Source organism: Sciurus vulgaris (genome assembly GCF_902686455.1).
Source record: "Sciurus vulgaris genome assembly, chromosome: 12".
Taxonomy (NCBI): Eukaryota; Metazoa; Chordata; class Mammalia; order Rodentia; family Sciuridae; genus Sciurus; species Sciurus vulgaris.
Genome location: NC_136473.1, coordinates 14,982,372 through 15,053,422, shown reverse-complemented (window position 1 = coordinate 15,053,422; position 71,051 = coordinate 14,982,372). Strand labels below are relative to the sequence as shown.

The 71,051-nt window shown below is 47.2% G+C and overlaps 1 protein-coding gene across 4 annotated transcripts; it reads right to left on the bottom strand.

The window, feature by feature from the left end:
• Positions 1-26,294: 26,294 nt before the first annotated feature.
• On the bottom strand, positions 26,295-56,305 carry GATA3 (GATA binding protein 3). Of its 4 annotated transcripts, none has more exons than XM_079106998.1 (6): positions 56,132-56,305; positions 45,977-46,582; positions 43,070-43,606; positions 37,592-37,737; positions 32,400-32,525; positions 26,295-28,453 (listed from the first exon to the last, which is right to left on the bottom strand). In XM_079106998.1, exons 2-6 carry the CDS (start codon positions 46,215-46,217, stop codon positions 28,169-28,171), a joined length of 1,335 nt encoding a protein of 444 aa, XP_078963124.1. In that variant the 5' UTR covers positions 46,218-46,582; positions 56,132-56,305; the 3' UTR covers positions 26,295-28,168. The 4 variants fall into 4 exon arrangements, with proteins under 4 accessions (XP_078963124.1, XP_078963125.1, XP_078963126.1 ...); XM_079106999.1 differs by lacking the exon at positions 56,132-56,305 and adding an exon at positions 47,357-48,090; XM_079107000.1 differs by lacking the exon at positions 56,132-56,305 and adding an exon at positions 46,959-47,178 and having other exon boundaries at positions 37,592-37,734.
• Between the last annotated feature and the right edge of the window lie 14,746 nt (positions 56,306-71,051).

Here is a 71,051-nt window from a genome sequence, read left to right as displayed (position 1 = left end):
ACTACCTGCTCCTGGCCAGCTCTGTACCTTGTCTGGCTCTGGTTGACTCTTGCCTGCCTTAGCATCTCCCCTCTCCTAGAGACCCCATGTTCAGCAGCCTCTTTCCCAGGTCAGCAAGGAAGTTGGCAACACCATTTTTTAAAACCAAATATGAAGATAAAGCCTTTCTCTTTGTATATGCTAAGGACATAAACCTTTGATAACCAAATAGGGGTCCATTTTTTTAAGAAACCAATGGTGAATTGCTGTCAAGACTGACTTATAGAAGTTTCTGTGGGTTCTTCCTCTTGAAGGACAAGAATTTCTGTTCCTTTAGTGACTCTTGCTAACTAGTTCAGCATTGTGTTGCCTAGCGAGTAAACTCAATACTCTATTTAATATTCAATCACAAATATTTATGAGTTGGCCAGACTAGAGGCCTCCATTTCCATCTCCAGCAGGTAACTGGAAGTTGGCCGGCCCTCATGAGGGAGGGAGGTAATGGTTGGTGGTACCAAAACCTGACCAGGGAACTAAGCCTGTCACCTCACTTTTTGAGTCACTAAAAATCCCCAAACTTTCAGCCTGAGTTGGGAACTGTAAGAAGAAAATAGACGTTAGTAGGTAACCCTTTTCCTCTTCTTTGACCGACATGTGAGACTGACTAGCTATACAGTTGTTTGCAGTTATTATTGTGGGACGGAAGGGGGCTTGTTCCAAGTTCACAACTTATAGACAAAGAAAAAAAAAATTCTGTAGAACGCAAATACACTGACACTGAAGAACAATCGATAGCTTACATATGAAAACAAGATCAGATGACAGTCTGATAAGCTAAGGTGGGGTAAATTGCATAGACGGGGCATCCAATACCAGACAGAAATCGTCCTGCTACTCTGGAATGTCCTAACCAAAACCACAATAGGTAGACCTGGGGGACTGCCATCAATCCAGGGACTTGGTTTTTCCCAAGTAGGTGGGTGGCTCCTTTTGGAGAGGCCAGGAAGGTTAAGCAGGGCAAACTGGATGGATCCTCTGGTTTCTGCCCACCCCCCACCACCCAATTAAGAATGCAGGTGGGGTGGGAGAGAGAACAAGCTAGACCACAGGGCAAATTCCAACAGGCATGAATCCAACACAAGAAAAGATAGGATTCTTCTGCCTCTAGATCTTTTTTCCAGAATGGCGTTCCTTCCTATTCTGAACTGTCCGAATGAGGGACAACCCCAAGGGCTTAGGAAATCTACACCAGCTTCTCCAGGGAAATAACCGCCACCCTAAGATCTATTCTCGGCTTCTCGAAACCCTAGCAAGCTTCTCCTGGTTCCCAGCGCTGCCTCCTGCTTCGCTGGGCATGCAGCAGCTCGAGGTAGCAGCTCCCTCCCTCCACCCCAGGGAGGAGGAGACGGCCCCAGCAGGTGTCTCTGGCTTTTCTCCTGGGGCAAGAGGCAGATGCAGGTGCCTCCTGCCACTCCCTTTTTCCTGCTAGTGGGAGTGGGTGGCTTGGGAGGTGCCCAGCCACTCCCTCTGGCCCCCCAGGGCTGGTGACTTAGGGAGGGCCCTCCACTACCAACTCCTTTCTCAGAGCAGAAGGTTGGAGTCCTTAATCCAAACCACACCCTCCCTCACTGCTTTCCCACCAACCCATCCTGCTCCCTCCGAGTTGGAATTCTCCCTGGATCCTGCACTCCGCCAGTCTGTCAGTCACTCTGGCTGACAGGCACCCAGCCCCGTGTCCAGGAGCTGCCTGTCCCAGGAGCTCACAGTTTGGGTAGTTAGAGTCACACCCCACCCTAGTGCTCTGGCTTGTAAAATCGGGGTCTTATCCCACCTGTGCTAGAGCAGGACTGGGAGAACGAGTCTTGCTTCCACATCTGGTCTCCACGGCAGAACGAGGGGAGGGAACTCCTTGAGGAGACCCAGGTCGAGGGTGGAACATGGCAAGCAGGTCTTTCCTCAGCGCTCGCCACAAAAAAGTAAAATAAAATAAAATAAATTTGCAGTCCAGAACCTAAAATTTAAATTAATTTAAATTTATCTAAAATTCCCACAGGGACCTGTGTGTCTGAGGGTGAGGGCCAGAAAACAGGTAAGTGACCCACAGAGGGCCCATTCAGGAAAGGGCCACCATGCATTACCAGACCCTCGCCTCCCTTCTGGTTCATTCAAGGCTACCCAGAGGGACCCAAGTAAACTGAGGTAGACGCCATCATTCCAACCCAACCCCTCCACCAAGAGCCACTGCTGTGGGACACAGTAGGACACTACCAGGAAGCATCTAAAAATAATAATAAGTCATTAGAGGAAGTAGTGTTCAAAGGAAAGAGGGCACCCCAAACATCCAGACCTCCCGCATCCAACTTAGAGGGACTCCTCTAAGGAGGGAGAGAATGCCAAGGAAAGCCCACCTGGAGGATGACCATGACATGTGGTTAAAAAGGGGACAAGAAGGTGAGAAGGGGTTGGTAGTGAATGCAAAAATGGCCCAACCTTGGAAAATCTATTTCCAGAAAGGACCCAAAGGTTTAAAAGTTATGATTTTTTGGGGGGGGAGGGGGGCAGTACTGGAGATTGAAAGCAGGGGCACTCTACCACTGAGCTACATCCTCAGCCATATTTATTTATTTATTTTTGAGGCAGTCTCACTAATTTGAAGGCTGGCCTCAAATTTGTGGATCCTCCTCCCTTGGTCTCCCAAGTTGCTGAGATGACAAGTAGGTGCCACCTAGCCCAGCAGATGGTGACATTTTTAAAAGCCCTCAATGCTGAGAACAAAATTAAACCAGGTCTGTGTCTTGACTGACCAGACACACAAATGGGAGAAAAGGAAAAGGAAGGACACAGGAGCTGAAATGGAAGCCACACACAAAGACAGGACTGGGATTGGAGCCAAAAATGGGACATAGAAGAAAAAGAGACAGACGGACGATCTGAATGCCATGGTCTATGTCTCTTCCATTCTGATGTGAACAAGCTCAAACCTCAGTCAGCTATGCTGAGCTTGAGCTGAAAGACCCCAGCTCTCAAGTCACTAGACACTTGGGTCAAGGAGACATTTTCCAAAAACCAGTCAACTGGGGACTGGGAATGAATCTTGAAGGCACTCATTATTAAGCACTGCTGCATCTCTTCCTCCAAGATCTACCAGCAAGACACTTGGAATGACTCCATTATGAAAGTAAAGTCTCGCTGGGCACCATGGTGCACACCTGTAATCCCAGGGTCTCGGGAGATCGAGGCAGGAGGATCACGGGTTCAAAGCCAGCCTCAGCAATTTAGCAAGGTCCTAAGCAACTCCACAAGACCCTGTCTCTAAATAAAATTTAGAAAGGTCTGGGGATGTGGTTCAGTGTTTAAGAGCCCCTGGGTTCAATCCCTGGTACCAAAATACAAACAACACAACAACAAAAACCCTGAAGTCTCCTTCCCTTTCTTTCCATCCAGTGCATCTTTCTCAGCCAGGGCAGCTGATCATCGTCTTCTGCACACAAATGCTACAAGAGTCAGGTTGACAACGGACAAATCTACCCCAGGTAAGGAAAGTGAGGTACCAAAAAGAGAAGCAGTGCATTTTGAGGTGATGGTGGGAGTCATAGCAAAGAAGATTCTCCTCTCCAGGAGCCCGGGTGTCTGGGGAGCTACAACTTCCATTCCCACCACCTCCTGTACGGAGAATGGGGAAGTCGTGACATTCTATCCCTGATCTTGGAATAACACAGACCGAATGTTTAATATCCTTCTCAGAGGTATGCAACCATCAAACATGTTGTTTCTTACCTCTATAACTTCCCATGAAATTCCTTAAAAACAGTAGAGCTACCACCAGACAAAGCAAAATTCAAAAATCTCTTGTGACACTCCTAGTAGATCCCTAGCTTTTATCTACACAGATGAATAAGATCTAAGTGCATTAGAAATAGAAACTCCTTCAGAGGCTATTCATGCAATACCTCTGATCAGACGGATGAGCCGAAGATATTCACGGGCCCAAGAACACTCACTAGGAATTAATGAAACCAGCACAGAATCCCAGGCTCCTGACTTCTGGTTCATCAAAAAATAAATCAGCATTAAATACAAAGCACCTTGATTCTAGCTTTTAAAGAATAAGACAGGAAGCACAGTGCTTATTAGTCTAAACTCACAACCACAGTGCAAGTTATTGAATACTGTTAACGAGATCACCTTTTGGGGTACAAAGTCAGTGGTCCCAAAGTCTCAAAAGAAAATATGTCACCAGGGCTGGGCACAGCGGCACACACGTGTGATCCTAACACTCGGTAGCCTGAGACAGGAGGATCGCAAGTTCGAGACCAGCCTCCACGACTTAGCAAGACCCTAAGCAACTTAATGAGACCCTGTCTGTAAATGAAAAATAAAAGGGGCTGGGGATGTTGCTCAGTGGTAAAGCATCCCAGGGATTCAATTCCCGGTACCAAAAAAAGGAATAAAGAAAAAGAAAAGAAAATGCGCCCCTGGGTTCATAATAATACAGACAGTGCAGGTATGTCTTGCTTCCTGAGAAGAATTCTGTATTATTGAATTTATATTGAATTTTTGTCATGATAACATTTGAATGCAGGAGGAGTTGGCAATATAAAGTAATCCTATGGTGAATCCTTTTTATTAGCAAAGCATCTTTTGGCAAAGCAAATAATTCCTCCTGATGTTCATAAGTCAGTTTTACTTAAACGGAAGTGCCTATCTGTACTGAAAGTTAATCCCTATATTATTCTGAGCACACCTCAGTTCCATAAAGGGCATTACTTTGGAAGCAGCTTGGGAAGAAAGATTTGAGTAGGAGCAGATTCCGGAGATGGACCCACATCTTCCTTCATTTCTCCCATCTTCTACTTTCTCTTTACCAGAGCCAAGTTCCAACCATAATACTCCAAATTAAGACTTTGGAAGAATTTTATGGGAGAAAAAAATTTGTTATTAACAGGACAGAAAAGGAAACATGTCTATGGTAAGAATAGACGGTATCAAAAGGCAAATATTCTTGAATTCTCAGCAGCCTAATTCCAAAGGGAAGGCATAAGAGGGTGGATCTAAGACAGATACATAGAAGATGAAAAGGAAGTCACACATTGATTAAGAGATTCATAAGAGTCGAATAAATATTTTTAGATGGATAATCAAGTCGGTTGGCTAGTTGGCTGGCTGGTTTGGTTGATTGTTTTGTTTGTTGTTTGTTTTAAATGCAAACTATAAAGAAAAATTAAAGGACCTAGAATTGCTTCAAGGGTTCAGTGAGATAGGGCACTTCTGTGGAATGGAATGGCCCATTCCTCACTGTCCCCAAGAACTGCAAGGAGGAACCCAGTGAGCAGAAAGGAAGGCGAATGTTATGCTAAGAGTTTACCCTCCTGTTCTCCGATGATGACAGCAAGATATGTTCATTGTAGAAAATCTGAAAAGGGAAGTCTAATCCCATAACCCCAACAGACAGGTCACCGCTGTCAATTTGGGGGTAAGTTCCAGAACTCTTTTTTTTTTTTAAGTGTTTTTTAGATGTTGAGAGACCTTTATGTTATTCATTTATTTATACATGACTCTGAGGATGGAACCCAGTGCGTCACACATGCTAAGGCAAGCGCTCTACCACTCAGCTGCAACCAGCCCCTCCAGAACTCTTTAAAGACAAAAGAAACGTTCCTTGCTTTCTTGAAATAGCATTAACAAGGGCCTACTGAGGGACAGGACATTTTATTTTCCTATCAAGGAACCCATGGTGCTAAGTTCTAGTTCCTGCCATAGGAGACTTTGCTTTCCATCCGGCAAGATGACTAAAGTTTAGGGTCCTGGAAAACAGCCACTCCACCTTCCCAGGGTCCCCCCCACCCCCAGCAACAGGGCCTAACCCTAGGCAGCTGCCTCCTGGCCCGGTCTCCAGCTTGCCCTTCTGCAACGTGAGACACCGTCCAGGTGAGGGTGGAGTGCGCCAACCACTGATGAATGGGAAAGCATCACCCTGGGGCACTCACGGCTCCTGAATCGAGTTCTCAGTTCAGGGAAAAAAATAAACCGAGAGAGGAATTTTCCACTGCCCCATTAATCATGAGAGCAGCAGGCTTGGAGCAGAAACTCAGGCAAGCATTCCAGGTCTCCGGACCCACCCACCCACCGGTCCTCACCATTCCCTGGTGGAAGGGCCATCCATTGTCGTGACCCTGGTGGATGTTCATCTGTGTGAACAGTTTTGAAAACATTTTTTTGCATAAGACATAAGCTGCATGGCAGGCTGGGTGACCTTATCTCTGCACGGTTCCAGGATGAGAAGAAGAAAGCTCCTGACCAGGCCTCTTTCCCATCTTGGGTGCACAGTGGCTGACAGACGTTCCCCTGAGGTGAGACTCTGAAGACACATTGCCCTGCCCTGCGTTTCTCTCAGGACCTAGTTCAGAAGAGTGGGTAGGAGTCGCTCCACACTCACTAACTAGCTGTGTGAACCTAGGCCAGTAATTTAACCTCTTCCTGCCTCTCTATCCTCACCTGTTGAAAATAACAATATTCCTCTCATAAAGTCGTTATGAAGATTCAATAAGATAATACTTGTACAAAACCTGGAAGATAAACACTTAGTGAATGTTAATTGCTAATGTCCAGCAACTCACTCATTCAGCAATTATTTATTGATAACCAGCATACCTCTAAGGAAGTGGGGGTTTCTGCTTTCCAGGATGTTACAGTCCAGTGGGGGTGACAGATGTTAAAAACAATGGTGACATCACATGATAACTTCTGTGAGGCATGTTACAATCTCCTTTTTGCAGCCTATCTCATGTATCTTCCCAGTAAAGCTACAAGGTAGATATTAGCGCACCCACTTTACAGTTGATGAGTCTGGCGTCCAGAGGTCAATCCGTGGACTTGAACCCAGCTCTTTTGAGTCCCACCACATTGGACTTTTAATCCGCATTTCCTACACCTGCCTTTTCCTTTTTCTTTCTAATAGGGTCCGCTGCGTTTCTGGTGGGCTTCCTGCGGTGACTCAGAACACCTGATGCTGACCACAGCTTTCAATCTAGACGCAAGTGCACTTACCATGGATGTCGGGGTCAGCTCGGTTGATGTAAAACCGCCTGCAGACGTCCATCAGTCACGGCTCATGCTGTTGCTGTTGCTGCTGTCATTGCAGCTTTGCAACCCCAAATGTCACTCTGGGACATATGGCCCTGGGTCTGCGGCTGATGTGCCCCTCCTGGCCTGACACTGATGATCAAGCATTGCCTAGTAAAGGAGCCATAAAGAAGCCAGACATCCTGCGCAGATGAGCAGAGTGGAGCACAAACAATGGACCAGGTTTTCCTGTCTCTCGGGGAGTCGCTCTCTCCTCTTTCAGAGAGAGAGAAAAAAATCGTGCAATGAGAAGCTAGCGGAATAAACTAAAGAGATCCTGGAGTAGGTGGGGGGTTCAGAAAGGTAGCTAGTCACACATGCCTACCCCTCCTTCAGCTGCCCACCTTCCCGCCTCAAGCTAAGAAGTGGAAAACAATTTCATTTCTTCTGAATTCTTATTTTTAATTGGAATTGGAATTTATTTATTCATTTTTTTTTCCTTCTGAATTCTTATCACATTGCTAGTTTGCATTATTTACTGCCCTTGAAGATGGGAATCCCTTAGTCCTGGGACAGCTGGCTCAGCATTCCAAGCCAGTCTACCATCTCAGTCTAATCTCCCTCTTCTGGTCCCCAGACCTCTGAGTGTTGCTGTAGAAAGTCCCTAACTTCACCTAGGCTTGTCCTACTGCTTGTTGAACCTTTAGTCTTCTCATACAGATTCTCTAATACTTTGCCTGTGGGGGTTACAAACACTTCCCAAGGGAATTCCTTGGAAGCTCCAACCTGCCTGCCCTGCCGTCCTTCCTGGGGGCAGCCTGGCTCCTTACCTTAGTGAGAACATGGTTTATGCCATGACCTCCTTAGACTTCCCTGTCCATCACGACCTCAGACAACCAGAGGCACCACATCTGTGGGGTGACGCTATCTTCTCTACCCTTTCTTCCAACTTTTAAATCTTTCCCCATCTCCCCTTTTTCTCTCTACTCAAGAAAAGCCTGACTCTATTTCCTTTCCCAAGGCCTTTGTTCCTGAGCCCTCTCTCCCACATCCTGTAGGGTTCCCCCACCTCTGACTCCACCTGTCTTGTACCTTTTAATCTTGTCTTCTTCCAATTACTCCTTCTCTTCTGCTTAACAACCCGATTGGTCTCTTCCAGCCTAAAATTCTTAACTGCAACCCTGTCACCCATCCCCAGTTCAGTACCCAGGTCTTTCCACCCACAAAGATCTTCAAGGACAGGTCTGAATGCTTCAGCTTCAGTCTCTCTTCAACCCACGCTTCCTCCCACCCACCCTCCTCTCCTTCCTCCTCCTCCTTTCCTTGTAGTGCTGGGGACTGAACCCAGGGCCTCAGGTAGGAGGTGCAGGTGCTGAACCACTGAAGGCAACAGGCAAAGATTGGAGTCAGGAAAAGATAAGCTTGGAAGCATTTTCAAGATGGCAGAATAGAGAAGGTCGCCTTCCTGGCTGCTCTGTGGCATGAAACTAAGAAAGCAGATAGGCAGCTTCTCAGGAAGGTGGGTAAAAAAAAAAAAAGAAGGATAAACGTACAGAGGTCTAGAAAGAAGCCCCCTTGTTGTCGTGCTAAAGCTAAGAGGCCACCTCCAGCACCTCACTTCCTGCCTTTCCTTCCTGCAGCATCTCCTGCCTTGGTTTCCAGGAGGCACTCTTCCTGGATTCCACTCTCACCAACAGCCTTCTCTCCCTGCCCCTTCTGCTTCCACCTCTGAGATGGCGGGGAACTTTAAGGTTCTGTCCCCATCCGCGAATCGATATTCTGGACCTCGTGCCCTCTCTGTGGGATCCTAGCTTCACCACATTGGCGAGGGGAATTCTACAGAGATCGCCCCTCAGGACGCCCTCTCCCCACTCCAGCCTTCACCCGGTGCACCGCTTGGTCAAGATCCACCACCACCAAGTCAAGGTGTTTGAAGCTGGTTTTATCGTGTTTTCCTGAATCACAGCCTCCTGGGATTTGACGTGCGCTCCTAAGTGGCTCCGGGGATGTTAGGGAAAGCGGAGTGAATGCAGGTGCTGGATACATTTTCACTGTCACCCAACCGAGGCAGGCTCCACTGGGCTCCTGAAGCATCTCCTGGCTAGTTGCTCTTCCTCCCATTTTCTGTCCCCTAACCCTTCCTGTGTAGTTGTCAAATGTACAGGTGTCCCTCCTCTGCTGGGACACTTAGTGCCTTCATCCTGAGCCATGGAGCATATCCCAAGTCCTTGGCGCACGCTCACAGTCTAGCCCAGGTTTTGTTCTGGCTTTTGCATGCATAGTCCAGGGTCTCCTCCTTTCCTGCCCCCATGTTTTGTCATAGCATTTCCCCTGCAGGCAAAGCACCTTCTCTTCAGGTCACTCTGCCCAACACCATCCTACCAAAATCCAAGTCAAATGACGCTCACCCAAACTTCCTTGGCCTCGCTCCTGATACACTGTCTTTGAGTTGGCACCTCCCTTATCACACTGAACAGTACTGTTAATTATTACATGATTCACTTTTCCTGGTAGATTCTAAGCTTTTCCAAGGGAAAGAGCCAAGCCTTTCATTTCTGGGGTTGCCTACTGCCGTTGTCTTCCTCCACGGTGTCTCTGGGTAGGCACTGTCGATTCCACAGCTGGAAAGTGTTTCCATCATTAACTACATCTCCAGAGTCCTCGACACCCATACCTTGGTCACTGACACTGCCATCTTTGTATTGAGGAAATTTACACATTAAAGGCCCCATTTCCAAGACGCTAAGTGCCATGTTCATAGCTGGCCTTTCTAATAATAGTCACCATCTGTTGAATGTCTACTCTATGCCAGGCATGAGGCTAAATGTCACCTTATTGAATCTTCATAGAAACTGCCATTTAACAGATGAGAAAATTTCTTTTCTACACTCCGAGAATGTGTGATTCATTGATTCTCCACTCCCACTCCAAAGACATGGACATGACTTCAGCTCTGGAAGCTGGGGAAGCTCAAGGGCAATTAGCCTTGGTGCCTAATTTTAAGAATATCTGAGTTTATCCAGCCACTAATTCTCTTTATGAAGAGCCACTCATCTGGAATTTGCCACGGCTATTAATCAGCTCTAGTCACAAGTCAATACCATATCAGCGGCAGGAGAAGCCGTCAAACCTGTTTGCCTTAATGTGTCTGAATCATTTCTTTCTCCATGTTAAAGTTTTATGCATCTTTCATACCATCGGATCACCAGGCACTGCACTGTCTGGGATGTAGTGGGCACTCAAGACTTCTGTTGAAGCATCTTCCTTTCAGTACGTAATCACAGGATTGCGCAGACACATCTGTCATATATATCCACACGATTTTGCCCAGTTAGCATGGGAACACATCTGCCAAAAGTGCAAAAGAGAGAGTGTTTTCCTCCTCTTTTCTTCCAGGATCTTTAGACTTCCATATTTGGGACAGGCAGAGTCCTGTATGATGGCTGACTGCAATCCTTGTCTGAATACTCTAAGAAACTGGTTTAAGTAAGAATTCAGGGGTTGATTCGCCCTTGAACAAAGTCGCAAGGACTCTTCCCAGTCTCTGCTCCACAGGGAGCACAGGCCAGAAAGCTCTGCAGAGCAGAAACCTGTCTACAGAGAGGTGAGCACATCCCCTATGCCTACCTCACTGAGGGAGAACAGGGTCCTGAGTCTTTGTCCCAGCAGATCCCCAGTCCAAACACAAGAAAGCCAGAGTGCATCTGGCTATCCTTTCCCTCCAGCAAGTTTAGCCCTACTTAGAGAGAAGGCAGCCCTAAAAACGATTCTCTTCCTACCCAAATATTGAGCTTCTGATATCTACCCTAACAGAAGAAGAAAAATCTGATATTTCATGATGATGAATAAACCTAAACTAACTGACAGGTGAATTTGGAATGGCGAGATGAACACACAAACATGTAAACGCAAGCAAATCCATTGATGCAGACACCCACATTCCCAGACGTAAACACCCACTTTTGTGACCATCCTCCCGAAAATTTTAATCTGATCCTACTCCTGGAGGGCACTACCCTGATCATGTTAAGCTTTATTAACTTTTTCCTTTTCCGAGGATCCCCTGAATACGCAGTGCCTGTGTCCGGTCCAACATCAGTACCGCCAACATTTTACTTTGGATGCCAAGAGTACATTGAGACTTTGGGTCAAATAGCACATTGTATAATAACACTTTTCAATATCGTCCAACTCCTTGACCTCATTCTGGGCTGGACTAACAACTCTTGAGAGTAACAAAATAGGCCACAATGGAGCTGACAACACTTTCTTATTGATACACCCTTCACCAAAGGACCCGTAAGCCATAATGACCATGAGGTTCTGTGGTCTTGAAATGAGGAAACTGAAGCCCAAGGAAAGTGAGCCCCTCGTCTCCTATCAAGTAACAAGTGAAATTTAGGACAAAGACTCAGAATCAAACGTATTTTTCATCGCTTTCTTTCATAAACCTTGATTCCAAGAGGAAGAAAACAGAAGGGGCCAAATCCAAGCCCTTGGCAGATAGCCATGTCTCTCAAACTGATGATTTTCATTCTTGCCTTTTTTTAGCACCGACAGAGAAAAATATTAATGAAAACCTGAATTGTACTTACCAACCCCTAGAACTCTACGGACTTAAGAAGGGGGGAAAAAATAAAAGAAATTCAAGCATCAGACATTTCAGACATTTTGAAATTTGACTTTATTGACCAATTCCTGGTAATAACAGCTTCCATATTCCTGTTTATTGCCACTATACGACTGATCCTTTCCTGGTCTGGAAACTGCCTTCTTTTTTTTTATTTATTTATTTTTATTGTAAACAAATGGGATACATCTTGTTTCTCTGTTTGTACATGAAGTAAAGGCATACCATTTGTGTAATCATACATTTACATAGAGTAATGTTGTTTGATTCATTCTGTTATTTTTTCCCTTCCCCCCACCCCTCCCACCCCTCTTTTCCCTCTATACAGTCCTTCCTTCCTCCATACTTGCCCCCCTCCCTAACCCTAACTCTAACCCTAACACTAACCCTTCCCTCCCCCCCATTATGTGTCATCCTCCACTTATTAGCGATATCATTCATCCTTTGGCTTTTTGAGATTGGCTTATCTCACTTAGCATGATATTCTCCAATTTCATCCATTTGCCTGCAAATGCCATAATTTTATCATTCTTTATGGCTGAGTAATATTCCATTGTATATATATACCACAGTTTCTTTATCCACTCATCAATTGAAGGGCATCTAGGTTGGTTCCACAGTCTGGCTATTGTGAATTGAGCAGCTGTGAACATTGATGTGGCTGTATCTCTGTAGTATGCTGATTTGAAGTCCTTTGGGTATAGGCCAAGGAGTGGGATAGCTGGGTCAAATGGAGGGTCCATTCCGAGTTTTCTAAGGAATCTCCACACTGCTTTCCAGAGTGGCTGCACTAATTTGCAGCCCCACCAGCAATGTATGAGTGTACCTTTCTCCCCACATCCTCGCCAACACCTGTTGTTGCTCGTATTCTTGATAATCGCCATTCTAATTGGGGTGAGATGGAATCTTAGGGTGGTTTTGATTTGCATTTCTCTTATTACTAGAGATGTTGAACATTTTTCCATATGTTTGTTGATTGCTTGTAGATCTTCTTCTGTGAAGTGTCTATTCATTTCCTTAGCCCATTTGTCGACTGGATTATTTGAATTCTTGGAGTAGAGTTTTTTGAGTTCTTTATAGATTCTGGAGATTAGCGCTCTATCTGAAGTATGATTGGCAAAGATATTCTCCCACTCTGTAGGCTCTTTCTTCGCATTGCTGATAGTTTCCTTTGCTGAGAGAAAGCTTTTTAGTTTGAATCTATCCCAGTGGTTGATTCTAGCTTTTATTTCTTGTGCTATGGGAGTCCTGTTAAGGAAGTCTGATCCTAGACCAACAAGGTGAAGATTTGGACCTACTTTTTCTTCTATAATCTGCAGGGTCTCTGGTCTGATTCCGAGGTCCTTAATCCATTTTGAGTTTAGTTTCGTGCATGGTGAGAGATATGGGTTAGGCATACCATTTTTGTAATCATACATCTACACAGGGTAATGGTGTTTTATTCATTCTGTTATTTTTCCTTCCCCCCCACCCCTCCCACCCCTCTTTTCCCTCTATACAGTCCCTCCTTCCTCCATTCTTGCCCCTCTCCCACCCCCCATTATGTGTTATCATCCTCTTATCAGTGAGATCATTCATCCTTTGGTTTTTTGAGATTGGCTTATCTCACTTGGCATGATATTCTCCAACTGCATCCATTTGCCTGCAAATGCCATAATTTTATTATTCTTTATGGCTGAGTAATATTCCATTGTATATATATACCACAGTTTCTTTGTCCATTCATCAATTGCAGGACATCTAGGTTGGTTCCACAATCTGGCTATTGTGAACTGAGCAGGTATGAACATTGATGTGGCTGTATCTCTGTAGTATGCTGATTTTAAGTCCTTTGCATATAGGCCAAGGGTAACTGCCTTCTTTAAATCCAGTAGCTACCTTGAGGAAGGCAGGTTCCAATTTTCATGTAGTTTAGGATCACAACAAATGTCTCAGTTTGTTCTGATGTCCCTTAATGGAGGTCATACATGGCAATGCCACGTGGAGCCACCTATTTAATGCAAGATGGGATGATTTGGTTCTGCCAGTCCTCTGGTTTCAAGAGTAATGCCCAACAGTAACAAAGAATACCACTCTTATGTATAATTATAATCCATCAATAAAAAATATGAAAAAAGAATATTGCACAAGAGTGCATTATATTAGCCATCTTTACCTTGTATATCACAGATATACAAGTCTCCTTCTCGACCCCTAAAAAACAAAATGGTTGTCCTCCTCCCCTGCAGGACTAGCCTTCAATCTAGGATTCCCACATAACATGTGGAGGGGTGCAGAAATGCAATAGCCCAGAACCCTCAGTAGCTCCCTCCCAACCTGCTGCCTTCTCAAGATTTCCTCCCAGCATTATATCCACCCATCCTTCATGATTCCATCTTCCAGGCTTACTCTAGAAGTCTCTCCCAATCTGAGATGTTTCTCTTGAATAAATTACTAGGAATCATTCTCCAGAGCACTGGATCTTGGCTCACTTGGCATCTCACTTCCCCGCTCCCATCTTTGCCCACAAATGAGAGCAGTTTTTAAGTCCCCTGTTCAAGGACCACTGGAGGACCTCAAACCAGATTCCCAAAGGCAGAGCCAGAACAAGGTAAGTATGTCTTGCCTTCCATTCTCCTTAGCCAATGCTCCTGGACCATTCTGGATGCCTTCCTATAGCCTGGTTTTAACTGATTCTTGTTAGGTAATCCACTGGTAACCAAACACTGGAAAGATATGAGTGGTGAAAAGGACCATAACAACACTATGGTCGTAAGCACGCTGCGCACAGTATTTCCCTTAACTCCACAATGACCAAATGCATGAAATAGCCCCTCATTTCAGAAGAAACGAATAAAGCCTACAGAGGTTAACTCATTTGCTACTAAGTGATATAGCCAGACTGTGTATCCAGCCACCTGGTTCCAGATTATGTGTTCTTTATCACTGTGCCACAGCTAGAAAGGAGAAGTGGCAGAGGCCGCCTGATCCGCAGCTGACCTTGGCCTCGGCAGCCTGGTTTATAGCTCAATGGGATCTATTTGGGCCTCCCAATCCTTATCTCTCTCCAAGTCTTCCATTGGATAGGTGGCTCTGGAGAGGGTCCTCTGGCTGTCAATTCCCCTGCTCCAAAGTCATAAAGAGTAAAAGAATGTCAGGCTCGACCCAGCCCTTTCTGAAAAGGAGCCACACCTCCTGGGTCCTGCCCCTCCCTGCTTCATTCTCTCTCTCTCAAGGTGACAGCATCCACAGTCTGGGTTCTGAAGAGCCCATTTCCACCACTTCGTGACCAAGCCCAGCAAGCCTTGGGATTGGAAACAAACACACCAGGGTAAAGTACACAGCACCGTTAAGGCCAACACAGGCTTCAGAAGAGCTGCCCTCCTGTGATATACAAGGTTCAGCCCACTAAGGGGGCGGGCAGCGTTAAGCCCACCACCTCCGCCCACCCGCAGACAGAGAAGCAGGACAGGGCCCCAAAGCAAAAGCAAACAAAACCCCTGCTGCTTCGTTGTCTAGACCCATGTGTCGTTCCAAGGGGCCAAATCACATCAATTAGCATTAGCCAGTCATCCTCAGATCTGGGATGAAAGGCAGGAGGCCATGTAGAGTATACCACTATTAATATTATTATTATTATAATTATATTTTATTGCAGCTTCCCTGACCTCTACTGCTCAACCCCAGTTAATTTCTCCATTATAAAAAGAGGGTTCTTTTATTGGGCTGAGTGTTTTGTGATTAGTTTGGTTGAGTTTTACCAGCTGAGACATAATTAAGGGCAGCAGGTCTCCACAGGGCGCTTGGAACCCCGTTATCTATCGAGCGTGTGGCAAGCCAGCAATCTGGAGGAAAATGACGACTGGCTGACCGTTGTCCTGTAGGAAAGCAGATCCTCCCTCTGTCTTGGAAGGGGATTTTAAGATCAGAGCTTCAATACTAGAAAAGATGCTGGGTTCCCCAAAACTGCTAATGGCCACCAAGAAATCAGATCTAAACATAACCTGTCTCTGCCAAAAACATTCCCCCAGGGACACCCAGCCCTGAGCACCATGGTGGTGAGATTTCACCCCCGTGTTGACTTTTGCCTGCCGCGAGATGTCGGGCCTATAACTTAACCTTTTCAAGGAGGAGGATGAAATGATTAGGGAAAGACTGCAAGAAAATCACCCAACAGAAAGAACCAATAGAAAGCTAAGGGAAAAAAAAAAACAAAAAAAACCCAAGGCCTAGAGATCCTTTTTTTTTTTTTTTTTTTTTTTTTTTTTGTGGTGCTGGGGATTGAATCCTGGGTCTTATGCTCCCAGGTCAAGCACTGTACCAACTGAGCCATATCCCCAGCTCTAGAGAGCCTTTCTTATCTTGTATTTTTTTAATTAAAATATTTTTTATTTTTACAGACACATTTTGATTCATTGTACACAAATGGGGTACAACTTTTAATTTCTATGGTTGTCTACCATGTAGATTCACACCATTCATGTAATCATACATATATATAGGGTAATACTGTCTGTTTCATTCTACTGTTTTTCCATCCCCACCTGCTCCCACCCCTTTTTCCTCTACACCATCCAAAGTTCCTTCATTCTTCTCTACCCCCCATCTCCTTTTGTTATATATTGTCATGCACTTATCAGAGAAAACATTTGACCTTTGGTTTATTTGGGCTTGGCCTATTTCACTTAGCATGATATTTTCCAACTTCATCCATTTGCCAGCAAATGCCATAATTTTATTCTTCTTTATGGCTGAGTAATATTCCATTGTGCATATATACCACAGTTTATTTATCCATTCGTCAATTGAAGGGCATCTAGGTTGGTTCCACAATCTGGCTATTGTGAATTCAGCAGCTATGAACACTGATGTGGCTGCATCACTGTAGTATACTGATTTGAAGTCCTTTGGGTATAAACCAAGGAGTGGGATAGCTGGGTTAAATGGTGGGTCTATTCCAAGCTTTCTGAGGAATCTCCATACTGCTTTCCAGAGTGGCTGTACCAATTTGCAACTCAACCAGCAATGTACAAGTGTGCCTTTTTCTCCACATCAATGCCAACACTTATTATTGCTTGTGTTCTTGATAATAGCCATTCTAATTGGAGTCAGATGAAATCTTAAGGTGCTTTTAATTTGCATTTCTCTAATTACTAGGGATGATGAGCACTTTTTCATATATTTGTTGATCACTTGTATATCTTCTTCTGTGAAGTGTCTGCCCATTTCCTTAGTCCATTTATTGATTGGGTTCTTTGGGGGTGTAAAGTTTTTTAAGTTCTTTATAAACTTTGGAGATGAGTGCTCTGTCTGAAGTGTGTGTGAAAAAGATTTTCTTCCACTCTGTAGGCTCTCTTTCCACATTACTGATTGTTTCCTGTGCTGAGAAAAAACTTTTTAGTTTGAATCTGTCCTATTTATTGATTCTTGCTTTTATTTCTTGTGCTATGGGGGTCTGGTTAAGGAAGTCTGATCTTAAGCCAATGTGATGGAGATTCAGGCCTACTTTTTCTTCTATTTGGTGAAGAGTCTCAGGTCTAATTCCTAAATCCTTGATCCATTTTGAGTTGAGTTTTGTACAGGGTGAGAGACAGGGGTTTAATTTCATTTTACTACATATGGATTTCCAGTTTTCCCAGCACAAACAAGCTATCTTTTCTCCATTGTAAGTTTTTGGCACCCTTGTCCAGTGTGAGGTTACTGTACTTATGTGGGTATGTCTCCGTGTCTTCTATCCTGTGCCATTGGTCTACCTATCTATTTCGGTGCCAGTACCATGCTTGTTTTTGTTACTATTGCTCTGTAGTAGAGTTTAAGGTCTGGTATAGTGATACCTTCTGCATCACTCCTCCTGCCCAGGATTGCTTTGGCTATTCTGGGTCTTTTGTTCGTCCAGATGAATTTCATGATTGGTTTTTCTGTTTCTGTGAGAAATGTCATAGGGATTTTAATTGGAATTGCATTAAATCTGTATAGCGCCTTTGGAAGTATGGCCATTTTGACAATATTAATTCTGCATATCCAAGAACATGGGAGATCTTTCCATCTTCTAAGGTCTTCCTCCATTTCTTTCTTCAGTGTTCTGTAGTTTTCATTGTAGAGGTCTTTCACCTCTTTGGTTAGATTGATTCCCAAGTATTTTATGTTTTTTGAGGCTATTGCAAATGGAGTTGTTTTCCTCATTCCCCTTTCAGATGTTTCATTGCTTACGTTTAAAAATGCTTCAGACTTATGCATGTCGATTTTATAGCCTGCTATTTTGCTGAATTCATTGATGAGGTCTAGAAGTTTTCTGGAGGTGTTTTTTGGATCCTCTAAATAGAGAATCACGTCATCAGCAAATAGTGACAGCTTAAGTTCCTCTTTTCCTATTCATATCCCTTTAATTTTAAGCTTGTATTTTTGGTGGAGGAGGGAACTGTGTACATTGCCTCTTGTGGTAGAGTAGAGGGTAGCAACAGAGCTCCAGAGACAAGCTATGAGTTATTAATCCATGTAGTGTCCCTACACCTCTTTGTCCTCGTATGAAAACAGGATAATAACCCCTGTGTCGTAGGGTCATGAGCGGATCAAGGGAGATAACATACATGTGAAATAAGTGCTCAATGTCCAGGGTAGCCAGGAGAAAACATGGTCTATTGATATTAATTTCTAGGTTCATACCTAGGGGGCACTTGGAACATGAGCTGGTCACTATTATTCAACAAGGTGCATGTTTTGGCTGTTGAAAGACAGCGAAAGGCCCCTTTGCCCAAAAACATTATATTTTCCCTGGTACCAAAAATTCCCACAGGATTCACTTGCTTAGTTCAAGTTGGAAGGCTTGGTTAAAGGCTTCTTTTACATGCAAAGCTTGACCAAGAAGGATAACACTGAGGCAGGAAGAGCCATCAATGCTGCAGCTCCGAGAGCACATGGCTCAGCGTGGAGTGGAGCCCACGCGTCGCTCAGGCTTGCTCCAACAGCCAGGGAACAGCTGCCCTCAGCCCTGAGCTCAGGCTCTACAGTGAAGGAGGACGACTACCAGGGACGTGGCATCACAGTGACAAAATACCAAAGGGAGCAGGTGGGGACCCAAGAGTGAGAGCAGAAGCAGATCCGAAGCCACCGCAACTTAACTGATCTCGGAGGTAGAAAAGGATAACCCTCCCCTCCTTCCAGCGGCTTCAGACAACCATGGAGCGTTACATATTCTGCTTTGTTTTATTGCCTGAGACTGCCCTGTAGTGCCCTCTCCACCCACCAGCCGACAACCTGAGCCAGGCCGGGCCCACGCCGCGGCTCCAGGCAGGGTAGTATCCATCCCGAAGCTGGGGCCCAGCTGCGGACAGGGTGAGGAGGTTGGGCTGGAGGGGTGCGTGTTCTGGATTAGGCATTCCATATTTCTTGTGGACGAGTTTGATCCTTTAAGCTCTAAAAACACCCCAAGGGTAAACTGTTAGCACCAGGCACAAGAATGTTGCCCTGAACAAAATGACCTTTACGTTCTTAACTGGTTTCATGTTTTTTAGGTCCCCGCCTACATGGTCCTCTTTGGTCACTCCCTAACATCTTAAATGCATTTATTTGCTGGTAAGGTTTGCCCTCTCTGGCCAACAGTCACTGATTAACATCTAGTCCGCAAACCATGTGGAAATGTAATCCTTAACAAAATGAGGGGCGCTCCCGGCAAACCAACACGTTGTATTGATTTGCAAGCTTCGGCCCAACGTGGGCATCCTTTCTCCCTAAATGACAGCTTTTCCCTCCAGTGTAAATTCACGTGCGCCCTTCAGACGTGAGGATCAAGCTGGAACCTTTGCTTGTCACACCCGCGAGAGACTTTAAATTCAACGGCTGATGGATGCAATGCACATCTGGAAGACGTGTCATGGGACCTGCTTTGACAAGAATGGAAATTCTTCTTTTAAAGGAAGGAATCAGGGTGACAATTTCCATTAGGGATACCTTTATCTCGATATCAAACATCTTTTTCTCAGTGGCAAGCGGAGGCAGAATTTCTCTCCAACGAGGGTTTTTCTCTTCTATTTTTTACTGTTAATGCTAAGAAGATACACCAGCACTCCCACAATCTAGGGCAGGCCCTTCGGGACAGGGCTTTCTGTGTCCTTGGGTAACTCAGATACATCCCCAGAGCTTCAGTTTCCCAGATGGTGACAGAGAGAAAACACAGGCCAGCCGTCTACCTTAGAGGGCCAAGCGGATGGAAAAAGGGGATTGACACATGCCTCTTCTCTCCCTCCTCTCCTTTCGCCTTGGGCTGGCCAGCTGGCCATGAGGGCAGACATTCTGCCAGGTTCTTCTATCTAGGGTAATGGAAAGCAGACACTTAATCCCTGAACCTCATCTTAGACAGGACTGTAGTTTAAAACCGCCACCTCCATCAGAGCTGCTAGTGCTGTAAAGCAGGCTGGCAGGAGTTTTGGCCTCTCTTTCCCCCTGTCCATGGACATGCTTGGAAGCAGAGGGGCGGGCGAGGACTGGAATGTAAAGGAGAAAGATGGAGAAGGAAAGGGCCTGGCTAATCCATGAACTGCACTGTCAGCCCCTGAGGGATGGAGGGTGCGTTGTGCCAGCAAGGGCCGCGGCACACTGAAGGGAGCTCAGCCAGCCCTTCATGGCACCCACAATCACAGGTGGAGTCCAAGTGGCAGCTCCAGGCCCCTAATCCAATCAGGGGGACCCAGACCTCCTATCTTCTGCTATGAGCATGGATTGAACATCCGAACTTGCTCAACTGGTGAGCCAGAGCCTTCTTCACAACTTAATTGTTCTTGGGCACATCTTGTTGCCCCATAGAGATGTGCACCTCTGAAGGGAAAGGTTGACTCCCCACATGGTTGGATTAGATGCTAACTTGCTGGGTATAATTTATTGGGAGGTGAGAGAAGACTGTCCCCTACCCAGATACATCCTGGTACTCACCTGCTATGTTCTCTGAAATTCCATCCTAAAACAAACAAACAAAAGCCCTTACATCTGGGCAAAATCCTGTTACAAAAAATACCTTCATTTATAACACAATTACAAAAGGAAGCCTAAGAGCATAGCATTACAGAAAGACCCCGAGTAGCAAGAAGGCACAGAAAGAAGATTTTCCTCCCTGCCCTACGGAGACATCTTACATGAAGTCATGGTGTCAACATGTCTCAAAGTATTTCGTCCTAAAATGAAAAACATCACACTCCCACCTCACTTGGAGATCCGAGGAACCAGAGTCATCCTGTGGGAGAAGCCACGTATACAACTGCCTGGGGCTGAGGTAAGGAATTTCTTCATTTCCAGGTTTCCTTAACCAGTAGCTTAGTTTCAGGAAGAACTACAGTCTGATGCCAACTTCAGTTGATTCATGCCTGAGGAAAATAAAAATGAAATCGTGGACTCCGTCCCCAGTTGGAACTTCTTAACCTTGCAGAGAAGAAAAGCTACCCAGCTTCATCTTGCACACTCGCCACAGGAAGGAAGGGAATCGGATCCCTTCCCTACGGTAACCGCTAAACCAAATCTGTCTCCGGGGCAAAGGACGGCTCCTACTTTTTGATGAAAGATGAGTAAAGGATGTGACAAAAGGGTCATGAGCCAAGAAACGGAGGCATACTCCCAAGCTAGGAAAGAGATTCCACCTAGGGCCTCCAGAGGAAACCAACCCAGCCGCCATCATGACGTTAGCCCAGTGAAAGTAATTGCAGGCTTCCGACCCCCAGAGCTGTGAAGAGTCAATTTTTGCTGTTGAACCAAACCTTTCTGTAATTTGTTACAGCAGCAAAAGGATACTAATACAGCAGTTGGTCTCACAGAACTGTGGGACTTGCTATTCTTGAAGACTCCCCAAGAAGCAGAAGATCTCCATGTCCCTGTGGACTGTTATTCAGCCCCTGAGAACCTTCAAACACACACCATCTGCCTCACAGGCCCCCCACCATCTACTACCCCAGAGAACTGGGTCAGGTTGGAAGACATTGTATCCTCGTAGTACACTGGTAGGTGATTTCCATTTCTTCTCTGAGAAAAAGGGACCTATTTATAATAAAAGCAGCAAAAGTTGGCATTTGTGTATTAACAAAATGTATAAAATTCACTTTATAAGGTAGGCGCTGTGCTCCTCACTGGCTGTAGTGATTGGGAAGAGACCTGGCTGCAGGCCTCAGGCTGTGGAGCCTACCATCAGGGGCAGGTTTGGACTCAGCTGGGGTCCAAGTCTCTGCTTCTCCATTTTGGCAAATGTGTGACATTGGGCAAGTTACTTGCCCTTTCTACCCCATATTAATAATGGGGCTGATGATTTTTCTGAAAATCAAGTGATGAATCCGCTTAGAGAGCTAAACATTGCTCCTGGCCCAGAGGATGTGCCTTTTCTTTTCTTCTTCTTCTTCTTTTTTTTTTGGTACTGGGGATTGAACTCAGGAGCACTCAACCACTGAGCCACATCCCCAGTCCTTTTTCATATATTAGAGACAGGGTCTCACTGAGTTGCTTAGGGCCTCACTAAATTGCTCAGGCTGGCTTTGAAATCACCATCCTCCTGCCTCAGCCTCTGGTATTACAAGCGTGGGCTACCATGCTCCACACATTGGCCTTTCTTTGTCAGCAGTTTGATGAGCTATAAGTTTTGTGGGTTAGCCTCTGTGCCACCTAGGAACAGCCTTCCAGCCTATTTTCAGTCTGAGTCCTCTCATTATCCAGTCTAAGCAAGTCCCAAAGGCTGAACTGAACAGTTACCCGGTCTTCCTAGGAGGCCACCTTGAGTCCAGGCAGACATCAGAGGTCCCAAGGTCTTTGAATCTAACCAGTTGCCTACCAGAAAAAGTAGAACTCTCCAAAGGAAACCTAGTGTACTTTAAGGGCACCTCGAGTTTCTCGGAGGCCACAAGAGAGCCCTGAAGATGCTTCAGAATGGAGCTGGGGTGCAGGTCAGCACCAGAGCGCTAGACCAACATGCACAAGGTCCTGGGTTTAATCCCCAGCACAACATACACACACACACACACACACACACACACACACACACACACACACATATGTTAAAAGTGACAGACAGGGTAGGAACTGAATCAGCATGCAAGCTGCCCTTGGCATGGCTAAGGAACAATGGCCAAACAGAGCTTCTCCTGACAAGAAGAGAGGGTGGCCACCTTTCCAAGGTGGCTTCTATTACCAACCCCTTCACATGCATGACGCGCAGCTTTAACAGCAAACATTGGAGCTTGGGCTGGAGCCCAGTGGTAAATCACTTGCTTAGCACAAGGCCCTGGTTTCAATCCCCAAAACTGCTTACAAGAAAAGAAAAAAAAAAAAAAAAACACTGTACTCAAGCTCCCCCAAACCCAATACAGGCGTCCATAAGACTCATGAAGTCATTCAAGACAAATGTCCAAAAGACTGACAACTCATGGTCAGTTCAACAGCAGTGATGAAAATTCTGTTTCTTCTGCTTCTTTTTAAAAATGTTTTGGGTATTTACAAATTTGGTAAATAAGTATTAACTAATTTTTTTCATCAGAGGGAAACACAACCTTCATTTCCTGAAAGTTTCTTATGCCCACAGAGTTTTTTTATCCTACCCCCCGACCCCAACCATCACCTGGGAGAAAAAAAAATCACCTGGTTTCTTTGTAGACTACCTGGTAGTTCAGGTACTGTAAAGACCAAATCTCTGTAGTAGACTCTTATTTCCACTCTACTCTCTTAAGTTAGACAATTCTAGGCCCAAAGTTGCTTCTGTAGAAGCACAAACTCCTCTCCAGGTGTCTACACACCTCTTGGGCTCTTCTTGAGGACCAGGCACCCTCACCAAGGCAGTAAGATGGGTGTTCCATAGCACAAGGGTTTTGCTTAGCTGGAGACCTGTGGGAGGCAGGGCGGTGAGCGGCTCCACTCTCCAAATCCCAACTCCAATGTGCAGCCTGCCAAACTGTGCACACAGACATGACAGGGGATTGTAAAAATGCACCACAGACAATGTAGCTAATGTACCAGGATCCCCTGCAAAGGAGCTCAAGGGCCAGCCAGGAAGGGACCAGGGACATCAGATTCTGAACAGAGCACCCTGAAAGGAGCTGCCTTTTTTTTTTTTTCCCCCACGTTGCTCTACTGAGTGTTTATCCCCTTCTCCAAAAAAGAAAGAGAGAGAGGACAAGAAAAAAGAAAGATTGGACTCTGCCTATATCCCGAGAATAGCCTGTAAGCAATTCAGGCAGAATTTCTTTACACAAAGGATGAGAGAACTATGGACCAGGCTGCCAAAATCAGCAGCACAATCAAGTCCTGTGTATTCAGCTCGAGAGGAGCCTGGACACATTTCAGAAAGCAGAGAATCCCAAAGACGGAGATGCTGACTCTTGTCCTGGGTTGACAATCATAAAATACAAGTTAATTTGTATCTCACAAGAAAGTATGAGGGACGGATGGGAGTGGAACTGCCGTCACCAGGCTTTTCAAACACCACTTTTCAAAATTTCATAACTTACTAATAAGGGATATTCTCAAAAAAAAAAAAAAAAGAAAGAAAGAAAAATCCTACGGAATCACGGTATTTTTCCCCCTCTTAAATGGGTCTTAGGGATCGTCTTATCCAATTATCTAGATGAGGAGCCGACTCCCAGAAAAATCGAACAAATGGCCTCAGAGCATTCTGCTTATTAGTGACGGGGCCAGGAGTGAAGCCCAACTTTCCACCATCCCAGGACAGTCCAAAACACGTTCAAAGGATCGATGAGTTTCTCTGAATTCCAGGGTTTTCCCTATCCTGGACTCTTTGCTAAGGACATCTGGACCCTTGGACACGTCCAAGGAAGTGTTCGCACCGTTGAACTGGGTGGTACAAACAAAACTGAAATGCTTCTCAGATCTCACTTCATTGAGAAACAGAGGAGAGGGTTGCTGTGTTGTTCCGATGATCTAGACGATAGCTACAAGTTTCGTCCTGTAAATAAAATCATATGCCATCATTCGAATGTTTTCTTTGGGTCTTTTAATCTCTCCTTGGCTTAGAAATTGCAGAGGGGACAAGAATGACTTTTGTCCAGGAAGGATCGCAGAAATGGCTCCAGGATGGGGGTGTGCTGGGGGTGAAGGCTATGGGACGGGGGGATGGAAGAAAATAGGAAAGAGAGTAATATCTTTAAATCTGTGACATGCCAATAGGACAATTCATCATTGTGAGGAAAACATCAGAGGCAGGCAATGGACTGCCTGTCAGTTGGTGAGTTGGTGAGTTTGCAATAAGCAGGTATTTTACAAAACTCAAGCCAGAGATGCGGTGACTGGGAAGCATTTGATCCTTTTGCACAATTTGACTTATGAAATACTAAAATGTAATCTCGCGATGAGGGCTAAGCATTAAAAGTGCTTTTTAAACCTTAGATATGGATCTCAGAAGGCTGGCTCTGGGTACCCCAGCTCTACCACAACTTGTCTGCTTGGGGACTAACCCAGAGGCCCAGCCAGGAGGCTCACCGCAGCTCATGTAGTTCACTCGTAAAGGGGAATAACAAGGTAAATGTCACATAGCAAGAATGACATCACTGGAGTCTCGTTTTGTTTCCTGGTCTGAGTTTTTTAAAGCATATTTTTTTAAAAGGTGATTTTAAATGAACTTCAACCTAGACACTCATTAGGTATTTGTTGAATAAATGAAAGAACTGCTTAAATCTAAAGTCTTTACTTATAAATTTCTATCTACTCAGGTATATGAGGAGTTTAGAAATAGCAAACTGCATTTTATTCTTTTTTCTATTGATAAGTTAATTTAAAAAAAAAATGTTTTAAAGAACTAACCCAAATCATGAGTTATTTCCAAAACAACAAAAAAGCACATATTTTTCAAATATTTCTCTATGAAATAATGAAATGAGCTAATGCAAACCATTTCAAAAGTAAGGCAACACAGGACTGAAATAAAACAAAATATATCCCATGCATGTGATGATGTCAAAATGAACTCCACTATTATGAATAACTATCATGCATTAAGAAACAGCATTTTTAAAAAGTGAGAAAAACCAAATAAAAATCAATTAAAGGTACAATTTAATATATTCAGAGCCACAGCTCACTGTTTTTCTAGATTAAATCCTGGCTGAAATTGCTCTTTCAGTGTCTTATGTAGACAAAATCATCGAAGCCATGAAAAGATAACATTCTAAGGAAACTGAATCATCATTATCATATAGATATGTATGTATTATATATGATTTAAAGCTTTTGCATTATCTTCTAGAAACATTTTAGATTAAATCAATGTACACAAACATGAAATGGCATCTCTCTGGAGAAGGAATAGGAGGAAATCAACCAGTAGTAGCACTACAGTACCTAAAATAAAACGTAGCAGAGGTACTGACTTGGTGATTTTTCTGTGTCCCCACCACCCCTTCCTGCTCCAAGAATGTCAAGAATTTGAACTCCCAGATCTTAAGGTGAAAGGGCATTAACTCGAATCTGCTCATGAAAAAAAAAAAAAAAAAAAAAAAAAAAAAGTGGCAAATCCTGGGACTTGGAACTCTACAATAAAATTTTCCAAGTTTAATATGGCAATCGATGATTATTTCACTTGGTGCTTCAAAGGTCATCGGAAACAACATTCGAACTTTGGTCATTAATCAGGAGCCAGTGAGATCTCCATTTGCATCTCAGTGATTCTCTACTCCTTTATTTCAACATTTAGCTTTAGGTTTAAAATATTTGCTAAGAAAGCAGAGAGGCGATTAACAGATTTTTAAATGTGTGCCATAGATACACATTCTGTCGACAGAGTAAAAGGAAACTATACAGCGTAAGTTACAAAATGGTTATTTCATGTTTCGCAAACATCCCAATAAACCCTCCACTGTGGTGTGATTCAGTTCAACAGTAGAAAAGCAAAACAGAAATGAACTAAGAGCAGCCCAGCTAGTTTACATTTCGAGGAGGGATCCAGCGTCCCGTTTTCACCTGCGAATCTCAGCGGGAAACCTTCCCACTTCTTCCAGATTATCAGTCAGGTACACCAGGAGAGCAGGCAGAGAAACCGCAGCTCCTAAAGGGGACCCCAGAAGTTGTTCCAGCCCTGGGACAAATTCCTCTGGGCTCCAGCAAAATTCCAAATACTCCCAGCTTCCCAAAAGAATAGGTGTTGCCCATCTGGGATCAGCATTGTCTCCCAGCGAACAACTTAACATGTCTGGTTTTTGGTTTTTTTTTGTTTTGTTTTGTTTTTTAAAGACTCTTTATTCTTAAATTAGCTAGAGCTACCAGATTCTCTAAGAGCTTGGCCACCACTTTGATACGATGTCATTTTGTTGCTTTAGAATACTTTATTATTATTTTTAGTATGATTTCAACAAACTGGTTAAAGGCAGTGATCACTAACACGGAACATGACAGTCAGCCAGGTTGCTCTCAGGATGTAGCCTGTTGGGCCCAGGAGGCTGACATGCAAGTGGGTAGCTCATACACTGCCCCCCTCAGAGCTCAGGCCGCAGGAGGAATGAGTGAGGAGACAGATGCTGCTGTACCCTTAGAAGCTATTTAATAAATATCATCCAAAAAACAAAATGAAAAATAAACCCTCCAGAGCACAACCACCTTAGGTCAACTGAATGTCATCTAGTTTATTCAACCGAAAATTGAGAGAGAAGAAAAATATTAAAACCGAAAAAGGAAAAAAAAAAAAAAAGTAGTTCTTAACACTAGCAGTAAATAAATTTATACAACAATTCAGTCTGTATAATATGATGAAATAAATCTACATCTTTTCTTATTTTGGTGCTTTGAATTATACATACAAACAACAATTACAGAGACTTGTTCACAAAGCATGTAGGCCTAGAAATGACACTCTGAAACCCTCGATGGCAATTTGTGACTTTAACACTGATTGCCCAGAACTAGTATTTCCTTTGCAGAGGCCCACAGCTTTGAAAGAATGATTTGCCTACAAGTTTTTCTTTTTTTTTCTTTTTTTTTTTTTTTTTTTTTTTTGTTTTGTTTATTTTTTTTTTTTATTTGGTTTATTTTTTGCTTTTTTTTTTTTTTTTTTTTTTTTCTCTTTTAATGCATCAAACAACTGTGGCCAGTGAAAGGAAACAAAACTGGCAGTTTGTCCAATTTGGATATTGGACCTAGTTTCTTCTGAATTCCATACTTTATTTTCCCCATATTCCTTAAAAATCTTGGCGTCCTTCATGCCTTCCTTACAGCTACCCAGGTGCAATAAAGTCTTCCTCAAATGTACAGTATTTCTTACAATATAAGTTATATGCAATGTTCAGCAATTTTTCACAGCACTAGAGACCCTGTTAAATAGGGAATATGAGTCTGAATGGCTTATTCACAAATGGGATCCAGATTCAGTGGTTGGAACACAGACACCACAGTGAGCTCCTTTGCAAAAGTGACAAACATCATTTTGCTTTTCTGCCTTCAAAAACATATATCCGTCGCTTTTCGGCTTCATGATACTGCTCCTGCAAAAACGCAAGTAGAAGGGGTCGGAGGGACTCTTTCTCGCTCGGAGACCTGTGCGCATCGAGCAGGGCTCTAACCCATGGCGGTGACCATACTGGAAGGATGGTGAGGTCCGAAGGAGAGGCCGGAGGGCGGGTGCATCGGCGTGGGCGTGGTCAGCATGTGGCTGGAGTGGCTGAACGGGGAGATGTGGCTCAGGGAGGACATGTGTCTGGAGAGGGCGGCAGGGTTGAAGGAGCTGCTCTTGGGGAAGTCCTCCAGCGTGTCATGCACCTTTTTGCACTTTTTGGATTTGCTAGACATTTTTCGGTTTCTGGTCTGGATGCCTTCCTTCTTCATAGTCAGGGGTCTGTTAATCTAAACAAAGATCAATTTTTTTTTTTTTTTTACTTTTTTGCTGCCTTTGAAATGGCACAGGCTTTCACACAAGGACACGGGTCCCACTGGCTGCCCCAGGTGAGGGATTTGTTGCAGTTTAGGGTCCTTTTCAGGGACTCAAAGTATCACAGTCCAGGTGTCAAGGGGACGGGCTCCTGACTGTCAGCTCCTCTGGCTTTCAGAGATCAGAGACCACAGGAGAGGTGCTTCAAGCACAGCTTATCAGTTAAGATCATCAATACCAATAACTGGGAGGAAAATTTTCCTCCAGGAACTTTGCATGTCCAGAGGCCCACCTGGTGGAGTTCTATTTCTCTGGTAACTGAAACAGAACATAATTTGTCTTACTTCTTTAGTGCCTCCTTAGATTAAAGGTGGAGGATGTAGCTCATTGGTAGAGTGCACACACACAGCTCTGGGGTCTAAACCCAGCTACTTCTCCCTAGTTCTGACTCTCCACTTCTAACTAGACAAATAGCTAAACAACCAATCAACAAGTCCTTAATATCCACCTCCGGGGTCCAAGGCACTCCATTAGCACCAAGGTGCACTCATCCTAAAAATGATGGATGAAGAACAAACCAGAGTCAAGAGACCACAGCAAGACCCCACTCTAAGGATCCCTAGGTTTCACTCTCTACAACAGCCTACCCTCCCTTGCGTGCTGATAAACCTCATTTGCTGGGTTTGGGAGCCCAGAATCAAGATCAGGGGTTCTACAAAGCAAAACAGAGGCTTCTCCCCCAACAGAGTCAGCGTCAGGACAATCTCAAGAGCACAAGAGTCAACTACACATCTAGCCAAGTTCCCAGGGTTAAGGTTAAGGTTATGCAGCAAAGAAACTCAAGGAGCAAATGTCAGGGGCCAGTCATTCCTGACTTCCTAGAGTGAATACCCCTTCTGCCAGGGTGGAGAAAGAGGCTCTCTAGCTTCAGGATCCAACTCTCTGCTACCGAAACTAGAAAATGACAGTTAAGGAACAGAGAGTATCCAACTGGTCAAGAGGGACCAACCTGCCGGGCACAGCAAACACGCAGCTTCCTGGAGCTGGGAGAGGTCACCTGAGAGGGGGATGGAGCCCCCTGAGGCCTTATTTCCCCACCACTGTACCAGGACAGGCAGTGTAAGTGAAGGCAAAAGAGCCAAGGAAGGTCGCTGCCAGAAGAATGTCTCAGGGTTCTTCTTCAAGTTATCATCAAGATAAAGATGCAGCCTACAGAGATGACAGGAATCTACTCCCACATCAAATCTCCACCGAGATAACGTCGAGATACACTGCTCTGTACATGGATATCTAGATACACATAGCCAGGTATCTGAATATAATATCTAGTTACCAGATGGCCACACAGCCCCAGATAACTAGTCACAACACCACTGAGATACACTGATGCTGAGATAGGCAGTTATCTAAAAGCCCAGATAAGAAGAAGGCAACTCGGGGCATACATGTGTAGATATCTGCATGGGCAGAAGAAAAAGCTCTGTGAGGAAAATGGTCATAGATTATTATCTCTGTTAAATACACATAAATCACCTCCTTCGATGAATCCCTATGAAACCAGAGAAGTCGGAAAAACACACACTTGAGGATGAGGAAATTTCTTGCTCCCAGCCACTGGTGCCCAGTCATAAAGACGGAGCCAATTAAGAATAAGTAGGAGGGGCTGGGGGCATAGCTCAGTGGTGGAGTGCACAAAGCCCTGGGTTCCATCCCATACACCCACATACAAACAGGGTAGCAGTAAACAGTGGGAAAGAGTCCTTGGATTTTCTTTGATTTGGAAAATTAAGTGGGCTAGGGGTGTGGCTCAGCAAGAGAACACTTGCCTAGCATGCTTAAGACTCATCACAGCTGGAAAATAATTCATATTCTTCAGAAATATATATATATATACACACATTCATACATATCACACATATGTACAGATGGGATACAAGTGAGATTATGTTTTATCTTGACCAATTATCAAGGTTTACGGTTAATTTCCCATAATTCCTATACTTGCATGGAAACAGGAAAAGAATAGTGATGTGGACATAATTCATTAGAATTCTTATTCTAAAGTAAGAGTGTCAGCCTTCCAAGGCTCTCCTCCTGGTCCTCAAGCCACCACCTCCCAGAAAGGCCGTCTGATGCTCTGAAATCAGCAGGGCTCCTCTCTGCTTTCTCAAACATTTTACCTTGCTTAAGCCACTTGCTTTACTGAGTCATAACTTCTTCAAGTAAAACTGAAATAAAAAGAATTTCTGCCCTGTCTACATCATAGGACTATTTGAGGCTCAAATGTAATCAAGAAACATGAAAGTTCTTGAAAAGTCATAAGTGACAACTCAAAAAATAACTTCACAGGCTGTGCAAATGACTAAATCGCTAATAAATGCTAATGCCCCAAATCTGCCAGATTTTTATCACAAATCTTTCTATCTCCACTGCACTGAGCAAGTAAATTCCCCAAAGTGAAACCAGGACTCGGGTTGAATTGTTGACAAACGTATGTATGCCAATAGCCCCAGGATCAGAGGGAGAATAATAGAACCAGACTCCAGTTCATTAGTGCTGGGCACTACATGACTTCACAGGCAGTCTGGACTTTAGGACCCCTGAGAATTTCAGCAACGTGTTCCCCAAAAGTGAAAAAGGGTTAAGGTACCGGGGGTCACCCTGAGAAATTCTCGGTGACTCAAAAAAATCTAACCAGAAAAGCTTCCGCCCCAATTGCCGGGTATTCCTGGGTAAAATGAATTTGCTGCCAAAACGGCCCCAAGCAAAAATTCCCACCTCTTCCGGGTTCAGTCTAGCAAAGAGATTTTAGGAGAATCAGAAAAAAACAAAGAGAGGAAAGAAAGAGAGAGAGAGAGCAATGACAATTTTTTTCTTTAGAATTAATGTAAATTTAGGCCTCACTTGGGTTGTGGCCTGTCAACCAGAGTTATTTCAGGAAAAAAAAAAAAAAAAAAAACCTGAAAAAACAATTTAAGATAAAGATAGTACAAAATGGGAGGACCCCAAATTAAAAGATTAGAAAAGCTAAGCCCAGGTGAGCAGCAGTTATCATTTTGATAATATGATATAAGAAGGAGAAAAAACAATTTCTTTTCCTGGTGTGACCACCTTACGGGGCGCTGGGCTCAGGGGTTCTCTGCACGGAAAAGCTGGTTAGGACAAGGACACCAGATGAAATCTCACAGACATGTCGTTTATACAGAGAACCCATCTGAATTTCACAGCACAGTTTTAGACTTTTTACTCTCCAGTAACTGAATGGGTCTTCCTAGTTTCAGGAGCTGCTGTGCTACGCATCACAATTCTATTTATCTTTCTCTTTCACTCTCTCCCTTAGGCACGCCCACCTCCTCTCTTTTTGCAAAAAGTTTAAAATGCAAGGAAACATCAAAATAGAGCTGGTGATTCCTTTTCTAAGGAGAAGATTTTTTTTTTTCCCCTAAAAATTCAGGCAAGCCCACAAAGCATATCAGATTGCTGCATCACATAGAGTATATTCAATAATACTAAGTGGGTTGTGCTGTTGTCTGTCTTCAAACCTCTCCAACTCAGCAAGGCTACTAGAAAGTTGTTTTCTATTAACCTTTTTTTAGTTCCAGGAATTGAACCCAGGGTGCTCCACCACTGAGTTATGCCCTCAGCCCTTTTTTTTTTTTAACAGGGTCTCACTCAGTTGCCCAAGCTGGCCTTGAACTTGCAATCCTCCTGCCCTCAGACTCCAGAGTTGCTGGGATGACAGGCGTGTGCCACTGCACACGGCAACACATTCATTCTCTCACCTGGGTCCTACTGTATCAATTATCTGAGGTCCATTACTTGACCCAAAGGAGGGCGACTCAAATCAATCAAGGGGTCTGCCTGGGACAGTGGTGATCCTGCCAGAGGGAGCCCGTTCCTGTTGGTCCCAGTCCCACTTACATTGTGCAGCTTGTAGTAGAGCCCACAGGCGTTGCAGACAGGGTCTCCATTGGCATTTCTCCTCCAGAGGGTGGTCGTGGTGGTCTGACAGTTTGCACAGGATGTCCCTGCTCTCCTTGCTGCCGACTGGGGGTAGGGAGAGAGGAGTGGGTAAAATCAAAACAAATGTTAAATGTGTTGTCAGAAGTACTAGGGAGACCAGTTTGAAGGGGAAAAATAAAAGGGCAGACATTATCATTGAAATCAAAACTAGCAAGTGGCCCACATGAAAGTTATAAAGATCCCCAAATCTGCCTCTAGAAGAAAAATAAAGTCAATCCACTGGATAGGAGAGTCTGGGACTATAGCAACATGACCAGAATTTACCTGCTGTTCTCCAGCGTGGACTGGGAGAAGCAGAAAGCCAGTACCACCGCCCGAGAACATCCCCTACCTCCACCCACACCAAGCGCATCTGTCAGGGCAGCAATTTTGAATTAGCAACTAATTTTGGTACCAGGTTTTCAGTCTTCCACGTCACCAAGTCCAGACCCAAAAAGGCCTTTCTCAAGCACAACTCCCACACATAGCAATCCTGAGATAGGCAACTGGCCATCCCGGATGCATGAACAGCAAAAGGAAGAGCACACCCAAACATCAGAACCCTTGACAGATCCTAAATCAAGAAATGCTGGATTATGGAAAAAGAGAACAGAGTGCTAACAGCACCCAGCAAACTCATTCCCCGAGAGGACATCTGTGCACGTGTGGGGCAGGACCCTGTGGCTGGCACAACTGGAGTCAGCGTGACCCTGCTTGTGGGCAGCTGTCCTAATTCTACACAAGCAACATTTTCGGACCTGGTCACCTGCCACTCCTGGGACAACCACCCTCAGTCTCGTTAGGTCTGGCCATCATTTAATGAGATAAACTGAAAAGAACAAGTAATTTTGCTCTTCAGCAGGAATCCTGAACCCCCTTCTTGCTCTCGTGTCAACTTCATGAAATTTGATATTTACTGTTCACCAAGGAGAAGAGTGGCAGGTCACATGTCAACCTCAACTTGAATTTTAATTCTTTGCTTATGAGGCTGCCTTCATTTTCCAGAACAGGAAGATTTTTTTTTTTTTTTTTTTTTTAACTTTAACATTGAGTGATATGCCCGGCCCTTTAAAGATTTTATTTTTATTATTTATTTGGTACTAAAGATTGAACCCAGGGGTGCTTTCCCATTGAGCTACATTCCCCAGCCCTTTTTATTTTTTATTTTAGACTGGGTCTCACTAAGTTGCCCAGGCTGGCTTTGAACCTGCTATTCTCCTGTCTCAGACTTTCAAGTAGCTGGAATTATAGGTGAGCACCATCGAGCCCAGTTTCTTTCACTTTCTGATGCATTTAAACTGTTCAGGTGACTATTTTCTATGTCTGCACTTTTCTTTAAAAAAAAAAAAAATTAAACTATTAAACCTATTGAAAAAAATACAGAATTAGGTCACTTCTAAAATTCTCCTCTCTCTCCTCCTCACCTCCCACGATAAAAAGAAAACTGCAACTGTAAAACTATTCCTGTTCCTAGATGCAATATTATTAAAGAAAAGGCAAGAGAAGGAGGAAGAATTTGTTTACTCTTTATCTGTGATCAAGGAAATTCTGATATGGAGACTTGAGCTGTAGCTCAAGGGTAGAGCACTTGTTGAGCATGCACAAGGCCCTAGGTTCAATGCCCAGCTCCAAAAAGGAAAGAACGAGAGAGAAAGAAGGAAAAACCTGTTAAGGTTATAAGAACATGGAATGAAGAAGACAGGGACCCTGGAGATCTTTTCTACCTTTCTCCCTGCTGTGGTACTGGAGATTGGAAACAGGGACTTGCCTACGCTAGGCAAATGCTCTACCATTGGAAAACATCCCAGACCTTTTTCTTTCCCTTTTTTAAATATATTTTTTTTATTTTGGGACACAGTGTCACCAAGCTGCCCAGGCTGGCCTCAAACTCAATCCTCCTGTCTCGCCTCTCGGGTCCTAGGATTAACAAGCCTGCACCACCATGCCCGGCTTCTATCAATATTTTATCAAGCAAAAAGTTAGGCTAAGCACAGGAAGCTGCCAGATATGGAAAACCCAGTGGCAATTTTGAATTAACCAGACTAATTCTTTTCCTTTCAAAGCCACTAAATTGTTCCTCAGATATATTCCTATGGGCTTCAAATAGCAAAGCCCTGACTTTTTTTTTTTTTTAATTATTCTTTCTTTTCTGTATTCTAAGGAACTGGAAATTAAAAACAGCCCTTACCTATCAAAGTGGGAAAAGTGCTACTTTTTTGCTGTCTATTTTGAACATAATTCATCAAGATCCAAGAATGCTGATTTTAATCCCACATGCTTATGCCTACCTGCCTTTACGACATGTGCTAATTTAATAAATAAGTGTTTCATTGTGTACTCTGGGAAGAAAGTCCTATGTGAAACTAGTGCTTAGTGATTTTTGACAAGTATGTTACATGTGATTATTATCAGATTTTTTCTTCTTTAAAAGAAATGGTCAGATACAGCAGTCTAGTATCTGCTCAGACACCCAGACTGCTCAGCCAGACAATCGTGAATGTATAATACAAACACATAATGCCAAACGGAAGATGGGAGTTTCAAACAATGAGGTTCAGTATGAAATATTTACACGATATAGAAAATAACACAAATATAAGCAGGTTCAGCGTACTTCTGCAGTACCACAGACTTCACACAAACCTAGAGAGTCTCTTAAAGCTACACTGTTTGGTTTGCTATCAGGAGCAGAGTATATTAATAAGGTAGCCTGCTCAGTTTTTTGCTACTTGTGAGACATGAAAATCCTGGCAACATCAGGAGGGAGGGAAAAAAAAAATCTATGGATCTTCCCTTCAGTTATTTCTTCTATTTCCCACATTAGTTTATTCAGCATATTAGATATGTGTCTCACAGAACAGCTAGCTACATTATGGGCTGGGTGGTCTTCAGTGAATCTGCAAGTGTGTAAAACAAAAATAGCAAGCAGGAAAGATGAGCTGGAGTGAAGGAACAGGAAATCTAGGAAAGAAGAAACTGAATGGTTCCAGGGTGGGGGCAGAGCGAACATGCTAAGCACATACTTCACTCGTGATACAAGCATTTAGCATGTACAAGATCCTGGCTTCCAGCCCCAGCCCCAAGGATAAACAAGAATATGAAAGGTTCTAAGTGTACAGAAGCCAAATACCTCTCAAAGCTAAAAAACCAACAAAAATTCTGAATGTCTCCCTGTAGACTATGAATTCTATGGAACTAAAAAATATCAAAGCACCCAGGACAAATGATTAAGATAGAAAACACAGCTTAAAATGTAACAGCCAGTGAACTCTAGAATTAAAAGCAATTATTACTCAGAGTTCTGAAGATTTCCTATGAAAGGTGAGTGGAGACCAAATTATAAAAAATGGAAGTAGAACCCTCCTCTGCAGTCTGTGCAGACAGAAGAAAACGTCAAATAAACTTTCACTCATCAGCAGCCTATAGGAGGAGAACTTTACACCTTTTTTCTTCTCTATCTTTACCTTTAAAAAATACCCTATAATACCATGCCTTATATTAACAAGAGAGTTTTTGTTAGTTTTCCTTTTTTTCTTCTCTCTCTCTCTTTTTTTTCCCCACTAAGGCCAGGTTTAGAGTGATTCAGAACATTCTTTTGTGGTGTGATCACATTCATTCTGTGCTAACACCTCCAGCCATTTTTTTTTTTTTTTTTTTTTTTTTTTTTCAAACACTTCTTGTTCTGATCCGTCCAAACATCTTGATGTTTAGGTTGGGGAAGCTGAGTTGTTGTTTATGAGTTATCTCTAGTGCTCAGATATCCGGCAGCTTTTTCCTAGGAAGTTAGCTTTGCACATGAGAGCAAGGGAAAAAAAATACCAAACTGCATGAAGAGAAGCAGCGGGGGTGGGGGGGGGGTGAGAAAGTAGGAGATGGGGGGCAAAGATCAGAAAGAATAAAGCCTAGAGACCTAGAACTGCCAAAAATTGAAGTCGTGGGCACTTCCATCCCTAGAAAGCTTTTCCTTTTCCTAAAGAGGACATGAAGGTGTTGAGCAGTTCTATAATCTGAAGAGGAGGACAAATAATGCTTCAAAAAGAAGACGGAGGGTTTCTGCTGCTGCTGGTGTTTTGTTTATGTTTTTGTAGGGTTCTGTTTGCTTGTTTGTCCCTTAGAATTTGATGGATGCCAATCCATTCATTAATCTGTAACAGGAAATCCCTTCCTTCCCTCTCCACTTGGTGAATTTCAGCACCATAAAAAGCATTTTGATCTCTTGACTATGGTGAGTTGGCATCTGCCAAGCCTGCTTTTATTTGTCTCTGTTACATATACTCTATTCAGTCTATGGTTCCAAAGACAAGCTTGCAAATGAACCTCTCCTGGTAGTTTTCCTTGTAAATACTTGACAGTATCAGATTTTCTTCAGTATTCCTAATAATCGAGAAGTGGAAAACAAAGGAAAATAGGGAGGGGTAGTTATCACCCTACTGATAGCAGTCCAAAGAGAAAATTAACACCAAATGCTAGGTGAGACCAAGAGGCAAGACAGGAATCACAAAACTTTTCCCACAGGAATTACCTGAGGAAAGTCCTCAATTTCTAAGACCAAGAAGAGAGACAAAATATAATAGGCTCAATGGCTGTTGCTTCTGAAATTCAGCGAATTGGCCCCATCAACCTTCAAGCAAGAGCACAAGAGATTCACCTACAGCACCCAGTCTGTGATTACTTCCTGAGAGCCCTCCTTCTACTACTTCAGGAGTGTGTTCTGGATGATTTCTGGAATATTCCATCCTCAGATTCAATATTTTCTGTCTGTGACATAGTGATTTCCTATGCATTTTAAATCAGTTCTCCTGGTGCTGCTAAACACAATGATCCTATTGGGAATACATTTCAGATTTGATAACCCAGAAGTCAAGATCCTTGAAAGAAGTGACTTACAAACCATGATGGGGAAAACCAGACAATTTTTCTGTATATCTAGTTTGGAGGAAAAAAAAAAAAAAAGAAAGAAAATAAGAAAATAAAAAGAAGAAAACTGTCCTAAGCAAACTGACTTTGAGCTGTCCTAACCAATATCCTGTAGAAAGTTCCCCTTCCTAGAGAGAAGGAATGGAGAACACAAAATGGTTAGTGTGGGATTTGTCCTTCCAGGGAGAACTCACCAGCCTTCGTTTGGGCTTGATAAGAGGCCGGTTCTGTCCATTCATTTTGTGGTAGAGCCCACAGGCGTTGCAAAGGTAGTGGCCGGTGCCATCTCTCCGCCACAGTGGGGTCGAGGTTGCCCCACAATTCACACACTCCCTGCCTTCTGGAAACAAGATCACAGATAAGTCACATATGGAAGGAAAACACACTGAAAGGCAGACAGCATTCAGAATCAGGAGGAAGAAGTGAAACTGAAAACTTGCTCTTTCTCCCCCTCTTTTGGGGAAGAATTTCCACCCCCACCTCCTTCCAAGTGCTCCCAAGTGGCCCAGATTTACTGCCCCTGGTGGATAGCATAACCATTCCCTGTACACAAACAGATCATGCCCAGAGAAGTGGCAGATGAATAAATAGCAACAGGACCTTGTTGTTGGCCTGCTCGACTTGAAGGGAAAGATCAGGCAGGAAAAAGAAGGAAGGCAGATTTCAACTTGAAATACTTCCCTGAGAAAATTCTGAGCCCTGAACAGTGGCAAAAGCAAAACACTTCATTCTTTTTCCTCAAAGGAAAACAAAGGTGACCATTATCATCAGTAGGTCTGTCTATGTAGATTGATTAAATAATGAAGATTAGAATAGGGAAAAAGGAAAGATTAATCAATGGTTAGACAGATAAACGGATAATAAATAGATATATAGATTGATCAATTGGATGACTGATTAGAGTAGCTGGGGCTTTAGATTTTACCTCCAATAAAATTGTAAATGTCCCTGGTTGCAAAGCAATAGATGAGGACCCAGCAGGGTCTGTGCTTTCCTCGTTCCCTCATTTTCTTCTCCCCAAAAAGTGCCAAGATTTCCCTCAGCTTTCAAGGCACTATTTCAGGAACTGAAGTTGAACTAGGACCCCAGCCTGACCAGCCAGGGTTGCTAAAGGGAAACACAGTGCAAACTGAAGGACGAGGGAGAAGGGGGAAGAAAGGATGGAAGAGACAAAACGAAGACCAAAGGCAGATTCGGAGTTAGCCCTGGAGTGGGTGCCCCCGGGTCAGCTCACTAACCAACACCCACCTGCAGTTTCTCTTTCTCCAAAAACACAAACAAACAAAATAAACAGAAAACCCGGCCAGGCAGGTTGATCCAGGGGCACTCATTCCCAGCTCTGGGATGGAACAGTGACCCAGACCCCCTCCCCAGAGTTCTTTGGGAGATTCCCTTCAATCACCATTGTAAGACCTAGGAAGAGTTTGCAGATTTCTTTTCAACTCTACAGGAGGAAAAGGAGGTTGCTTTCTAGGAGACTTGCCTTCATTTTTTGGGGGGGGGCCCAGGGATGGCCCATAGGTACCAGTTTTCTTAGTGCCCAGGAGGGAGCTGGGACCCCAATTCCCTACAGAAACAAGCAGCTCAACTCAGGCTGGTCCCACAGAGTTAGGCCCAAGTGCTGGGAGGGATACATGCAGGGTGGGCAGGAAAGAAAGATGTGCCCTAAAGATTGCTTTGTCCTCAGAAACTCATCAGTTAATGCCAGCCTACCAGAAAGACTGAAGCTGGAGAAGAAAACCCAGACGGGTGCTAAGGAATTCAGACTCCCCTAAAAGGAGGAAAAATCTACCTTGGTAGCCCTGAGGCCTACTGGTCCTTTGGAAACCCCCAGATCAAGAAGGAGGGAACTACCAGTGTTCACACCTGTGGGCCCGAGGTGTTCTCCGGGGACAAATTTGTAGGAAAGTTAAAAACCTGGGCAAATGAAAGTGAATCTGGTCCTCTTTTCTGTCAGCCAGGGATGATGCAAGTAGTTTTTGTCTTATTTGTGCTTTCCAAAAAAATTTAAGCAGAGCATTTGCTTTTTTTCTCTTTTGCTCCAAAAAGGTTCTTAGCCTGGGGTCTACAGAAAGCCCTCTCTGTGTGCAAGAGCCCCTGGGATTACACACAAAAACCCTGCACTGGGGGACAAAGGCCCTTTCCTAGGTGCTTACAGCACCTCTCCATCCTCCTAGAAGGCTTTGGAGTGCATCACACCCAGGTACCTTTCATCTGGATCTGGAGCCTGAGGGACAAAGTGGCAGACTGGATGTGGGGGAGGCGTGAAGGAAAGAGGAAAGGGAGAGCGGAGAGGAGGTGCCAGCAGCAGCCCTCGCCAGGAGGCTGCAGGGCCTGCTGCTTCCGCGTCCCAAGTCAGGCTGGGTCAGCCCCTTTCTGGAGTCAGGGCTGGGCTGCCAGGCCCACTCCCCATGATGTCCAGACAGAGGCCACTTAGGGACTCCAGGCAGGAGGGCAGAGCCAGGCGGTTGGGGCTCCAAGCTTCCTGCACCAGCAGCAGTGGCTGGGCTCAGGGTGGGGTGGCTGCTGCGGTGAGCAGGTGAGGCTGCCCTGCTCCCAGGCACCCGGCACTGGGCGGGAGGTGGGTGGGTAGAGGGGGGGCTCTACTGGCCTGACGTGACCAGTCTGATTTCCTTTCCTTTGTCAGGCAGGAGGGAGGATGACAGCTTCCTTTTCAGAAGGCCCTCGAAAGCAAGCAAGGGTTGCTCTCCGGCAGGGCTCTGCACACTAGAGCAATTTTCTGTCTTGATTCACTCCGCAAGTTTGTGATTGCCTTGTGAGGGCTTTTCTTGTTTCTTTTTTCCTTGTTGCCTCTAGTCTGTGACTTCAGCACACAGCCAATTTTCCTAATGGAGGCCCTGACTGTCTCCTGCTTTCTGTCTTCCCCTCTCCTCGCCCCCTGCCTGTAGTGAGCAGCTCGGGCAGACACCTCTCTCTTAGGTGACAAGAACCACAGAGCTGTGAGGCCTCTTGACATTCAACAGCCATTTTCAAACACCCCTTGGGCTTCGGACTGAAACCCTGAAACTGAGCTGTGAAGCGGGTAGGAAGAGGGCAGGAAATTTTTCAGAGGAAGGTGGAGATGCCCACGGTCAAAAGGTGTTTGGGGAAGCTAAGAAATGGTCCTCTGCAAAGAGGCTTTGTCTTTTGTTTGCAGAGATATATCCCAGCACTGAAAGCCCAGGCGTTCAGAAAGCAATAAGTGCCTAACCACAGCTTCAACCGTTTTTTTCCAAAATGCAACAAACAACCTGACACAACCCTCTCTTCTCTGCCTCCTCATTCAGCAACTGCTTTTGCAAAGAAGAGGAAAAGAGAGAAGAGGGAAAAAGGAAGAAAGCACTAAACCCAAGAGAATCCCCTCCTCGAGAATTCCCACCAGTCCACCCTCTGCACACAGAGGGCTTCTGGAAACTTCCCCTCCACACTCCAAAAGTCCCAGCTCCTTCACTGGCCAGGTGCGCCATTCTTGGTTTGTGTGACTGTGAGAAAGGAATAAGAAGGAGGAAGTAAAGACCCAAATTGCAAGGGCCTCAGCAAAAAAATAAAACAGAGGTTCAGGTATCCTTAGGTTTGGTTGAGGGAATGTCCAGCCCTCTATTTTTTACCTCTTCCATACCCCCAACCTTAAGGAATGAAATGAGAGAAAGGAACAGAAGATACTGAAGACAGAAAGTGTGCACAGTCGAAGGGGTGGAAATCCAACATGGAAACCAGGGCAAAGAAACCAGAGTCTTTTGGAAAAGTCACTCTGTCCCCTCCCCCAACAAACCACCGCACCGGCCTCAGAGACCACGATCTTCCCCCAACCTCACAGCCCTATGAGTAAAAAGAACTTAAAAAAAAAAAAAAAAAAAAAAAAAAAAATCTCATTATGACCTCAAAATACACAGGCTTGCTCTCCAGCCTCTTGTTCTGAGCCAAGCTGGACCCCCATTTCTTGCCAGTCCTCCACCTCAACCCCCAAGCCTGGAGGGCCACTTTGCTGGGCGGGCGGCTCTCCCTAACTCTTGCTTTCTTGTTGACTCCCCAGCTAGCCTACCTCCCTCTCCCTCCTGCCTACTTTCATGTACTGAACATGCAGGTCTGAGTTTTCTGTCAGCCTAACCGCATCCGGACTCTATTAAAGTTCCTGGCTCGGGATAAACAATGCAACTGTCGCGTGCAGCAGTCTGAAAATAATTGGATTAGCTAAAACATATCAACTAAATAGAGACAGTCCTGCTCAGGCAGTGGGAGTGAATGTCACCCTGGAAAAAAAAAAAAAAAACCCTGAAAACTGATCTCATGGTCACTGGGCTCCCAGAACCTCCCTCTGAAGTTTTTCAAACCAGAGCTTGGGGAGCGAGAGCCGTTTGGAGACTGCTCATCTCACCCTTAAATGACAAGTGATTTTCACCACCTTTTATATAAATATATATATATATATACGTATATATATATATATATATATATATATATATGATCTGTAGAGATAGAGAGCAATGACAAATACAGTTGGAGCCGACCAGAGGATAGATGCCCACCCTGAAATGAACACTCCTTAGGAGACACGACAGTCTTCTCGGAATCACATCTAAGACAATCCCTGTCTCTGTTTTGACTAAACTGCTTCAATTAGAAACAAAATTGGTGATGGATGGTTTTATTCTCAGAGCACAAATCTGGGTCTACGTGCGCTTTTGCTTTTGTTTTAATGCAAGCGACTACACCCATAGACTGGCTATGCAGCATGCTTCTAAACGGGGTTGCTTTTTGGAAAGAGAACAAGCAAGCAGGGTTAGCAGACTCGCACACACCTGGAGAATCTTTTTTCGACTTTTCTACTTCCTCTGGCTTCTGATCAACGGAGGAATATGTCCTAATACAGCTTCCTGCCCCTGCCCGCACTGAGAGCTCTAGGCAACAATGCAGGTAACTAACTGGGCCATGAGACATTGGATTTTCATCCAACTGTGCTTCCCCATAGAGAAGCCGCCTCCGAGTTCCAGAGGTTGGGTCTAGAGCCCCTTTTCCAGCAAAGAATATATTCGCTGCTTTTGCCAGTTTCCTGCTCCTCCCCAAAACATATCCCTCTCTCTTTCCCTCCCTCCCTCTCTAACTACACACACACACACACACACACACATTTATTTATACATGTCTCTATAAAGGACTGTCCTCTGCTATAGACAGGATGACCCCGTTTGAGTTGAGCAGAGAGGAACAATCAGACTGACAGAGGCCAAAGGGGTCATAGGAGGGACCTGTGTTTGTTTAGGTTTGAAGAGGTTTCGTTTTAGCATTAAACACTAAAGATTTATTTCCCCCGACCTTCCATTTGGTCTTGGAAAGCGGCTAAAGGTTATGGCAGAATCCAGAAGTCCCTGGACTGGCAGGACAGGGCATTACTTGGTTTTTGTTTGCTTTTGCTTTTTCCAGCTCACTGGGGGGTTTTAAATCAGATGCCACTTCCCCTAGTTTCCCAAGACAGGAGTGAGATAGGAAGGACACACCTCATTCTTCTCAGGCTGGAAGAATGGGAAGAAAGGTGATCTCGGAAGGGCTTGGGGCACCCCCAGCTCCCCCAAGGGGCCCCTTCGGTGGTCTCTTTGGCCTTGCCCTGGATTTAGGAAAGGGAAGCAGGAGGCGGGAGCAAGAGAAAGGATCCCCAAAGCAGAGGTGGCTCCTACCTGTGCTAGATCGCGCCTTGGGCCTCGACTTACATCCGAAGCCGGTGGGGGAGCCCCCCAGCAGACTGCTGGGGGGGAAGAGTCCGGAGCTGTACTCGGGCACGTAGGGCGGGTAGGTGGTGATGGGGTGGTGGGCCGACGAGGAGGCCCCTCCCAGGGTGGTCATGCTGCCGCGGGAGTGCGACGCCTCCAGTTTCATGCTGTCGGGCAGCGGCACCTGGTACTTGAGGCACTCTTTCTCGTCCTGCCGGGCCGAGCCGGCTGAGCCCGGGGTGGACAGGGACGGGTCCGGGGAGACGTCCTTCGGCGGGGTGGGCGGAAAGGTGAAGAGATGCGGGCTGGAGTGACCCGCCGCCAGGGAGGAGGACGAGGCCGGCGGGTACACGGAGAGTGGCCCAGGGGAGCCGTGGTGGATGGACGTCTTGGAGAAAGGGCTGAGGTTCCAGGGCGAAGCAGTGTGGTGGCTGCCCAGGGCTTTGCTGCCGTCCAGCCAGGGCAGGGATCCGTGCAGCAGAGGCGGGCGGCACACCTGGCTCCCTGCGCCAGGCAGTGGGAAAGGGACAGAAAGGAGAAATGCCTATGACAGCGGCCCTCAGACTCACCTGAGGACTCTCCCCGTGGTGCCCCAGCCTCCCAGTTGGCAAAATCCCTCATATCCACCCGGACCTGGGTTCAGGCCTACTCTCCAAGCCCTGTGGTCCCAGGAGTACCTGACAAGCACACCTGGGGCGGAGGCAGACTCCCCTCTCTCCCACATCCATCAAATTCAGGGATGCTCGGAAGGAATGGAGCAAGGTCCCTTGGTTTATTTGGCTTCTCTAGGTACACTGCCTAAATCACATTCCCTGAGGCCCCTCTCTAGAACCTGACTTGATTTATTGACTTCTTTCAATGGCTGGGATTCCCCCATCCCAGACTTAATCCCAGTCGGCCTGATAAGAGAGTCAGTTGTGAATGATGAGGCCTGAAGGACACAGCCTGGTCACACCACCACTCAACACCAAGAGAAACCCTGGACCCTAGAAAGAGGCCCAGTCCCAATGCGGCATGCAAGGAGAAGGCTTAGGGAAGAAGGGATGTTTTAGGGCTAGCTCCAAAAAATCCAGTGCAGCACTTGCTGAGAATTGGCTAGGTTGCTTCCAAAAGGCCTGAAATGGGATTTGCAAGGAAATTTTCATTGCTCAAGCTATTGGAAGCTTCCAAGGCTGAACCCTGGGATGGCAGTTTCTTCTGCTTTTCTCAGTCTCCCAAATCCTACAGAAGAAACTAAAGCAAGTCTCATATGCTTTCAAAGCTGTGATTCCACCAGTGCAATATGTGGATTTTCACCTGAGTCCCTGAGACTCAAAATTCCAGTTTATGTGTATATTTTAAACTAAGGATGACTCATACACAAAATATATTTAGCTTTCATTTAAAATACACAATCCTAAGGTAGCCATAACTTATATAAGCACACACTCTCCAAGAGGAAAACGTTTAAACTGCTGGTGGAAATCCACACGCTTATTGATCTTTTAATATAGTACCTGCCTCACCATTTGACATTATTTTCAACCATTAAGAACAATACTGAAACTAAAATCTTAAGAGAGAGGAAAGGGAGGGGAGTCTAGGGGCACAGAGTTCTCTGAACATTAAGGGTTAAGATTCATATTATGCAGGAAGTAGTATAGTAAATAACATTAAGTCTGCATGTACCGCATTTCCATTTTACTGCTGATCTGCACAGAACATGGGCAAAGAGCGCCCCATCCGCAGAAATGATTGTTTAAAACCTGGCGGCAGCAGGGCAGAGGACGCCTGCTGCCGGAGGGGCTATGTCAACGGCGCCAAAGCCAGCTCAGAGTAGGGGGACTAGGGCAGACCTCAGTCTGGCTGAACTGAAAGCCTCATGTTTTCTCACCCTGAATTTTTGCACCGAATCATTCTTTAGGAACAAACTTACAGCTGGAAAGTGTTAGAGCTTTCTTCCCCTCACTACACTGGGCTGGGTCTATTTTTTACATTTCAGAACTCTTCTAAACTCCTCAAGGTGAAAGGGGGAGGGGGAGCCCACTGGAATTGTCCCCTACTTAAAAAGAAACCTCGGTGAATCCTAAATTTCCTGTGGGAGTCTAAGGGGACTACTGTAGGCCGCAGAAGCGAATAAGGCCAGAGTGGCAGGCAATTGAGGCAACCTGAAAGCAAAGACGCAGGAAAATTCTGTGCAGCCGGGAATCTAGGAAACCTAAAATCCCTCACATTTAAGGCGGTAGTTTTTCCGCCTAGACCGGTGAAAGCACCAGAATGTCATTTCCCAAGCCACGAGTGGGTAGATCTGCCTGTAAACCAAATGCACCAGCTTTGGGGAAAGATTAAAGAGAGGAGTGGAAGTAAATACGTCTCTGGGGCCTTTACCAAAATGTGCCCGGAGAAACAAATTGAGGGTCGCGGGCAGAAGCGCCCCTTAGGAGAACTACTAGATAACAGGGAACGCGAAGCCCTGTGAAGAGTCGAGTTCCTGACCGGTTTGACCAGCGCTGGCTGACCGACCTCGGGATCGTTGCTCGGGCCGGGAGGGAGACCCTTGGCGTCCCGCGCCTGGGACCTCCCGGGCCCCATAACCTGCAGCGGCTCGGGGACCAAGAGCTGCATTTCAGCGCCTGCCAGGTGAGCGCCAGGCCCAAGGGACACCAGCTAGGAGAGACGCCTGCTGCTACTTTTTAAAAACACACTTTCACAACGAGTGAAACGGCTTCCTCGCCCATTTCCGGCCCCCAATTTTCTTTCTTTTCTTTTTTTTTTTTTTTTTTTTTTTTTTTGTAAATCACTAGTAACGGCACTCGGGGGCTTTCGCTCCGTCTCCCTCCTCCCGACCATGAGCGGCGCGGCTGGCGAGGATTCCAGCACTCCGGGCGGACTCACCGTGGTGGGTCGGAGGGTACCTCTGCACCGTGGCCCTGACCGAGTTTCCGTAGTAGGACGGGACGTGGTTCCCTTGACCGTCGATGTTAAAAAGTACATCCACCTCCTCGGGTAGGGGGTACTGCGCTGGATCCATGTAGGAGTGGCCGAGGCCGGGGTGGTGCGTGTCCGGGTGCTGCCCGTTGAGGACCGCAGGGTGGTGGTGGCTCACCCAGCGCGGCTGGTCCGCGGTCACCTCCATGTCCTCGGCTGCGCTCGCGCCCTCTCGCCGGGCCCGGAACCCGCGCGCGAAGAGGGAGGGCGGTCGGCCTGGGAGGTCCGCGGACTCCTGCGGTCCGAGGGCTGGAGAGTCGTTTAATGGTTGGTTTTCAGTGGGAAAATGGGAAGACTGGGAAGGAAAGGTGAGCAAATGAGAGGGTTTAGGGGGCGGGGAAAATCTTTGAAAGATAGTGTGGCAAAAAAGAAAAAGAAAAAAATTCCAAAAACTCGGTACGGCAGGATGAAAGGGGGCCAAATTGTGAAAGGAGGGGCAAGGACGCTGGAGTTCTGCAAGTGAGGCTCCTCTGCACCGGGTTCCTCAGCACTCAGACTGTTTCCTCGGGTCACCTGCAAGGGAGAGAAGGGGAGACCTGCGTGAGCCGTTAAGTACTTTAGCACCTGAATTTCTGGAGGGCACCAGTTCCCCACGAGCCGCCCAGCGGGCCGACGCACCCGGGACACGCACACAAGCGCGGGGACACAGCTGGAAGGAAGCAAGACTCCTGAGGACATCCCCAGCTGCCAGGCTCGCGGGAGCCCCGAACTGGCTGGTTACAACTTGGAGGACAAGTCCCTCCCTTGGGGACACCGGTCCCGAGAACTTCTCTCCAGCCACTCGAAACCCTCCCAAAAAAGGAGAGCTGGATTTTAATTTTGTAAAAAGTCCTCCCAAGTGGATGGGGGTAAATCAAACTTTAAAAACAAAAAAAGTTACAGTACCAACCTGGGTAGCAAGGAGCAGAGAGGAGGAGGAGGAGGAGGCGTGTGACCTGCTCGGTCAGATTGCGTAGTTCGCTCTGTCTCGCTCTCTCTCCGTCTCTCTCTCTTTTCCTCTCTCTCTCCCTCTCTAATTTTTTTTTTTTTTTTTTTTTTTTTTTTTTACAGGGAATGCATTCTTTCTGAAAGTATCAAGACGGCGCCAGGCAGCTCAGTGTTCGCAGACAGCTGTGGCGCGACGCAACTTAAGGAGGTTCTAGTGTCATCCGCGCCGAGGGGGAGGAGCCTGAAGCTGGCGAGGAGGGGACAGGATCCCCAGCACAAGGAAACTGCAACCCAAACCCGCTCCAGGACTTCACCCCCACCCCCAGCACACCGCCGCCCCTCCTCCCACCCTGCACTGACCGGAAAGGGGCGCCGTGGAGGGCTGCCTCGGGCGGAGGGGCCGCGGGCAGGGTGGGCGAGGCCGGCCGGGATTTGGGGCGGAGGGGGCGGGCAGAAGAGAATTCACGCTCTGGCCCTTTAAATGTAGCCTCAGCTCCTGCCGATTCATTCCGGCTGGGTAGATTATTCCGACTCGGTGAAACCCGGCTGCTCCATTCATAAAGTTAATTTCAACTTTTCTTTTTCAGACTTTTTTTTCATGGACTTTAATTATTATTCAATCTAGGATATTCCTGAGAATTTATCAATTTGAAGCTATGTGCACGTAAAACCGATCAGAAAAAAAAAAATGTTTTATATGAACGTATCGCTTCTCGGCCCAATTTCCTAAGAGATTGAGGAATCAAGTAAAAGGAAGATGGATTTGATTGAACGTGTTACTTTTGTTGTCACTGTCACCGTATTCCCCAGCCTTTTGCTTTTATAAGCCTCTCCGATGAAAATGCTTCAGCTATTGTAGCTCTCCTTTCCAGATCTAATATTTTCGTCGATGGGCGCCTTTGCCTCAGTGACAATAATGATAGGTGAAAAGGGGACGGCTGGTCCTCCAAGAACAATCCGAATAGACAGAACTCTTAGCTCCAATGACCAAACTTTCCCCTTCGTCCTACTCACTCCGGCTCCCAACGTTTCTTCCCCAGCCGAGAAAACCGGCCCCCTACACCGACCCGAGTCCTGACCTCCCGGACGGTGCTCAGCGACGACCTAACCAGGGCTGCGCGGGTCTCCTGGCCTCGGTCAGCCCAGGGAGCAGCAGCCGGCAGAGAGAGTGCGGCTTCCAAACGCCCGGCAGAGAGGGCGTGGCTTTGCGGGGGCGGGGCCTGGAGAAGGGCCAATCAGCGGGCGAGACTTCGGCCCGGCCGCAATTGGCCCGCCCGGCGGGCTCCAACCTCTTCGGCCCCATTCGGTCCTTTGAGCCACTGCATCCCCTAGTGGCGCTAAGGCTGCTGCAGCCGCCAGCCCAAAAAAGCTGCCCGGGCGAGCAGGGTCAGGCGGGAAAAGAAGACTCCACCCAGGTCCACCCCAGAGCAAAGTGTGCCAGGAGAGTGTGGGTTCTCCTGCTGACTCTCCCACCGACTGAGCTGAGTTTGGGTGGGACTATTTGAATTGAAGACCTTATTCCCTCTTTAATTCTCTACCCCGTAAAATTTCCCATAAATACAAAATATCAGTATAGGAGATAAGTAAGTTCTGAAGATAAGTAAGCTCTGTAGGATTCCTTTCATGCAGGATGAAGAAAAACCATCAATATTCAGCTTCAATTTGGTGTGTGGGGAATGTTCTGTTTAAGCACAATTCTTGCAGGAAGATTAGTAAAATTTGGAAGAGTGGGTCCTCACGGTCTTGAATCTCGACTTTCTCTTAAATGCTCAACTTCTCAAATCTGATATTTGTTTGAAATCAGGGTTGAATTTCTAATATAGAACAGGAAGAAAATCCCTAAATTAAAAATGTATATATATATATCCCTCTTGCCTTTCTCTACGCCCACCTTGATCTCCCGTTTATTAAGGCGGCCCAGTAAGGAGCATCGATTTTCCTTTCACTCTTGACCATTCGTCTCTCCTGGGCCAGTCAAACTGCCAGCATCTCTTCCAGCTCTCGGCGCTTTCAAAACCTTTTAATTATTTAGTTGCTGTCTAACATTCACCGGAAACCACTCCATAAACAAGGAGAGAGAACGCACACACATTTTTGCTAAGAGGCCCGGAATTAAGGATGAAGAAAGGAAACGAGCTTGTTCGCGCGTCAGTCAGGACGTGGATATCAATCAACCAGCCTCCAGTTCACAGTCTCTCAGAAAAGCCAAATGTAGCTCTTTGGTCCTGGTCACTGAGACCGAGAAACCCGAAAAGGGGCAATAAGGAATCGTCCTACATTCAAGAGAAGAAAAATAAATAAATAAATAAAAAGCTTCTCGCACCCGGACTTGAAATGCTAACTTCCGAGTCTTAGAATGATGTTAAAAAACAAAAAGAAATGTTTTGCGAAGGAGGCCTTCCGGTGTAGAGGCGCTGTAGTGGGAGTGAGGCGGGTTTATTCGTTTTAATTCAATCACCAGCACCAAGTCGGACTGAACTGGGATGAAGAAGGGCAAACCCCCACTTCCACATCCTTGGAAAAATAAAAGATCTCGAAGACCCCTCCAGGTCTAGATGGTGTGGGGCTGGCAGAGAATGGTGGGGGGCCTGGGGCTGGATGCCCGGGGAAATGGAGCCAGCCTGTAGGGGGTATTTAACATGTAATTCCCAGCCGGTCCGCCCCTGTTCCCGGACTGACAGTGGGTAATTGGGAAAGAGGACGTTGCTCTTTTGATGGCCCGCGCCGGCCAGTCTCGCCGACGCCACACTGGGTTTGACGTCACGGGCCCAGCCCTAGAGTCAGGAGCACAGAACAGGGGGGAGGGAAAAGGCGGGGAGGGGGATACCAGAGAGGGAGGGCCGAGGTCGGCCCGGGGACCCACGGGGAAGGAAGGGGGAAGGGAGCGAGGCCGGAGAGGCTGCGGCGCGTGGCCTGAGGCAGAGAGCAAGGCTGCGGGGGTCTGGGCCAGACCAGGCGCCGGCCTGACCCGCCTAGCCGGCAAATGCAGGCCGGGTTTCCTCCTCCCCGGGCGGGCGGGGGAGGGGAGGGGGCTCAAAGCCGGGGGGAAGGAGGGAAAGGTGGTCCTGATTCTCCCGTTGCCAGAGCCCACAAAGCTGATCCTGGCCGCCTACGGAGACGCATCACAGCCCTCCTGTAGACCTGCGGCACCCCTCTCTCCAGGTCCCCGGGCCCCGGCCTGGTCTAGCGAGTCTCCTGTCCTCCCCGAGAGCAGCCGGCGGAGCTCCGTTGGAGGAAAGAGGAGACGACCTAGGACGTCTGCCGCTGCCGTTGCTGTAGGGTCCCTGGCTCCCATAGTGCACGAGGCCTTTCTCACTAGGGTAAGGGGCTGGCGAACGGCCTGGATGCCTGTAACCCAGCATCCTGGAGCCAAGCAGGCGACAGCGCATCCACGGCCCTCGGAAGAGCCTGGTCCTGGTGCGGTGCGTGAGTCGGCGGGAGCCAAGTTGTCCTATCTGAAACCCCAGGCCTCAAGGCGGCTGCTTTAGGCGTCAAGTTGAGCGGGGTATGTGTGCCCTCTTGGGGAAAGGGTAAGAAATGGAGTCTGACTATCTATTCTTGGTTGGGGTAAACTGGGACACCCCCCCCCCCCTCAACACATGTCCATATGCAAGTTCCTCCCACCCGCCCTCTTAGGGGCGCAGAGATCCTATCCGGGTGGAAGTGGGAAAACAGTCTCCCGCAGAAGCCGAAGGCCCTAGCGCAAGCCAGTGGAGCGGGTTCCGCGACCTCAGCCCTGGGGATGCGGACCCCCAAAACGGAAACCCACGCAGCCACCGGAGCCTGGGTACTGGCGCGTCCGGGCGAGCTCCGCGGGGCCGAGATGCGGGAAGAAACAGCCCTGGGGCGGGAGCGCTGCCCACCGAGGGTAATCAGCAAAGCCAAGCCTCGGGGTCGAAGTCCTAAAGTTACTAATCCCGTGCTGGGGTAGTGAGCGTGCCTCAGACCGCCCGGGGCGGTCATTTGAGCGTGTTTACTTAAGGACTTTGCAAGCCGAGTGCGCGCGAAATAGTCGGATTTCCAGCGAGGCAGCAAATATTTGCAGGCGGGAGAAAGAAGCGGAGCCGGGCCGCGCCGCCGCGTCCCTCCCCCTGGAGCCGCGGCGCCGGCCTGGGCGGACCCGGCCGCGCTGTTAAAGACTGAAAAGAAGCCGGGAACCTGCGAGGCTGGGGGGCGGGGACGGCGCAGAGCGGTACCAAAGACCAGAAGCTGGAGCACAGTCCCCGACCCTGGCGAGCCGGAGAGCTGGGGGAGAAGTCCCTGCCCATTCCAGCTCGATCAATCTTCCTTGCCTACGATCAGTCAATAAAAATGGTGTGAAGCGGCCGTGGTCGCTGAGAGTCTGGAGAGGAAGTGGAGGCCAGAGGTGTCGAGGCCGGCGCCGGCGCCCCTCACCAGCGGGGTTCGCGGCCCCGCAGTCTGCAGACCTCAGGCCGGGCCCTGTGCTTTGCCGGGAACAGCGGGCAGCCCGGCGGGGCCTTTAATTGGGTGTCTCAAATTTTAACAGTGGCCATTGTTGGAACAATTAGCAAGAAACAATAACCACCAAGAGGCATTTAATTTGATTCCTTGCGCCGGCTGCAGCCAAGATCAGGGCGCTCGGGAAGACTGGCCAAGCTGCCTAGGAGGGAAGGTCTGGTTGGGGAGGTGCGGGTCCTTTTCTTTGCCTGTTTTGTCTTAGGCGTGGGAGCTATCAAGGGGAGACCGGGGCAAGAGCAACCTGAGCCAGTTCACGCGGGAAGCCGGTCCCCAGCCTCGCTAGCCCCTGTCAGGAGCCCCTGAGACCGCAGTGCCTTCTGGCAGCGTGCGTCCCAGCTGCAGCAGCCGCGCGCCGATTCCCAATGCCTGTTAGAGAAGGGCCGAGAGGACTGAGCCGTGGAAGCAGGCTTCCTTTCCCCTTTGCCTTGGGTCCCCGCTCGGTCACCCGAACCGTGTCCGAATTTCCTTCCCTATCCGAGGAGGAGGAGCAAAGGAGAGACCCCTGCTTGTGGCGAGGAACACACCTCCCTCCTCACCGGAGCCAGCCTCACTGCCCCCTCCTCCGGCTCGGCCCCCGGATTAGGTTACCGTGGCCGGGCGAGGATTTTTACTGGATACGAGAATAGCACAGGTAAAGCTGTATAAACAGCTCTCCGGCTGCCGGGCGGGAGGGTTACGCCGGGGACACTGCCCAAGGCGCCACTGCGGGGCCAGGCTGCGCTGGCAAAGCCGCTGGGGAGTCCGCTCCGGCGCGGCGCCGGTGAACCGCACAGGTTAAATACATATTATGTGTCACTGCAGTTCCCACCCAGGCTCCCTTTCTCTTTCCCGCATAAACTGAAATGCAGAGTGGGGAACAAAAACAAAATGATGAGAAAGCAGCCAGCCGACAGTGGACAAACTGGCTGAGAATTCCGGCTCGGCAACGTTGCCTTTTTTTCCGAATAGAAACCAGGGAGCGGGAGAGTTGGAATGTAGAGAAGGACCCAGAACACTCTGGCCATGGGAACGTGCCGGAGAAGGAAGCGTCCGAGGGGGGAAACCCCTAGGAACTCGGGCGGAGAGAACTCTGCATGCGCAACTCTCTTCCTGGCTCCCACGCCCACCCGCCCAGGGTCTGGCGTCTCCATTCCCTATGAAATGAACCACCAATTTCGGGGTGTATATGGTTCGATTTACTATTTCTTTTCATTCATCTATCACCGTTTAAAACTCGGAAGGAAACCCGCCCAGGCCAAGAGGAGCGGCGAGCGAGCAGTGGAGAGTCAAAGAGAGAAGAGATGTGCTCGGAGATTTCCCCTCGCACTCCGCCCCCAGCCCCAGCCCCGGCAGGGGCCTCCTGCTTCGAGGGATCCCAGCCCTCCGCCACTACCACCTTTCCACCGGTTGAGAAAACCCCTGATGGTAGCTAGATAACATTTGGGTAGGTAGGGATGTAGCGGAAAGGGAACATGGCCGGGAGAAGACAGGGGATTTCTGCTTTCGGGTTTAACAATGCACGCGTGAGGGGGGGCGTGTTATCGAGGGGAACCCCGGGGTTGGGTAGGAGAGAAAGAGCTCCCCTTAAGAGTGATTTGAAAGGAATTCGAGTCACCCTGGAGGAAGAGTGAACCTCCCAGCTCGCCCAACCTCCTGGCCTTGGCGGTTTGGAGGACAGGTGGCAGCCCCAGGAGAGGAAGGATGGGGGTGGCCCAGCGTGGCGACGCCTATCTCCCGGGCCGCAGGCCGCTTGCCCTGCCGCCCACAGCATCACTGATTCTAGCCAGGGACTCGCTGCTGCTAGACTCTCCACCCAGGAGGACACTCAGACCGAACCGCTGAAGCACCCAATTCCAGTCCCAGAGCCCAGAAAAAGCGATCCAAGCGATGGGATTCACTATTTGAGTGCCTGGGACACCAGGTCCTAGCATTTTTCGGGTGAAAAGGAGTGCCCGTGGGGCTTAGGCCTGTCCCACTCCCCTTGACCTCCCAGCCTTCCCAGCTGGTCGTCCACCACTTCGCGGTCACACCCTTAAAAGCCACTAGCCAGCCACAACCCTCTGCGCTAGTCTCGCCGACTCTCCTTGGACCGCTCCAGCTTGGCATTGCAGGTGGGCTTTATCTAGGAATATTGTTTTTTGACTCCCCTAGCTTAGCCTGAGGAACGGAATGGGATTGTTGCGAGACAATCGACCATGGGCGTCAAAGCGGGGAGTGGTGTTCACAGCAGGGGTAAGGGAAATGGGGAGCGTGATACGGTTCAGATCCAGGAGACAGCAGAGGGAGGCTTTTAAAACCACTAATCGTTCCTGACTTCGGAGTACTGAAGACCCCATAGTAAAAGCCACGAATCCGCCCCGCTCAGAGGTGCAAAAAAGGAAGCCTTCTCAGGCCCTTCGCCTGGCCCTCGCCTGGCCAGGGGCTGTCCTCGGCCGGCGGTCTCTTCCAGCTAGAACCCTGGCTCGCGCTTGACTCTCCACCGCCTGCCACCTCGTGGATCTCCAGCAATTTGTTATATAAAATAAAACACCAACTAGACACACGCTTCTATTCTTCAGTAGTGCTGCAGACCCTCAACGACGAGCAATATGGGGACCACGGCCAGGGGACTTGGCAACTGTTTTTTTGTTTTTTGTTTTTCTTATCCTTTCTGAGACCGCACCCAAGCAACAGCACCCCCAGTCCCAGTTGGCCCAGCAGCCAAACATGGGGTCTCCCGTGGCTTGCTCCCCTCCTGTTGCAAAACCTCTCTCTGGTTATACCAATCATGAAAAAAAAAAAAAAAAAAAAAAAGATCAGAAATATTTGATTTGCACACAAAGACAGAAGCAGGAGAGAAATATACACTTATGTTTAAAATGGTTCAGCCATCAAGCATGTGATATTGCAGTGCAGCTTAGAAAAGGTTAAAAATAACCCAGTACTAGAGAACATAGAAGGCTTTTTATTTGGCTCCACGTAAGCTTTCAGGGTTCCTAATTCTTTGCCACCTTCTACAATTTCTGGACACAAATTGCCAGAAGGGGTCTCAGCCATCTGGCTCCTGTGTACCTGCCCCTTCCCAAGGTTCGCAGTGTAGCTCTGGGCTGCTGGGCATCCCAACTGAAGGACTCTACCAATGAGTGCCCAGGAGCCCTGGCTTTCCTCCACTGCACTTCTGCCTGACCCCCATTCACATCGTATGCAAGAAGTTGGAGTGACAATAATAAAGAAAGAAAGATGCACATTGCCCTGTGTCCAGGCTTTTGGTGGGAACAGAATAGCTGGTAGAGGCAGCTTGGGTAGGATAGAGGGTGAGCTACAGACCCCGGCCCCTCATTCACATACTCCACGCCCAGCTGCCTTCTTAGGCCAGGAACTTTAGACCTTGCAGAATGGCTGGCTTGAATAAAACTAGAAGCTGAGTCTTCTGCTTGATCCCACTGTGGGAATCAGTCAATAAGCAGAGCCCATGCCACCGGACACCCACTTGGGTCTTGGTCTGCCTGCACTGACACTACATCCCAACCTGGGTTCAAACCAGCAGGAAACAATTCTATTCTTCTGAGTAAGCTCCCTCCCCAGGAAGAGCAAGGTGGACCCCGACCCCTAAAGCATCTCATTTACAGACACCTGGATGCACTCAACCTGCCTGGCAGCTAGACTGTAGTCTGTCAACCAGAGGAATAACCCACCGCCACAACCTTTTCTGAAGCAACAGAAAAAGGATAGAAGGGCCTCTGAAATGCTATTTCAGTGTTTGTCTTCAAAGTTCTCAGTCTCCCACCTATTACCCCAGGGTCCTAGTGAATGTGGGCCCTGGGGGAGAAGAAAAGGACCAGCAAACATGGGAGCCAAACCCAAACCGAGGGGAGATGCTTCCACCCCCTGCCCTGGACAGAATCGTCAGTGTAGGTTTCTACAAGCACCCTGCAGTATCTAAGAGGGAGAAATCACATGTATAAAAGAAACTGTCCTGCCTAGATTCACTAGACTTTCCTTATAGTTTATCATTATCTGTCTTTGTGGGGAACTAACTCAGGGATGTCTTGCAAGTCTGTTGGTCCAGGGTCCTGGGAGAGACTCCAAATCTTGTCCCCATGACCCTCCTGCTCCTTACAACCCTGGTTATCCTCTCCAGGAAGCTGCGGTTTTCTCACCCACCTGAGGGTGCTTTTGAAAGCAAAGGTGCCTCCCGACCACCAGCTCCCCAAGACGATGCCAGATGCTGTCACATCTGGGCTCCAACTTTATGGTGGAGTGCACATCTGTTTCTTTAATTATATGCAGAGACAATGAGCTCAACATACACTTGTAAGCAGAGGAAAATAAACATGAAATTGACACTTGGACACTGCAGCCACCTTGGGAGAAGGTTCCTGGGCAAAACGGCTTTTCTCTAATCCTCCGCCCTCCCTGCAGCGGAGAACCATTCCCACCAACTCTTATTTTTATGTTCCGTTTTTCTTTGCATTCCTAGTTCTACTCTTTTTCTCCAAACAAGGACACAGGCACACGCATTCACACACATGCTCGTCCAAGGTCACCGCAGAAAGCTCAACATTCCCAGTGACCAGAAAGAACAATAAGGACTGGGGTCTAGTTCACTTTCTTCCAGGACCTCCTCCTAATTCTCTCCACGTGGAGCAGGGAGAGGGAATAGAGAGTTAGAGAGGGTAGAGAGCTATGTTCACTGACCTGGGCAGCTTGTTCCCGAGAGCCAGCTGTTTTTTATTTTTCCCCCCACTTGCCGGAGATCTGAAGGCAGAAGTGACAGGCAGCGTTCGCCACAGTGGCCGCCGCTGCCGCCCTCGCCGCTGGAACTGCTTACCGCATCTCAGGCGGGCTTCCAGCGAGAGGTAAAACCTGGGTGATGTGCACCCTTCCTAGGAGCCCCCTCCCCTCCGCCTTCCCATGCTCACTGTAGAGAGCGGAGCTCTTCCGGGTTGCGAAGGGGGAAAAGGAGGGAGGGAAGAAGAAAGAAGGAGGGAATGAATTTCACCCCTTTTTGCAAACATGCAAACCGCACATCAGGGGTGTGTGAAACCGAGAGATATGGGGGGGGGGGGGGGGGAGGCGGGCAAGAAAGACTGCCTGAAATGCGACCTGTCCCTGGCGCCTACAGAGCCAGCCCACTGTCTTCTGGGGAGGTTGCAATTAACACTATAAATGTCATCAGTAGCGTTCACTGGGTCATTATTAAAGATATAAACACATTTTGGTCATTTTCTTCCCAACTTTGGAGTAAGTGGGACCCAGTGCAAACGACGAAGGTTACAGCTGGTGACAATCATTAGCAGGGCCAGCAAACTGGCGCTTCTGCCTCACAGGACTTTCCCTCTCCCTTTCCATGGTTCTGTCGATTGGGATACCTCCAGAATGCCTGGAGTCTACCTTCATCTCTCTTTGACTGCAGCTGGTTTATAAAAGTTAGAAGCAGGACTTTCTGAGACTTGGCCTGGCTGCTCCCCTGACCCTTTCCCTGGCGGGCAGAAGAATATTTGGAGGTAGGGATATCCATGGGCACAGGAGCCAGGGGATTGGGGAGAAATCTCCCTAGGAGCCCCAGCTCTTTTTAAGAAGCCATCTAGGGGGAAATCTACATTCAAAGAGAGTGAGATAAGGGAGCAGGACTCAGCAGCGTCCAGAGATAAATGTTTGAAGGAAAATCATCCTATGTGGCTTCGCAGAGCCCAGCATACTTCAGCCCTCCCCTTCAAGCCCCGCCCCCACCCCTTGACTATCCCTACCCCAGTGGCCAGGAGGTCAAAATCATCCACGGAGAGAATCTGTCATGAATAAGTTTCAGCAAGAGTAAAATGAAACTCCATAAACATTGAGGTAGAAAGGTCAGGGTCCATTTGTTTTGACAGGTAGAGTTTTCCCTTCACAATATTTATACAATAAGAATATGGAGACTGACTTTAAAAATAAATCAATCTTTGGGGAGAAATAAAACAAAATTTGGCCATGGCTGGGCCAGGAAGTCCAGAAGTTTCGCGTGCTCCAACCAATTGGGTAGGAAGGAGTTGCCCAGTTTCATAGGGCAACGTGTTTGGGGGTGGCCATTCCCTGCCGGGAGGACAGGCAATTGGCCAGCGGCTCCTGGAGAATTGGTGGTGTGGATGGAGGTGGGCCGAGGCCGGAGGAGAGAACGCTGGGAGGGCCGAGGAGAGCCGGGAGCCGGGCAAGGGCTAGCGCTGGGGCGGGCTGGGAGGAGGGAACCCGTGCCGGGCGATGCCACTTTGCGGAGAGGGCAGCAACTGTCCGCGATGGGGATTCTTGTCCCCTTTGGTTGAGTCCGAGGCCTGTTACTAGCCCCATAATCCCGAGACCCCCTTCCACTCACTCACCCCACCAGCCAGACGGCAGCGCCCTCGGGGAAGGTTTAAGCTCCGAGTGGGCGAGCGCAGTGTGTCCCTTGCTAAGCTGGCCAGGAGAAGAGAAGGGGGTCTCCCTGCCTCTTAGGGAGAACCCCCCCCCCCCGCCCTCCGGTCTTCGCTAACGCATCCCCTCCTCCACGCTCCTGCTCTGTCCCTCCCGCCTTCCGCCGCTAAGTGGCAGAGCCACGTTCTTCAGTGGGTTTCGAGGACTGAGAAAGAAGTCCACACTCTTGGCAGCTTGCGCCCAACCTGTTGCCCCCGCGCACCTGGGGGGCTGCCTGGACAGTGCCCAGGGCTCGGACCCTGGGAACAGGAGTGTCACTGGCATCCCGGACCCCCAGAATGTCCTGACACTGACACTTTCCTTGTAGCAAGCTGCCTGATGGGAACTAGGGCAGAGACCCAGGGAGGGACTGATCTGCCACCCAAGTGGTTACAATGGTCTTTAGCCCGGGCGTTAGCTCTCCTCCAACCCGCCGTCCAGCAAGCCGTTGGGGCCCATTTGTGTCTTTTCTCCGAGCTTTCCTCTCCGGTTTCTTGTCCCCTTCAAGTTTCCCATTCTTCCTCTCCCCATCCCTCTTGTTTGCCTCTAACGGTAAAACATTTTCCCCTTGGAATCTGGGTCCTGCGGCTGCATCTTCTCCGACCCAAGGCGAACTTCCTTCTTTCCTCTCCCATCCCTCCCATACTACCCAGCCACCCAGTCCCCACCACCACCCGACCGCGGACCGACGACCTTTCCTCCCCTGGTTCCCGTCGGTCTGGCGGCCTTGCTCCTAGTTCCTTTTCTGCTGACGCCGGCACTTTTCTTGTCTCCAAGTCTAAAGTGGTGAGGGGTTGTGAAATGTGACCGCATACTCACGGCTCCTCTGCCATCCCAATTCTACCTTTATCTGCCAGAGAAACTCAGACTTTACGAAGAAAATCCAAAGGAATTCATAAAAATGGAATTACTTTTCAATGTAATGGTCAGGCGGGGTAAGATTCAGCCAGCTGGACGTGTCTTGCTATCTTGGTGAACTTAAGGATGGAAATGCTGCTAATTGGGAAGGATTATTCCAGGAGAATTTGGGGAGATTTGAGGGTAGGGAGGAAATGGGCTAGAGAAAGGAGAGAATTTATTCTGAGAAGTAAACAAAGTGAGGGACACGCTCCAGTCGCTTAGTCACACTTCCTGGGCAGAGGGACTGAAGATTTATTCCCGATCCGTGGACATCCGCCTGGCACACTGCAAAGATACTGCTTTAATGAAGCTATAAGTCGCTTTCTGAATGTTAAAAGCTCCCACTCTGGCTGGCTGATTCGTGATTCCAGTCTGTGCATAGATACACCTGTGGGTGAGAGAGAGGACTGGGGAAGACAAACTGACACTCTGGCATTTGAGAAACGGAGCTTGGGTGGCACAGAGGTGGCACTAACCTAACCCCTCTGAGCGGACGGGGTGGTTCCACTTCCAGGATTTTAGTGAATCTTTTCCCTGGGGAGTTTTTGTGTTGAGAGGACACCTGGAGAATCAGCTGGAGGTACGGGCACAGCTCTTGGCCACACAAATACGGAGGGCGCGAGAGGTTGCAGTGCTGGTCACCTTTCCCTGCCCTCCAAGCCCATATAACCTGCTTCGGATCTCCCAGACCCCATTTCCCTCTGTAGAACACCTACAGCTAGCCTTTTAACCACTTACCCCTGGGCGGGGGAATCGTCCAATCGTTGGTCTCAGACTGATTCAGAGTTGACCCAGCTAGGGGAGACGGACTGAGTCTCCTGGGCCTGGAAACAGAACCTGGCTTTGAGACTCTTCCTGCAGGCAAACATATCATCTTTACTGTCACCATCATCAACTGCTCTAAATCCCACGGTGTGATCAGGAAGTTTTCCCAGGCCACAAACTAAGGCATTTAATTGGACTTTAAAAATAAAGTCACTAGGCATATGCAGGTAGCAGATGGATCAGTGAATGACTAATAGGTAATAGAAGCACAGTGTCCAGATCTTTGCGATGGCCATGGAGATATAAAGTTCACCTGTTAAAGACCCCGTAGGAAGAAATAATCACTGGTAGAATCTCTTGTCTCTCTGAGAATGTGTGGCCACTTCGAGTGTTCTGTGTATGGTTGGGGGGACCCATATTCGTAATGTATTTGTATTTATTCTTCCGGGTTCCTGATATACCATTTATTTTCCTAAAACAGGAAATATCTTTCTTTCTGCCCAGCAGTGGTCAGCATCAACCCCTTTGCAATTTTTAAAACCTTCCTCATATATTCTCAGATTGATTTGAGTCTTTAAAGTGCATTCTGCCAGATGAGAACATACTCACATATTAGCCTTGGTTCCAAAGTTCTAATCTTTCAATCCCATTCATAGATATTTATTTTATTATAAATATGCAGGGGAGGGGCAATTGGGGGAGGCTTAAAGGAGCTAAGGCATTCTTTCATTCCCCGCCCCCCTTCCTTTTTTTTCTTTTACAGAACATTTTTATTAAACTCAACTTTTAGGACTGTGACTATGTTTTCCTAATCAAGAACTATGGCCTGATTGGGGGCAGGTGGCAGTGGGGCCCTGGACAGTATGGAACTATGGACAAATCAAATGAAAGTTTCAACAGCAATGACTGGAAATGAAAAAAAAAAAAAAAAAATCAGACCTATTCCACCCAGGCGCCCTAAATAAATAGCCCCGTTTGCAAATTCCTATCAATTATTACGTGATGGGAAAAAATCCTATCTGAAAATAAAGCACGTGGACGTGGAGAATTTTAATTAAATCTTACTGTGGATATAATAACATGGAAGTGATTTTTCATTCGGCGCTTGCCTGCTCACCAGTGTTTTATGGCGTTTTCTTGCCTCTGACTTTATTTTAAAATATTAGACGAGGTGGAGAATTATAAACGACTCTTTCCTTATCTGTGCTGCTCACATATCCAGGATCAGAGGAGCTGATTAAGAAAGAAGTCAGAGGCAACGTTGGATTCATAATGATTTGGAATAATGAATCCTTATCTCTGCTTTCCAGATTATCTGCCTTTCAGCTCCCAATGTTTTGTTACATGGGATAATTTATTGCATCTAATACATCACAATGAATCTGATGGTAGAAAGTGATGGCCAACGAAAGGGGGCCCTTATTTTTTATCCCGGGGCAATGAAACTGCTTTTTGCAGTTTTTAATTGGGAAAATATAAGGTAGATCTGATAAAAAAAAAAAAAAAAAAAAAAGAAGCTGGGTATAATCTTGCCTGCTCGTGCTTTACCACGCTGCTCTTTAATTAGTGTGTCAATTTCAGGCTGAAATTAACAAGATCGACCTGAAACCAGCGCTTAGTTTCTCCCCAGTGCCGAGATCCTAATTTTTAACACGATTTATTTTTATGAAAAAGGAGATAATTAATCATAAACACTGTCTAAAGCGCAGGGCCAAGTTAAGATAAAATGCCATTTGCATCTTTATATAGAAAGATACCAATAATGTTAATTTTTCTGAGATTTTCTCTCTCCTCACCGTCTCTCTCACCCCCACACAACTCCTCCCTCAGTTAACTACTCCAGCCCCATTCCAAGTAAATAAGAAAAAAAATCAATTCCAGGTTTTCTGGATATTCATTACTCTTGTTTATAAAAGTGCATAAATATTACATTACATATATATTCAGCTCTGCTGAATTTGTTAACACATGAAGAATGTACACAGATTTCTTTTTCAAGAGAGAAAGATTGGGTGGGTTCTCCCAGATGGCTCCCACCTTCTCTCAACTTCCTTCCATTAGAGAGAAGAGGACACACATCTCATTTAATGGCTAATTAGTTTCAATAATTGGCATTTTTGTTTCTTTTGTCTTTCATCCTAATACCAAAAGAACAAAAGCCATCTAAACGCAACAGGCTTTACTGGTCTCTTAGAGGACAGATTTCAGAATCTAAGGCTGAACCTGCACTCCCCTCCCAGAGTCTGACAACACTAGCAACATCCCAGTTTAGGGAAGGAGAAGGGGCAGGAGTCTTTGGTAATTTGCTCTTTAAGCTTTTTGTGCCTGTTGATTACTTTCTGGTTGCTTGGATTAAACAATCGTTGAGAATATGCAAACTAGTGAGAGGGGATTCATACATATTCGCTCTCCAATTGTTCTTCCTGACGTCAGATCATAATTTCTTGGTAATTGGATGGCTTGCACCTGAATACTGCTTGTCTGATCTCTCCACATTTTTTTTAGGTTGCAGTAGATTTTGTACTGGGAGGTGGGAGGATGATTCTTCTTCTTCTTCTTCTTCTTCTTCTTCTTCTTCTTCTTCTTCTTCTTCTTCTCCTCCTCCTCCTCCTCCTCCTCCTCCTCCTCCTCCTCCTCCTCCTCCCCCTCCCCCTCCTCCTTGTCCTTCTCCTCCTTCATAATTACTTTCTGTTTACTATAGTTCCTTTTTTACTCTTCTCCCCTAGATGTAAGAATGTTTTCTTCTTGAAGCGTGAGGATCTAGAGTTTTGTTTCCTGGGACTGCGATTTCCCAGACAGTTCTTGAGTAGACTGAAGAATGTTGACGTGGGCCAATGAAGGTGGAGAAATGGAGGCTAGGGCAGAGGAAGGGATGAGAAGGTTCTATTACAGAAAGAGCATCCTTCCTTCTCTGCTTAGATCTACAAGAGTCCTAGGGTGGTCATGCCCTTTGTGTCCTGAAGTTTTCCTCTCCTGGGGTTTCCCACCGTTCCCATCTATCTCAAGTTCAAGTCTCAACGTCTGAGCCTGTCTTATATTCTCAAGCAAAAGAGGCAGCCAACTAATTACAGATTTTTTAACTTGAATTTTTATTTTAAAGCTATATCAGATTTTAGATGGTAGTAGAGAGAGACACCTGATTTTCTGGGAGGTTTCCCCTTTATCTTTCTGATCACTTTGTCCTTATTACAGTGAACTTCAACTTCTACTTCCAATTCTGTATACTGAATGATGTTACATGGCTTCCCTCTCCTCCTCCTTTCTCTCTTTCCCCTTCTCCCTTTCCCCTCTTCATCTCTTCCTCCTCCTTATGACGCAACACTCCAAGAATTTCAAGTATCAATTATAAGTAATATTAATTTCTCAGCCCCAACCAGTGAAGTGCAGATGATCTGATAGGAGTATGAAAACGGAGCTTCCCTAGATGAGACAGCCCAGTGGAGCCTGGTGGGCCGTTGCCCATGCCCAGATGAACATTCAATTTTCCGGCATTATCTCCGCACTTAAAATCGCTTTCTCCATTTCTGTGCCAAGATAAATTTGCATAATATTTGCAGCTGTAATTAGCTGATGAGCATCTCCCAGCCTCCCCCTTTTGTTTCCCCCTGCATTTGGTCTTCCATTGATGCCACGTTTGATCTTTAATATCACAGGACTCCCGATAGAGGATTGCATATCTTATCTTCCCGGCTCCAAAATCTTTTAAGAAGGAGGGAGGGGAGGAGGGAGGGAGTTTGGGGAAAATCATGAGTGAGGAGAATGAAGCTTTCACTGATCAGAGTTTGAAAAGGTTACACTGGAAGAAGGTATAGGTAGTGACAGAACAAATGAGATGAGTGGGGAATTAGGATGCAGTGGGGGTGGGCAGCTGCAGGACCCGCCTCTCTCGGAATGGAAGAGTCTATAATAAATGTGTTGTTATTTAGACAATGTGGGAGTGGGATTAGGGGAGACTGGGTGAGGAGCTAGAGAATGGATAGGGTGTGGGGAGTGTCTAGTGGCTAGCTTCAACTGTGGGCCCTTGCTTCCCTTTCTGGAGAGGCAGTAATTGCTCTGAGTAAGACGTCTCTGTCGTTTTGCTCTCCTTAAGCAGAAACTGGAACTTTTGAAATCAGGTGACTCCCTTATCGGTTCATCTGTTTGTCTCTTGTTCATAGAGAGCACAGCACTCCTCAATTACTAATATGCTACCAACACTTTTCATTCTTTTCAGCCCCATTTAAGTGGGGTGGGGGGGAGAGAGAGAGAGAGAGAGAGAGAGAGAGAGAGAGAGAGAGAGAGAGAGAGAGAGAGAGAAGGCTACAAGGGACCTAGAAGAAGAGGAGACAGTGAGACAGTGAGTCGGTGGCAGACGTGTATTGTCACCTCCAGAAGTAGAGCCAAACCAGAAAAGTTACCCCCCTGGCCTCTCCCGGTTGTTATTGTTACTTTTCTCCCAACTCAGTTTTCTGACTTGAGTGTAGGAGGGTCGCAGATTACAGGAGCCACTGGTTGGGTTAGTTTTTGTGGGAATCCAGAGGGGAAAGAGAGAAAGGAAAGGAAAGAGGGAGAAGAAGGAAAAAAAGAAGACAAGAAAGAGTCGATTTTCATGCCAATCATCGGAACAAATAGCTAACATTTAACGTTTACACCCGCACTGGCGGCGCCCTGGCGCTCCGCGGACCTGGAGCCGGGCTAAAATGTCCCGAAAGCCTTTGGAGACAACGAGTTTCCAGCTATCAGGTTCTCCCCATCTCCCCCCTTCCATGAGGCTTCGGTTTCAGGCTGGACTTGTCCAATGTCTGCGTTACCGCTGCGAGCTCCTAAATGAGTGTCAAGGAGGCAAATATCAAATAGCGCCGGGGTCAAGGCGATTTAGTTAACCATGGGGGCGCCCGACTCGAAACTTGTGTGGGACTCGGCGGGGGAGGCCGGGCGTCCGCAGGAAGGGCGAGTGAACGAGTGAAGGAAGCGCGGGCGGGAAGCCTTCGGCTCGCAGCCAAGGGGTCAGCAGGTCCGAGCCGGGAGACAGCCCCATCCACGGCCCCAGCCTCTTCCCTCATTCATCTCCAGCTTTCGGCTCTAGATCTTTAAATTTCCTTTACATTTTTTTTTTTCTTTTAAATGGGGCCACTTTTCTAAACCGAAGTTCAGAAAACTGGGCTCTGGGTCTGGCCCTGTCAATGTGAGGCTTTAATAAGTGTAACAGGTCTCTTTAATAAGCTCCAGGTCTCAGTTTACCCATTTGCTAATTATGGAGTTGGGCAAGATGAGGTCCAAACTCCCTACAGCAGAAAGTGGTATGTGTGTGGAGTGGCGGGGTGCGGGGTGTGGGGTTCCGAAGTCCCAATCCGATCCCTTGGGGCCACTGCCAGCCTGCAGACACTGTCCAGAAAGACTCCCGGAAGAGCCATAGAACTTTCTAGAACCTATAAAGTCTTTACCCAAACTCCAGTGCCTATAGCCAGGAGCACTAGTGACTATTCTGGGGTCAACATCCCCAGAAGCCCCACTTCCCGGATTGCAACAGACCCAAATTCCTTAGTCGGTCCCTCCTCAATGCCCTGTGCCTCCCAAGTGTTTCCCAAAGAGGATTCTCTTTGAGGGGTGGAGAGTGCAGAGCAGATGGACGTTTATTTCAAAAATTCCTGACTCAGGCTCCAGAGCCGAAGTCCAAACAGATGCCATCTCTGGGCAGAGAGGCTAGTTCAGCCACACCAAATGCCCGGTTTGAGGTCCATTAAGTGAAGTCCGCTTCTTCGCTTTGCATGGGGTCTTATTTTTTTTCCCCCTTCTGTATTGAGACTCTGAGTGTCACGTGGGCAAGATCTGCGTGCATGGGCGTGTGTTCCTACAGGGGGAGGGGGGTCTCACAAGCTGGGTGGGTGGGATGCGCACCAGACTCGCTTTGTTTCCCAGACACTGAGTGGAAAATCGAGTCCAGGAGGCAGGCAGCCAGCGAGAAGGTGCTTTGAAGGCTACTGTCCCCTAGGACTGGGACCCAAGCCCACAAGGTCCTTCCCCCATCTTCCTCCCTGTCCCACATAGCACCATTACGGGGGTGCTGTCCAGTACCAAGTGCAAGAGCACCAGGCCCAAGACTCTCAGTCGGAATGGACTGGAGTCATGGAATGGGGGTCTGTGCACGAGGCTGGAGGGATAGCAACAGACACAGAGGGCAGCATAAGAGCAAGGTGCCCAGACATGCTGTGGGTGGGGTGGGGGTTCCTGTCTTCTTAAATTACCCCCTTTATGTGAGCTTTTCCCTCCCCTCTGTAATTTTCAATGATAGTCATGAGGAATAATCATGATGATACGTTCCCCCTTCTTTCTCAAATTAAAAAAAGAGAGGGAGGGAGAGAGAGAGAGAGAGAGAGAGAGAGAGAGAGAGAGAGAGAGAGAGAGAGAGAGAGAGAGAGAGAGAGAGAGATACGCACCCAACCCAACTCCGCTACCGTTCGGTTCCGGAGAAATTCTCAAATAGAGCAGTGTAATTTCTCAGTTGATTTTGATTGACATACTGTCCCTGGGATCATGTGTTAATCCCTTCTTCACTCAAGCCTTTTCATAACTCATTTCTCTCTTGCTAGATGGGGACTCTGATGGTTACCGAGGCAACGATGATAGCACTAAGCTATTTCCCTCTCTGCAAGGAGACCATTATTCCGCATGCATAGGCCATTTGCAACAGAGGTCGTCACAAAGTCATCCACAACACAGCACACGTTTATTAAACTTTTATTCTCTTTTTTCCCCCAACACAGAAACTAGTTTGCACTTGTACTGGGGGGTGTCATTGTCCTGCTCTGTGTGGGTAACAACCGCCCTGGAGTGCATGGGCCGCACATGGACGCTGGCTCGGTTACACACTGACCCAGCAGGCGGTCTCCACCGCTGTCACCCCCGCCCCTGCTGTGGGGCGAAGGTCGGTCCACTGCCCCATCCGTCCGTCGGGGTCGTTTTGTGACACCTCTTGGACCTTCAGGATAGAAGTAGGAACCCACTTGTCGGGCTTCGCAGACTTGGATAATGGGGCGGGGGCTCCCCTTCTCTTTTACCTTCCAAAATAAAACCACCTTTTGTCCCACTTTCTCCGAGTACACCTTCCCCTCTCCTCGCCCGCCACATCCCTTTTCTTCTCCCCTCCTTGGAATCCGCAGGGTCCAGGGCCCCCGGGGCGACTGCGAAGCCCGACTGAGGATTGCGGCGCCGCCTAGCGCGCCGGCCGCCCTGGCCGGGGAGCCACCTGCCAGGAGAGCACGGTTCTTAGGTTTCCTTCTCCAGTTGGTCAGGAAACACCGTCTGAGCGGAGCGAGTTCCTGAGCAGTCCTCCGGCGGGTCACGGGGTGCTGGGGGAAACGGATGAATTGGGGTGTTAGTTTCTCAGCGGAGGGAAAGTGGCCCGGACGTGGGCTAGGCTATGTGGAAAACCGGTAGCTTCTAAGGACAGCACGTCAAGGACATCACAAGAGACCAGTCTTCATTAAAGCAGACAAGGCAAACAGATTTCTGTTTCCAGCCTGCAAGGTCTAAAGAAAAAAGGGTTGTTTTGAAGGCCACTTGACCAAGGTCTCTATTTGCCCTTAAGGGTGCCCCAATTCCTTCTTCCCTCCGTTCCTCTATCCTTTTTCCTTTCCTTTCCTTCCACACCCTTGTCCCTCTCCACCATCTCCCCAACCTCCTGTGCCCTTGAGTTATGTCCCAGCCTTTTTTAAAAAATATTTTATTGCAAGATAGGGTCTCACCAAAGGGCTGAGGCCGGCCTCCAATTGGCAGTCTTCCTGCCTCAACCTCCAGAGTAGCAGGGATTAGAAGAGTGCATCCCCAGTCAGTCTCTCTCTCTCTCTCTCTCTCTCTCTCTCTCTCTCTCTCTCTCTCTCTCCATCACCACCTCTCCTCCTCCTCCTCCTCCTTTTTTTTTCCCCCAATGGAAGCAGCAGACCCACTGTGGCCCTGAACCTGAGCAGCAAATGACATTACAGCCCTGGCAGTGCCCTTTTCTCCCACCATCCATCTGGCGCCCAGCAGCACACCCCAAAGAAGCCCTCTCCAGGTCACCTGCACTGCGTGTGCCATGGGTACCCCCAAGTCAGGAGCAGACCATGGAGCTGGTTCATGCTCCCCGCATACTAGTGGGAATTCCAGATGGGAAGGGCCAGAGTGTGGCGGCTTAAAGGTGTGGGCCAGACTCCTCGGTGGCACGTGGAAGGCGCTCCAAAAGACAACTTTTGTCAACTTTCCTCCCCAAGTCCAGGTTCGTGGGTCATCTGTGCTGTCGTGACCACTCAGATGGCACTGGACCCAGTGGGATGTTCCCTGCAGGAGGAGATCCCACCCCCACCCGACTCCCAGAACGCTGGGACAAGGCCCTTATCCCCCAGATGACATCGTCTGCCTGCCTGCCTGCCAGCGGGGGAGTTAACCCGGTTCAGAAGAGCCTTAGTAGTCCCCTTAGCAGACTTCCACCCCAAGAACAATGGACCCTAGGCAGGGGGAGTCCCAGGAAGAAAGAAAGCATGTGAGCCTTCCTCTGGAGTCAGCTGGTCTCTCTCCTTCCTATATCTAGGACACTTTTCAGTAAAATAACATGAAACACTTATGGCTGAGGCACAGTAGGGGCAGGCTGGGGACCAAGAGGGAAGATGAGGCTGGGCTAGGGGCACTGCCAGCAGGGACAAGTGGTGTGTGTGTGTGTAGGGGGGAAGGTGACTAACCAGTTTTTTGAAAAAGAAACTCCAAGCACCTGGAGTGCAGGTCAGGAGCTGGAAGTGGGGACCTGGAAGAAGCAAATTGTTCTTGCATCAGCCTCTCCCAGTGCAAAGGTTCCAAGGTTTGGAGGGTCAAAAACAATGTTAAGGTCTGGACCGTTGACCAGACTTTAGACAGGAGAGGCTGGAGACTGGGATTTGGATGAGTGGCCACTGGAGAAAGGCCACAGCCCAAGCAGGTGTTCCCATTGCAGTGCCCAGCTTCATACTTATGAAAGTAACAGTAGCATTCACACACCCCAGAATCTTCCCTGCCTGCTTTAGGCCACTGAGAAGTGGGCCTTTGTGTTCTAAGGTACCACATGCTCTTCATCCCTTCACCAAACTGAGCTATCTTGGGGGAACCAAAGTGATGGAAGTTCTATGCAAGGACACAGGCTGCCTGAATTAATGGAAGCTTAGGCCTTTGTATCAAAGGGCATAAACATATTATTATAAGAATAACAGAGATTGCATACATAGTAAACTAAATAGGTTTCAAGTATTACCTCATTAAATGTACGGAACTTTCCTTTAAGACAGGCTCTCCCTTTGGAACAAGTGACAGTTCATCTGTCCATGACACCATGCTTGCCGCTCTCCTTGGATTTCCTTCTTTCATTCCAGCAGACTTCAGGGTTTTCTGAGGTGTGCCAAGACACTTGAAAGTTTTTTTATCTCTTCATTCATCCTTGATTCTTTCCTAATGGGCATCCTGCTAAATTCCAAGACTGCCAAGTAGAAACTTTTTCGGTCCTCAAAAGGCCTACAGATCAAGCGGGGAGAAAGACACACAGATAGATCATTCTAGATGGAATAAATTACTATATGAACAGCAAGAATGCTGGGCAGAGCCTAGAGATGTTCTGTCACAGAGGCCAGCTTGAGCTGGCTCTCACAGGATACCTAGGCGCTTCAGGAGCAGAGGAGGGGCGAAAGGACTCCAGAAGGGAAGGGCAGGCTCAGTGGCACAGAGTTAGGAAAGGGCGTGAAAGCTTCAACGGATCTTGAGAAATGTGATGTGCCCAAGCAGGGGGGTGGGGAGAGAAGCAGTGAAGCACCTTACATATCAACTAAGTGGCTATATCCTGTGGACCCCAGGGAAACACGGACAGCTTTGCTTGTAGTTGCAAAGTGATCAGAACAGGTGAAAAGGTTACCGATTCTGATGCCATCGTGGCCACTAGCCACTTGACCACGGCCACACACCCAGAATCAGGGTTTGCCTCAGTGTTTCCCATTTTATGGAATAGGTGTTAGTAATACTGTTTTTGCAAACTGCTTAGGTAAAAGCAACATTTATACGAAAGCTGGTGTTTGTCCCTGTTTCTGCAAGACAGTTGCAGGGGACTTTGGCCCTATGGATTGTCTAAGTGTTGAGAACAGCTGTTCGTTGGCTTGGTGGCAGTGACCTTTTTGCCATACACTCTCTGAGAGTTTACTCTAACAGAGTTGAACCAAAGCCCGGGAGGCAAGCAGGAACACCACCTGGAGAAACAGAATGTGAAGTGTTCGTGATGGGAGAGAGAAAGAGCAGAGAGAGCCCATGCTCAGGAATATATGGCAGGTATCTACAGACCCTCCCACTAATTGACGGACTCTCTATATCATCCCAGATAAAGGGCCACTGGGCAGTAAATGCTGATGTTTCGAACATCCTGATAGGACTTTGTTAACAAGAAGATAACGGAGGAGCAAGATATGTTTGTTTCCAGCCTATAGATAAACCCAATAGGTCTTTGTTAACTTTTCATGACTGATGGCAACCAGACCCATGATAAATAATCCCGGAACAGGAACTTTATTTAAAGGGCTAGAAAAGGGGCCTCCATTTTTCACTCTTCTGATGGAGGAGGAAGGAGTTTCTGAATATGACTGTACCTGTGTATTCGTACAATATACATAGTAGCATTGAGACAATTTTAAACCAGCTGAAACTTTGAACTGAATTAACCCTCTGTGCTTTCTCAGGGTACGTTATGTTCTGATCACATGGAACCTGAACAAGTCTGACGCACTGGGTTTCACAAACAAGTCGTCAAAGGACAAGTGGAATCCTGAGAAATCAATGCATGCATTTTGCTAACAACTAGAACACAGGAAATGTACGCCTGTGTGTGTGTGTGTGTGTGTGTGTGTGTGTGTGTTGCTGGGAATGAAACCTAGGGCTTTGCACATGCTAAGCAAGCACTCTACCACTGAGCCCATGGGTCAATAGCTCCTTCCTAAAACTTAGAAGGTAGATGGTGGCCAGAGGAGCTTGTTCCTGTAGCATATTAAAAGTTGTAAAGTTTTATCCAAAAGTGGTTGCTGAATAAGCATTTCTTTTTAAAAGTTGAGGAATTTTTTTGTTTGTTTGTTTGTTTTTGTTTGAGTTTTGTCTTTAAATGCTGTCTTTTCTAAAAGGCATCTCATTCCTTTAAAGAAATGGAACTTCAGAGTAATGCTATGCTCAGAACCCACCCCCAGTGAAAACCTTGGACTCTTTCAAGCCAGCTGTTTTATAAATCCAGTTAAAAAGAGAGCAAACTTTTCTGCTGTTGAAAAAAGTATTATTACACTGCTATCTTTAATGCCATCTTTTAAAAGAAGGCAATCATTTTTACTAAAAACATCATTTGAATTTTATCTTTGCTAAAACGCTTGGGAGGAAGGAAGGGGGGTTGACCCGACCTTATAATCTTCCCTAACCTGCAGACTAATCAATTTTGATGGAAGAAGTGATATTGGGCCTCCAAAGTTAACCAGATTCACCACCAGTTAATGGAGGTCCTGGGTGAAATGATTTTTGAGTTAATAAA

Bases quoted from the DNA above. Each gene is read 5' to 3' on its own strand.
- GATA3 (XM_079106998.1), bottom strand. From the start codon at position 46,217: ATGGAGGTGACCGCGGACCAGCCGCGCTGGGTGAGCCACCACCACCCT. The intron at 43,607-45,976 runs GTGAGTCCGCCC...TGCCTGGCGCAG, and splicing joins GTACCCTCCGACCCACCACG to GGAGCCAGGTGTGCCGCCCG. The intron at 37,738-43,069 runs GTAGGAGCCACC...TCTTGTTTCCAG, and splicing joins CAAGGCGCGATCTAGCACAG to AAGGCAGGGAGTGTGTGAAT.